The sequence below is a fragment of the Protobothrops mucrosquamatus genome, unplaced genomic scaffold (genome assembly GCF_001527695.2).
Source record: "Protobothrops mucrosquamatus isolate PMUCROS unplaced genomic scaffold, P.Mucros_1.0 scaffold574, whole genome shotgun sequence".
NCBI lineage: Eukaryota > Metazoa > Chordata > Lepidosauria > Squamata > Viperidae > Protobothrops > Protobothrops mucrosquamatus.
The window spans coordinates 269,072-333,952 of record NW_015386876.1 but is presented as its reverse complement, the minus strand read 5'-3'; the positions used below and the strand labels follow the sequence as shown (position 1 = coordinate 333,952).

Below are 64,881 nucleotides of genomic sequence, written 5' to 3'. Positions count from 1 at the left end.
ACTGATGCCAGGGAGACTTACAACATGATTACTGGGTAAGAAAAGTTTCCATTTCAGTCAGTGACTCATTAATCCTGTTTCTCCTGCACTGATGAGAGGTGGGGTGCTACTGGAGAGAGAAACAGGATGATTTACCATAATTACAGTCAGTAACTTATCCAACAAAGTTAGTTAAGCAGTCCTTTGGCATACCATTTGAGGAAAATAAAAAAGATGGGTGTCTGTTATTTGCCAGATTTGCAGTGTTTGTCATTTTCAGTCTTTCCTTACCTATAGGAGAGGTGGCAGCTAGTAAGTTTCAGTTCTTCCCCCTTACAGCAGGGGGGGTTTCAATATTTTTCAGTTAAAAACTATCCCAGAAGACTTGATAAAGAAGCAAAGCTCTACAATAATGATAGAAAATTGGCTGTGTCTGAGTGGTCTTATTCTGGCAGTGAACCCCATCAAGTTCTCATGGACTCTAGGGATCTGCAAACCCAGTTTTTTTTTTTAAAAAAAAAAACAACCTCTGTTTTAGAGGAGCAGATCGATGCCCAGTTATGGCATGCTCTGCTTCCTGCTTTCTGGGACTATCTCTGGTTTGGCATCTTTCCTTATGTTTCTTAATTCTCGTTATGTGGCGAAATGGATTAGTAGAGGAGAAGCAGAGGAAACAAGCAGAGTCCTGAAGTCTTACCCATCCTGGTCCTCCTGCATCACCTCAATTAGTGGATGTTTTCTTCCAGTTGGTGGTGTGCTGAAAGAAGATAACAGCAAAGCTGGAAGAGAAAAACAATAATTATAGCATTAATCAGAGACACAGAATCTAAGCATGAATTGGAACAATGCCCTAAGAGGCTGGCAAGAGACTGGCAATGGGGACAATAGATTTTATGCCAACATTATTTTCTGCCAATTCGAGGATGAATGGTTAGCATTTTTACAAAATGCAGAAAGACCCTTAGAAGCTGGAGTAAAGTCCATTTCCCATTCCCATTATTGCTAGATCTTATTAAAACAAACACCAAAAAAATCTCTGTGTTAAAAATCTCTTTGCATTTCTAATTTCAAAGCTATATTTGAGAATTTAATTTAACTACTTTTTCCAGTTTAAATTTCTCATGAAACTTATCCTATATTTTGTCAACCAGTGTCACAAATCAGGAAATAGAGCCATTTAGAATCCCTGGCAAATCCTCTTTTCTAAGAATTCCCTGTGAAAGAAAATTAAAGGTCAGGGTCAATTTTCTGACATGCTCAGGCATGGTTAATTGGGGAGTTCTTGCCTTTTTATCAAGGATCTCTTCTTTCAACCCAGCTCTAGGAAAATTAGAAAGGAAACTGACACATGTTCAGAGTTCATAGACCCTGTGTTTGGGTGCTCATAGACAGACTCTACTTGATAATTTCAAGTGATCCCATTCCCCCCCTTCCTTTTCTGGAGCACTATCCCATTTCCCCCCAATTCTCCATCCTCCACCTTCATATCCTATTTCCCCAACTCCAATTCCCATTCACACACGAACACCCTCTTTTCTGGAGCACTTTTTCTTAGTTTTATACAGTGTGGAATATAACTAAAAGCTACTCTCTTTGGGGGGGATTGACTATTACTTTCTCCAAAAAGCATATTCCATTTCCAATGTCTTGAATGTAGCCCAACAAATCAGCAATTAAGAGGTTAAGAAGATAGACTTCACCAGATTTTGATGAAATGATAAAATGAATGTATTTTCCACTGCTTTAGTCATTATATCGTGGGAGCGGCTTTAGGGGGCTGGCTAGGGAATTCTGGAACTTGAAGTCCACAAGTCTTAAACTTGCCAAAAGTGGATACTCCTGGTTTAGACTTTTCAGCACAGGATCAACCTACCAGATCCTTTACCGGGTACTGTTGTGCCATATCAAAAGTTAGGGTTTTGCCACATGGGACCAGGAAGATGGAGCAAGAAGAGTGCAGGAAGTGCTCCGTATAGTTTATGAAAACCTAAACTGTGGATAAACTGTTGCCAGGACACTACTTGCTGCTGTTGGCACAGTTTCAAAAATATTTGGCACATAGTCAAATAGATATCTTGCAATTTTCTTATTATTTCAGCTCTTAAAGGGACAAATATTTGCAGTTAAAGGGAAGGACAAATGGGTGTACCAATACTTTTAAACTGGAAGTTCACAACTGACCTTTGGCCAATTATTTCAACAGAGCTAAACTACAGTAAGAGTGACGTTGTGGTGCAAGAACACAAGTCTAAGAAAGTTACATTAACAATATTTTTTACTAACATTCCATTTGTGCATCAGTCCTTTAAAAAGATCACCTAAATTAATTACCATCCCAGTGCCTTCCCTACAGCTACCAGACCTGAAAACAAAAGTCTGGACTATTACTAGACAACAGAAAAAATATATAGAAAATATTAACCATTTACACCATCCAGAGGGGGTCTAAATGTAGCAGCTAATTTAATAGACCTAACCTTCCAACACTTTAATAAAATACAGCTCCGTATCCTGTAGCAGGACTTATCTGGTATTTCACCACAGTTATTTTTGAAATCCACAAATTACCCCTTTTAAAAACAAAGCAACTAGCAGCAAAGCAGTGACCAGGAAGAAGCTAAAATCACTCTTGGTTTCAGAAACATGTATTGGTAGGCAAATGACACTGCAGAAAGTATTCTGTGGTTACAAGCGCAACACTGGAAACAACACAAGTTCAATCCTACTGCTGCTTGACCCAACTTGCTTTCTTTGATATTTATCAGTGAGACTGTACCATAGCTTCACTCTCCTTCCTCTCTCCTCCCCTCTAGCGTGCTGCCAAGATTTATTGTTATTCAGTGGTAAAGCTGTTTGTAACCTAAAGCAGAGGCCTCCAACCTTTTGGGCACCAGGGACCGGTTCCATGGAGAGAAGGTTTTCCGCAGACCGGAGGGGCATGGTTTCATGTGCTGCCTGCATCCCGTGGATAGGGTTTTCCTTGTTTGTGCGGCCCAGTTGCTGGCATGCCGTGGCCCGGTACTGGTCCACGGACCGGGGTTGGGGACTCCTGACCTAAAGAACACACGTAACTGATTCTTTGAATCCCTGTATGCTTGTAGGTAGATAACTTTTATTGTCATTTTTTTACTGTTTGTTGCTTGCTCTCAAAAGTGTAGGTATACATAACACACATTTAAACATGCTATATACAACACATATATAAACCTACACTTTTAACATATAAATAACATAAATATTAATCACTGTCCATCTTGAATACATAGCAGAAATTGTCTCATCAATATCAAGCATCTTGTTTATTGTTGGTCTGTTTTTCGACTGCCTTTGATTTGTCCAAGCATTACATTCTTCTCCAACAACTCTTGCCTGTGCATTATTTGTTCAAAATTCTAAGGTTTAGCTTCATTATAGTATTACCAGTATCATTTTCAGTGAGTACTTTGGTTTTTTACTTCATCTAATAATGATTTATTGTTCTTACAAGCCAAGGTATTCCCAACAATTTTCTCCAGCACCACAATTCAAAGGCATCAGTTCGTCTGATCAGTATTTGTGATTATTGGTTTTTACAATCACATAGAAGACCATGTCCTTGATAATACTTATCTTTGTTGTCAGTGTGTTATTTCTACACTTCAATATTTTGTCCAATCAGTCATAATATTTCTCCAACGTGACAAATGTCTTATTTAATGGATATAGTCACCCTCTGCTAGATAAAGTTCGTTATCATTTTATCTATTTGCAGCAGCATTGCCTTTTGAAAGATTCCTAGTTTTTGAAATATTGAGTAACAGAAAAAATTTTGCACTCCTTTTTTCAACATCCAACAAAGAAATTCTTTGAGTTTTTCTCACTTCTAGCCAATCAACAATATGTGGATATCATCTGCATATTGGCATTCATCCCAGTAACTTTAATTCCAGCTTCAGCTTCTGGTTCATCATTTCTCATGGTATATTCAGCATATGCTGCAGCTGCCAAAAAGGCCAACACAGAGGGATAGAATCAAGATCACATGAAGTATTAATACCACTTTACAATGCCTTGGTAAGGCCACACTTGGAATACTGCATCCAGTTTTGGTCACCACGATGTAAAAAAGATGTTGAGACTCTAGAAAGAGTACAGAGAAGAGCAACAAAGATGATTAGGGGACTGGAGGCTAAAGCATATAAGAAACGACTGCTGGAATTGGGTATGTCTAGTTTAATGAAGAGAAGGACGAGGGGGGACATGATAGCAGTGTTCCAATATCTCAGGGGCTGCTACAAAGAAGAGGGAGTCAAGCTATTTTCCAAGGCGCCAGAAGGCAGGACAAGAAGCAACGGATGGAAACTAATCAAGGAGAGAAGCAACCTAGAACTAAGGAGAAACTTCCTGACAGTTAGAACAATTAACCAGTGGAACAACCTGCCTCCAGAAGTTGTGAATGCTCCAACACTGGAAGTTTTTAAGAAGAGACTGGACGGCCATTTGTTTTAAATGGCATAGGGTTTCCTGCCTGAGCAGAGGGTTGGGCCAGATGACCTCCAAGGTCCCTTCCAACTTTTATGTTTTTATTATTATTATTATTATTATTATTATTATTATTATTATTATTATTATTATTATTATTATTATTATTATTATTATTATTATTATTATTATATGTTAAGTAAATAAATAAGGTGACCATTTGCAACCATAGTGCTCTCCTTTCCAGTGTTGGATCATTTAGTTGCTCAATTGTTCATTCTATCTGCTGTTTGCTGGTTATCATACATATTCCTCAATAGGCAGATGAGGAAGCTCTAACCCTTGACTTTTCCATTACTGTACCATATTCCATTGTTCCAGTATGATCTCAGGAATCCCTACCTCTTCTAAATCCAATTTGTACACCTGGGCTGGCATATACTTGCTCACAAATGACATTCAACTGGCACTGAGAAGGTGGGAGGCATTCACATATAATTGTTACAAGCACAAAGTCATTTATTTATTTATTTATTTATTTATTTATTTATTTATTTAATTTGATTTATATCCCGCCCTTCTCCCGACGGGACTCAGGGCGGCTCACAACATATTTAAAAACAGAAACGTATTTACAATCCCCACCAAATAAAACCAAATTAAAACCAAATATTTTAAAGTTGTGCTGTTTAAAATTTTTCTAAAAATAAACCCGATTTAAAATCCTCCCTAGGCCAGGCCCGCTTGCTGGAAAAGCCATGTCTTGAGGGCGCGGCGGAAAGTAAGGAGATCCGGAATCGTCCGGATCTCGGGGGGTAGTTCGTTCCAGAGGGCGGGGGCACCCACAGAGAAGGCCCTCCCCCTGGGGGTCGCCAGCCGACACTGCTTGGCCGACGGCACCCTGAGGAGACCCACTCTGTGGGAGCGTACCGGTCTATGGGAGGGAATCTGTGGCAGAAGGCGGTCTCAGAGATAACCAGGTCCTATGCCATGGAGCGCTTTAAAGGTGGTAACTAACACCTTAAAGCGCACCCGGAAGGCCACTGGCAACCAGTGCAGCTTTAACCAGCAGTGAGCAGATGCTTATGAAATAACCAACTCCCCAACCTTACAAAAAAATGCAAGAGGAACTAAATGTTGGTTTGTAGCAAAATACAAGGCAGGCTTTTGTTTCAGATCCTTTCTAAGGTGCAGTTACAACAGCACACAGATAAAAATAAGCGACACATTGAAACTTCTTCCGTTTTCCACTTCCCCATCTTGAACCAATGGTGTATGTATCCCAAGATTATATTTCAGTTTGAACTTCTGCTTTGCTAATAAAAGCAAGCTAGTTTGGATTAATACTTAGAATGCCAGGGGGAAAAAACACTCAAGAGGGACACATATTCCTTTGTGGATGTAAAGTTCACTCAGTGGATATGGGCACATCATATTTTTTTCTTGACCTTTTTCACAGATTATAAAGATTACGGGGAGCTGGGTTATTATACAGACAGTCCTCAACTTACAACAGTTCATTTAGTGACTGTTCAATGTCACTGAGAAAAGGGACTTATGACTATTTTTCACACTTACGACCGTTGCATCATCCCAGGGTCAGATGATGAAAATTCAGATGCTTGGCAAGTGGTTCATATTTATGACGGTTGCAGTGTCCCGGGGTTATGTGATCAGCTTTTGTGACCTTCTGACCAGCAAAGTCAATGGGGAATCCAGATTCACTTAACAGCCATGTTACTAACTGAACAAATGCAATGATTCACTTAACAACTGTGGCAAGAAAAGTCGTAAAATGGGGAAAAGTCACTTAACATATGTTTCACTTAGCAACATAAATTTTGGGGTCAGTTGTGATCGTAACTCAAGGACTACCTATACCACTTCTCAGATATCTTTACTACTTCCTCTACTGCAGTGCAAAGATGCCCTACTAGCATTCAAGGACTTCAGTGGCAAATCAGGTGGCAATTATTGCAAGAATCCTGTTTTGGACAGTAAGATCAACCATGTTTATCCATAATCTATAGCCCACTTAGCAAATATTTTCCGCAACTAAAAGACATATATGCCAAATTTAAAATCTTGTGTAATATCTCCAGCTTGCTCCATATTGGCTGGGGAATGCTGGGAGCTGTAGTCTACACATCTTAAAGTTGTTAAGTCTGAAAAGTATTGTTTTACACATTTCAGACAGAACAGATTGTAAAAGCACGGACATTCCCTTCATGTGAAGCACTTGAAAAAAAGTGATTTCTCAAAATCTGGCCTGTGATACCGGTAGGAGGGGCTAGTCCAAGGATGATCCAGGGCCTTTTTATTTTAGGCCAGAGGCATAGAATCAAAACAGAGGCATAGAATCAAAATCACATGAAGTATTAGTACCGCTTTATAAAGCCTTAGTAAGGCCACACCTGGAATACTGTATCGAGTGTTGGTCACCATATAACAAAAAAGATGTTGAGATGGTTGCAGGATTTGGGTAAGGCCAGTACACAGAAAAGAAGGACTAGGGGGGACATGATAGCAGTATTCCAATATTTGAAGGGCTGCCACAAGGAGCAGGGGCTCAATTTATTTTCCAAAGCACCAGAAGGCAAGACAAGAAATTCTTTTCATGAATATGGCTGGAGACTTTCGGGGGGGGGAGGGCGGCCGTCTGGTCTGTTCTGGTTTCTGCCCGGCTTCCTGAGGTGGTGGCTTCATATAACGAGCAAGCTCGCCGACCAACCTTACTGCTGCTTGATACCACTCCTGCAATAGATTAGGGACAGCTCGATAGACACAGGCCTGAGAAAGATGATCATCTAGTCCAGACATGTCAAACACAAGGCCCGGGGGCCGGATGTGGCCCACAAAGTGGTTTCATGTGGCCCGCAAAGCCATCATGGAAACAGTGAGGGAACGGCCCCCGCTGCCTTGGCCCTGGCCCAGGCCAGCCGGCAGCCAATGTACAATTTTGTGGTGGCCATCTTGGCACTTGCCCCGGTGGACCATGCCTTGTCGCTTGCCCCGGTCCCATCCCCTTCTGCCAGAGACCCTCAGATCTGTCCCACTCCTGCCCAGGCCCCCACAGGCACCCTTGATGTGAATGATGTAGAACTGGCCACGCCCACCCAGTAGGCCACACCCACTCCATCCACGCCCACCCAGTAGGCTGCACTCACTCTGGCCACAACCACCTGGCCCCCCCAGAGCAACCGCAATGCTGATGCGGCCCTCAGTGAAATTGAGTTTGACACCCCTGATCTAATCCCTCCTTGAAGTGATGAACTAGGGACTGCTCAGGCCACTTTTCTATTCAGCCAGCCACCTTGCGAAATTCTCGTATGTATTCCAATGCGGGCCTGCCGTCTTGTTTTATCTTATGAATTTGTTTCTCCGCTTTGAGGGCTATGGATGGGTCTTCAAACCCGGCTCTTAATCCAAGGAGGAAGAGGTGGAGGTTCCCCAGCTCAGGCGCTTGCTCGTTGTACAAATTGTTTAGCCACTCAGATGCTTCCCCTTCCAAATTGGCTGCGACCACGTCGACCATAGCAGCTGGATTCAGGTAGAAATTGGCATTGCGATTCATGTGGGAACATACTTGATTGAGGAAGAAGATGGCCACTGCTTTCTAATTGTACTTGCTGAAAACTGGCCACAGAATGTCCTCCCATTGTGAAGCACGATATTATAGCAAAAGGGTGCTGGCCTAGAAACCAGTGAGCTCTGACACCGCCTTAAGCCTGAAAGCTGGCTGGGTGACCTTCAACCAGTCACTCTGTCTCAGCCCAACTTGCCACACAGGGTTGTTGTTGTGGGGAAAATAGAAGAAGGAAGGAGTGCTAAGCATATTTGTTGCCTTGAGTTACATATAAATAAAGCTGGAATGAAAATCAATATTTTATTATATATAATAAATCATATCAGCCAGAAATCCTGTAATGGTGCAGGAAAAAGTAGAACATACCATCTTCTCCTATGTATATGAAATGGGCCTGTCCACTGTGCATTCTCTCCCCCCCGCTGCAATTTTCAAGGTTCCCAAAATTAAGAGGCCAAAACAGGAAAAAATCCCTCTGTTAATGCAGCCTAGCACTGTGTTGGCCTTTTTGGCAGCTGCAGCACACTGCTGGCTCATATTTAGGTGATTGTCCACTAGGACTCCGAGGTCCCTCTCCCAGTTGCAACATCCTAGTCACCTTCAAAAGCAAATCCATATACAACACACTGCATTAGTCCTATTATGTGTTCATGAGTTAACATTGCCCTAATTTTGTTACCCAAGCAGGGCCATAAGTGGTGTGTTAGCTGAAGACAGATGCAGACCTCCCAGCCACAACCTCTGCCTCATCTTCAAGTAGGAGCCATCACTCCAGGAGGATCCCAAGTCACAAATCAGCTTCTTCATGTTGCACACAACCTACCAGGCCTGGCCCAACTTGTTGAGTTAGGAAAGAAACACTCTCGACTCCATTTGTAGTGAAAAGGTTACTTTTACTAATAGCCAAGTGGTTACAGGAGCAAGCCAGATCTAAGAGTTTGTGTGTGAATATTCCCTAGCTAAGTTTCCCTTCTCTGTTCCACCCCATGTTATTTCTCAGTGGTCCAATCACATTTGAAGATGATGTTTTGGTAACTGTTCCTCCAATGGTTGAGCAGATAGACAGACATTGCATTCCATTCCCAGGACCTTGAGATGTCAGCAGGAAGATCACTTTCAGTTTCCTCCATCTCCCCACGGCTCCCTCCCCCCCATGACTTATGGCAGACTGGCATCTAGCGAAGCTCCGAAGGATGGTAGTTCTGAAACAACTCCATTGACAGGAACCACCATGGCCAATTAACATATGCTGTCAATCTGTAGATTTCTTAAAGCAGTGCAACTATTTGCCAGAAAAAGAATGGAAAGGTTTGGTCTGATGTTTGCTTGAATCCAAAGCATGGTAAAATGGGGCATAATCCAGAGTGAACTAACTGAGTGACTGTGAAAGATGAAGTGGCTGATAATTGTTCCACAAAATCTTTACATATTTTTATTTATTTGGAGATGTATACATAACTTTGATACTATCAGGACTCAATATAATTAAAATAACAAAAATATCTTAAAATAATATAGAATGTAATAATAAACAGTATCAAAAGGCAATAAAATACAACCGGAAGGATGTGTTGTGATAAAAGAGGGATGTGTGTGTTGCATTGATATAATGTGATGTTTGGCTTCTTAGCACATTATCTTAAGCCACTATAGTTTGTTTGTTTTATATATATACAGCATTGTTTCTGTAGCCCAGTACTCCACCTTCAACTGTATCCTGGTAACTAACATAACAACCTCTAACTACAGTGAATCCAGTCAAATGTGGTTTCTTCATACATCACGATTAAGGTATAGCAAAAGTACAATTTACAAACTTAAAAAACAAAGTCTGAGCAAACAAATTTATAAAATTTCTGACCTTCACATTAACAAAGACCATAGTAAGTCCCACTTATATTGTCACAACGGCAAAACCATACCCCAAAAAAGTAAAGTGTGCAATAGTGGTGAATATCTGTAGCTCAGGTGTAGGATGAGGGTGAAGCTTCGTTCTTCCAGCTTGTGGGTTGGTTTCCGAAGGTGTCATTACCAGGCTAGGTCACATCTAGGTCACATCTGCGTTTAGGGGATGTCTGTGTCAGTGCTTCTGCGGTTTTTGAGCCTGGAAACCTCAATCTTCCAGCCTCTGCTCCACAAATATTTAGGCGCTTTAAGGATAAAAGCGCCAGCAGCTTGGATTAGCGCTGGAAGCAAATTAGCAACTAGTGAAACTTCTTAGCATCGCTTTCAAAAGTCCTGTGTAGTAATCTGCTGATGGGATTTCCTAATCGATCTTGGGCTTCTTCCTTCTCTACAAAGATGGTTGGTTCCTTTGCCTGCGGGAGCGTAGAGAAGTTGGCACTTTGCCCCAAGAGTTTTCAGGCTACGTGACTATCCTTGCCCTTTTTTCTTATTTTTTTTATGACAGGAAAGGGGCTGGGAAAATGCTGTTTACCGTTATGATCTCACTTCGCAAAGTAGTAAAATGGCCGTTTCCTTTATCAACAATTAAGACTAGCCCTCTTTCAATGTTTTGATTTAATATCAACCAAACCCCGCCGACCGCAAATAACACAAACAGCGCGCTTCAACCATCTCTCTTCAAATGATGGGAATCGCGCATGCCCGGCGTTCTCGTTAGAGAGGAAGAGGCAGTTGAAAGTGGCTGCAGCCGCTCCGGATTAGGACAAAGGAGCGGGGTGGGGCTGACGCTGTGCAAGTCAAAGAGATCGGTGGGCGGGGTTGCTGGTAGCTGGGGCTCTTAAACGAGGCGAAATTGCGCGTTGGCTGCGCAGTGCTTGCGAGTCCTCCTTGTGCCGTTGCGATGGCCGGTGTGTCGAGGTATAGCCTGGGCGGCATCAAGGCGCTCCCGCTGGGGGCTTCGCAGCCCATTGATCTGGGCTCGCTGCGGGGAAAGGTGTTGCTGGTTTCCAACGTGGCTTCGCTCTGAGGCACAACGAGCCGGGACTTCACTCAGTTCCGTGAACTGCAGCGGCGTTTCGGCTCTCAAGGTCTCACCGTCCTGGCTTTCCCCTCTAACCAGTTTGGACACCAGGTAAGGAGGTATCCGCAGGCGACAAGTCTCGACGGGAGAGAGCTCGTTCGGCTGCGCCTGCGCCTAGGGTTGCCAGGTGTCCACTATTTGAGTGGACAGTCCACTTTTTTCACATTATGTTCACTATTTTTTTCCACAAAATAGTGGACATTTTTTTTTATTCAAAAGCTTTATGATGAAATGGTACGTAATCTAAAGCTGTACAGTCTACTTTTTTTTACTACTTAACCCCTCCCCCGCTTGTCCGCTATTTTTTGGAAGCAGACCTGGCAACCCTACCTGCGCCGGTAAAAAAAAAGACAGCCTGGAGCGAGTGTGGAGCAAGTCTTTGAAAGCTGAGCGGTGCCAAGGCTCGGTTGTGTGAATGGTCGCAACCCTAGGCTTATAGAGCCTCGCTTTAGGGGTGGTAGCGTGGACTCTTCAAACTATATCTACGGTAGCTGGAAACAAAGACTATGGCATGTTTGGGGATGTTTAAAAAGCGCGCTAGAGTAGTTTGAAGCTTTTCTTAAAAGAAAAGTTACTTCCATGTTTCCCGAAAGTTTCCTCAGATATAAATAAACCCATTTGTAAATTTAGTAAAACGAACACAGATATCAAAGGGTGGGGGGGTTCCGTTGCCTTCGGTTCTCTTGGAAAGGCTCGTCCTTAACCAAGGTCCCCTCATGGCGTTGGGAGTGTTACGGTGGGGAAGGGTGTGTGACTATTTTTCTCTGTGTGATGCATATTCAACTGAAGTCCCAACAGGAAATAATGCGCAATTAATTCTGAGTGTGTGCCTTGGAGAACTGTTTTACCCTCTGGGAGGAAAAGACGTAGTCCAAGGACTCTTGCACAATTGCCTTGCTTTCCATATACAGTTGGTCACGTTTGAAAGCAAGGCTTATCTACTTTCCAATACAGTCCAGTGAAATTATGCAGTGGAGGGTCTAGTCATAATTACAACCATTCCCATTTCTCCGTTGTACAAATTCTCTACGGGAAAAAAATGTTTTACAGAATTTAGCCGCCTGCAAGTTGGTCTGTAGACCAGGGGTCTTCAAACTTGGCCCTTTTATGACTTGTGGACTTCAACTCCCAGAATTCCTCAGCCAGCGTGCCTGGCTGAAGAATTCTGGGAGTTGAAGTCCACAAGTCATAAAAGGGCCAAGTTTGAAGACCCCTGATCTAGACTCTAGAATGAGATTTATACAAATTACCAATTACTTGAATTAGAGATGAGAAAGGGAAATCTGTTTCCAAATTAGTTTTTCTATGAGTTAACGTTCTGTGTAACTTTAGACTAATATCTAGATTTGATATATGCAGGATCTTCTTTTGGACTGGGAATGGGACAGGTATAGTGAAGAGTAGCCTCACCAGGAATTAGCATATATGCTTCACCTTCACAATTGTCATTGTTCAAAATATGTGGATTGAGGAAACTTACGACATTCAGGGCTTTTTCTCAAAAACATTGCTGTGCCTTCTGTTGAACAAATAAAAGCTGTTGTTTCTCCCTCTGTAGGAATTTTAAAGATGTTGTATGTAGTCTTGCTCTGGCTCAGCCATTATGACAAGTCTGTATAAAGGGATGAAATGTATCAAACTTGAATATGAAGCGAACTGTAGCCCAAGGATTCCAACCTAAATGATTCCAATGCTGAATTGTGCTGGTTTCTATCACTTGCCTGTGGAAATTCTCAATAAGGGATTCTGGTAGCTGCACTACGAGGAGTGTGTAGGAGAATTTATACCAAAAAAATGACATAGTCTGCAAAAATAGGGCCTGAGATGTGAAAGTACATGAATAGAGAGATGCAGATAGTAAGGATAGATGAAAGTAGTGTTAGTGAAGTTTGTACTTGGCAACATCGCTTGACTTGTATCACTGGAGTAAATTACTTGGCTTGATATTTTTTTCTTCAGGTGTGGAGTACAGGAGAAGTGTTAGTACTTGGTAGTTCTATTGCATTAGGCAGAATCACTAACTAAAATATTGTTTCTGCACAGCATTTGATCTCATAAGCTGCATAACTACCATAACATATAAAACTCTGGAAAAGCACCTGTAGGTGAAATAATTGATGTTTTCTGGATAAAAATATTTGCACTGCAACATAGCTGTTAATAGAAGAAAAAGGTGACTGTATTGTGAAACCATAATTGGCAGCTCTACTAATGCTATAATGATGATGTCTGGATGTAAATCATATGCCTTTCTGCCTTGTTACAGGAAAATGCCACCAATGACGAGATCCTGAATTCCCTGAAACATGTCCGTCCTGGCAATGGATATGAGCCCAACTTCCCCGTGTTTGAGAAGTGTGAAGTTAATGGGGAAAATGCTCATCCTCTTTTCAAGCTCCTGAAAGAATCCTTGCCTATCCCACATGATGATCCTGTGTCCCTGATGACCGATCCAAAGTTCATAATTTGGTCCCCTGTGTGCCGCAGTGACATCGCATGGAATTTTGAAAAGTTCCTCATTGGTCGTGATGGGGTGCCTTTCAAACGTTACAGCAGAAAATTTGAAACTATCAAGATGAAGGATGACATTGAAAAGCTCGAAGTCGTTTGGCAGATCTATCCTAGTCTAATTTAGAACTATTTTGAAGGGATGTAGAGACGAACCAGATCCAAAAATTTTCACATATTACGATGGGTATTACATCCAAATTTACATTGAAAGGTACAATTTGATTTAAGTATGTAGATCTTTTGTTTAATGTCTTCTATCAACGAATATATAACATCGTCGTTTCGATCTCTGAAATGCAAGAATCTATTAAGTTGCTGTGATATAAACTAAACCTATAACTCTTCCTTAAAAGTCTTAAGGATTACTTAGAACAGTCATTGGTCTGAAGTTCATACACATTATGGGTGTCATTGACCTCTGATGTAGCAGAGACAAAATCTGTATTTTCAACTAATCTGCAAATCATTCAAATGTAGGGGAATAGAACTGAAGCGTACTTAGAAAAAATTCTACAATGTGAAGTAGCCTTAAATGTGGTGCCCTTTTCTACATTTCTTCTTTTGCTGTGGTTCACTAACTGTTCTGCTGGTAAGATTCTACTCTCCATCAAAATTTTATTGATGATGGCGCTTTTTCTAAATACTTGATAAGCACCTGATGTACCTTTAAAATTTTGCATGTGAAGTTGTAAATTATAGCAGGTAGAACAGTTTGGAATCAGTTGCCTTCAATGCTACCATGCACCAATAAAATCTTGAAATTATGTTAAATATTCAGTGTCTCTGCTTTCAAACTCTATTTCAGTCTGATTTATATTTTACAATTTTTGTAGCCCATCCAACCTTGAGATTCCAGGCAGCTCAACAGTATAAATATCACTGAGGAAAAATAACAAGAGGCAACTGTCAAAGAGGGGCAGTATAAAACATTCATCTGAGGTTGAAAGCCTGGGGGACAAGGAGGTTTTGATAGCCTCTCCCTCCTAGCCTTTTATAAGGTAATGTGAGACAGGGTAGAGAGCTCCAGAGAAGTGGCCCCTAAGAGGAAACGTCTACTGCTTCGTTCACATCCTGTTAAGCATGTTTTGCAGGGTGGTGGTGGGGCAAGCTCTTTAAAGGTATTACTGGCTGCCTAATGCAGCTGTAAAGAGTTTTATAGGTGATAAACTGAGAACGAGAAATTTGTCTATTGGGTGATTTGTTTCTTTTGGCATGTTTATGTGCCCCACCTATTTTATATAAATATTTTGTCTGAAATAAATGCACTGTTGTGCTTTATAGGACAAAGTGTGCAATTTGGCATTTTTATCAAAACTCATCCCTACCTACGTTGCATTTAGGCTCTTGGTCAAATAATTTCTCATCTTATCTACTTGTTTTACAGAAAGCTGATGCTTTATGCAAGCTATTCTGAATGGAAAAGCTCTTGTCCACTAGAAAAAAATAGTAAAGGAGGAGGAAAAAATGGTGTACTAGCATGCAGAAATACTGGGTAATTGATCTGTAGAGAACCAGTTTGGTGTAGCAATGAATGCACTAAGCTAGAAACTGGGAGACTGAGTTTTAGTCCCCCCCTCAGGCACAAAGTCAGTTGGTTGCCACTGGGTCCATCACTCACTCTGAACATTGTATTTATTGAAATAACACTTTTCAGATTAATTATCACTCTTGGCATTTCAAGTCAGAAATAATTTTTGGTCTGAAAGAGAAAGACTGTCCAGTAATTCATTGTAAACTTATAGGAGTCCTCTTGGTTTAAAAGTGAAAATAGTAGTAAATGCAGTTTTCTATCATAGGAGTGGGATATGTAAGTAATGATAGCTAGTGTGCTGCAGTGGTTAAGATACCAGGCATGAAACTGAGGGACTCTGAGTTCTTGTCCTGCCTTAGGCACAAAGCCAGCTGGGTGACCTTGGGCCAGTTTCTCTTAACCTTTGGAAAGAGGCAAGGGCAAACTTCTGAAAATCTTAACAAAACTCTGGGGATTTGTCCAGACGGTTGCCAGGCATAAAAATCTGATTTACAGACACACATATGCATATTAAAACAACTAGGAGAGAAGCAATCTAGAACTAAGGAGAAACTTCCTGACAGTGGAACAATCTGCTTCCAGAAGCGGTGAATGCACCAACACTGGAAGTTTTTAAGAAGAGACTGGACAGCCATTTGTCCGAAATGGTATAGGGTTTCCTGCCTGAGCAAGGGGTTGGACTTGATGACCTCCAAGGTCCCTTCCAACTTTACTATTATTATTATTATTATTATTATTATTATTATTATTATTATTATTATTATTATTATTATTATTATTATTATTATTATTATTATTATTATTATTATTACCACCCTATAGGAAGTAGCAATATATACCTGATTTTGGCTAACCTTTAAAATATAAGAAGAGTTGGACCTGTGAATACTGCATTGGAGATTAACAAGAAATTCTAAAGGTGTAGCCTACAGAAGAATAGGAAAAAATATTTGAAAAGATCATACCAAGCCATTTCCATATTCCAATAAAGCCAGTGACTCCTCAGCTCAGTATTTATCTCAATCATTTACAAGCCAAGTATAACATTACATGTGAAACAAGTAACCAATAGCAACTCCAAAATCTTCATAAATCAAATATTGATCAAATTTGGGAAATTACACTTCTAGGCAGCAAGTGAGTTTCTCTGGGGAGATAATTTCAAAATGTTCAAAATATTAAGGTGATAATTTGTGGTCTACACAATTAGTTTGTGAGAACAATCGCTTTAAAATGAGATGAGTGGCAAATTTTATAAATCTACTACTATGTAACATTAAAGTATTAGGGCACCATGTATCATGAGGCATCAAAATATCTTAAAATAGGAAATATTAAAAATCCTAAAACGTAAGTCAAGAATGTTAAAATGTGAGATTTGGGGTTTTTTTGTGATGACTTATTTTTACATTTTTTATTTTGTAAATAAAATGCCAATGCCATTTTAAAATGTCAGATACTGTATGTAATGATGACTGCAGGTATTGCATTATCAATTCCTAGTTTATATAAGGTATTAAAAAAGAACTTTAATGAAGGCGAATGTTGGAGACATTATCTTCAAATTTTGAGAATTTATGACCTATTTTAGATTAGAGATTTTATTATTGCTTACAGACTGCCTGTGTGGATGTACTTAAGCAAACAAGGCATTTTCATACATGACTAATTCAGGTAAGTAATTTACTCAATGTTCTTGTAACAAAGGAAGTAAAAGCTGCCTTAGTTGTACTTAAGCAATGTTTACAGTATTTCCTTTTTCTGTTTACATACTACTAAAATTGTACAGATAATTCTTGTGTTACGGCAACTGAGCCCAACATTTCTGTTGCTAAGTGAGACAGTTGTTAAGTGAGTTTTGTCCTATTTCATAACCTTTCTTGCCAAGGTTGTTAAGTGAATCACTGCAAATGTTAAGTTAGTAACATTGTTGTTAAGTGAATCTGGCTTCCCGATTGACTTTGCTAGTCAGAAGGTCACAAAAAGTGATCACATGACCCTGGGATTTTGTGACCATCATAAATATGAGCCAGTTGCCAAGTGTCCAAATTTTTACCATGTGACCACAGGGATACTATAACAGTAATAAGTGTGAAAAATGATCATAAGTCACTTTTTTCAGTACTGTTGTAACTTTGGTCACTAAATAAAAAGTTGTAAGTCAAGGATTGGTAAAAATGATGTGTCATAGAGCAAAACCTTTTCAACCAAGATACCTCAAATAAGGTACCTTACAGCAGGTGTCCCCAACCTGTGGGCTGGGGCCCGGTGGTGGGCCGTGGCCCATTGGCTACCGGGTCGTGAGACAGGCTGGCCAGTGCGCGCACACACACCAACTCGCACTAGCTTCTCAGTTATGGGTTGCGAAAAAGGATGCTGCACCTTGGAGCGCAAAAACGGGACGCTGCACTGCGATGTGCAAAACAGGCCACCGCTGTGCCTCCGTGTGAAAATGGGATGCTGTGGCACTTCGGGGGGAAAAATCGGATGCTGCCACACTTCAGGGTGCAAAAACAGGCTGTTGCCGCACCTCGGGGCATGAAATTGAGATGCTGCCATGCCTTAGGGTGCAAAAACGGGATGCCATCGTGCCTCGGGGTGCAAAAATGGGATGACGTGTCACGAGATGCAAAAAGGGATGCTGCCGTGCCACATGAAAATGGGCTGCCGCGCCTCGGGGTGCAAAAACGGGACACCACACCTCAGTGCACGGAAACTGCTGCGCTTAACATTTTTTAAAATTATGACTGTTTGATGTGTTTATTGTTTTTATACCTTTTTGATGTACACTATCCAGAGTTACTTCTTGTAAGATGGATGGCCATATAAATTTGATAAATGACAAAGGTAGCTAAGATGTTTTCCAATAAGTATTTCTGATATAGACAGAGCCACCAATACAGAAGCTTCCTGTATTGATCACTTTATTTGTATCCTATCTTTATTATTTTTACAAATAACTCAAGGCAGAAAACATATCCAACACACCTTCCTGCTCCTATTTTCCCCACAACAACCCTGTGAGACCGGTTGGGAAAGAGTGCTACTGCATATGAATGGTTCAAACCAATCATACCACTACCTGGCTTCATGTGTTTTGTGTACATGATAAGTACAAAAGAAAAAGGCAAATTACAAGTCACAGGGCATAGTGGTTAAAGCACCAGGCTAGAAACCAGGAGATTGTGAGTCCAAGTCTCACCTTAGGCATGAAAGTCAGTCACTCCCTCTCAGCCCAACTCATCTCACAGGGTGGTTGTTTAGGAGAAAACAGGAGGAAGAAAAAGTATTAGATATGTTTGTTGCCCTGAGTTATTTATAAAATAAATTTCCGTTCAATTTTTTTTTATTTTTTATCGTAAGAGTTGCTAGACCTACAAACGAATGGTACGATGGACCAACGGTGGGTGACTAGTATAAACGTACTGTGTGCTGGTGTTTGAACGATCGGTGCAAAGTCTGTACATGCAATACGTTAGGTATGCGACATTAATTTCCGAACCCACGACTTCTTTGACATTTAATATGCATGGGTTAATTCTAAAACCTATAGTTAAATTAAACACAGCTAGTCATATTGGAAATAAAGCCATTTCATTCATATTCCATAACTGCCCATCTCAACCAAGTGACTCTACAGTAAAGCCAAGAAAGGGGCCTCTTAACCCATTCAGAGCCCCGGGCCACGGTTTTAAAGCCAGGTTTTTTAGAGCCTTGCAAAAGACCGACAGGATTGGGACATTTTGATCTCCAAGGGAAAAATATTCCACCGAGAATATTTTATTCCGCCTTTTGATGTGTAACTCAAAGGCAGCGTTAACATACTTAATGCTTCCGCCCTATTTTCCCTACAGCAACAACCTGTGAGGTGGGTTAGGCTGAGGGAAGGACTGGCTCAAAGTTCCCTAGCCGCCTTTCATGCTTAAGTGAGGCCTTAGAAGTCACGATCTTCTGGCTTCTAGACCAGCATCTTCGCCACTGCATAAAGCTGGATCACACTAATCGATCTGTTAGTTCTCGATCCCGTAATCTTGGGCTGGTTCGCGCTTTCGCCAATTAGGAGTCGTGCCGAATTAACTCAGAGAATGAAAAGGAGGCAATTGGAGGCCGGGGCAGTAGCTTCCTAAGCACGGCCCGAAAGAACGAATCCGGCTTCCGTTACTTCAGTGTTTCTCAACCTTGACAATTTTAAGGCATGTGGACTTCAATTCCCAGAATTCCACAGCCAGCAATGCTGGCTGTGGAATTCTGGGAGTTGAAGTCCACATGCCTTAAAATTGACAAGGTTGAGAAACACTGCGTTACTTGGAGCCGCAGACCGCCGCCCTCGAAGTCTCCCAGGTTACACAACGGGACAGGAGCGTCGCCTCCGCTCCGACTGGGGGGGGGGGGTTAGCTTCCGCGTGACGTCAGCCACCTTACGTTCTCAAACCAAGCAACGTCGCGCCTGCGCAGTGGTAGCCTTCGGTGCGCGCTCCGGCGAAGGAGGCATTTCCGTGGTCGAGGATGGCCGGCCGGCCGGCAGGGCGCGTAGTCATGGCGGCCGAAGTCGGCTTAGAGGGCGGAGGAGCCCCTACCGGCTTAAGGCCGGACGCCGCGATGCAGCGCACGGAGCTTATGCCGCTTTTGGAAACGGCTCTGCGGCCGGGAGAGTCCTGGTGAGCGTGCAGCCGGGTTGGGGGCGGCGGCGGCGGCAAGACGGACGGGAGAAGGAGGCCGCGGTGGCGGCTCGTTCCGGGCCCGTCCTCTGGGGTCAGGTTGAGGGCAAGGCCGTCTCACCGTACCCCCCGCCCGCCCGCCCTCCGATATTGGGCCGCTGAAGGAGGCCGTGTGAGGCGGGCGCTGGTTTGGAGCGCTCGGTTTCTCGGTCCCGGAAAGGTTTCGTTCATTGCTGAGTCACTGCTGTGCCTCGTTCGCTCCCGCAGGTTTTTTTTTTTTTTCCATCTTCTCTCCATCTCCGCCTTTGCTTTTTTTTTTTTTTAATACTTTTGCTTTTATGGCAGGTATTTGATTGACAGTCGGTGGTTCAAGCAGTGGAAGAAATACGTGGGCTTTGAAAGTTGGGATCTGTACAACGTTGGAGAGCCCAACCTCTTCCCAGGACCAATTGACAACTCCGGACTTTTTACTGGTAAGAATTACCCAGAACTGACTTTGGTGATCCTATGTCAGTTTTGAGTGCATTAGATCCTCCTGCAACACACACTAGTTCAGTGGTTCTCAACCTTTTTAATGCCGCGACCCCAACTGGTCGTAAGTCGAGGACTAAACCGGTCGTAAGTCGAGGACTACCCAACCGGTCGTAAGTCGAGGACTTTCCCTGCCCGGGAGCGCCGCGCATGTGTGGCTCCGCCCCCTGCGCCGGCCGAGGCGTAGCTGGCAAGCGGCAGAGACGGAGCAGGCCGACCACCAGCTGGCCCAGCCCAAGGGAGGTAAGGCACCCGCCGGAAAAGGGGGAAAAAATGGCAGACAAAAAAAATGGCGGACAGCCTTGCTTGGCGACCCCCGTGAAATGGTCGATTGACCCCAAATGGGGTCCCGATCCACAGGTTGAGAACCACTGCACTCGTTAAAATGTTCTGACATTTGAGAAAAGGTTGCTGCCCCCTGTGATTTTTTTTTTTTAATGTTGCTATGGTCAAAAACACACTTTGAGTAAGAGGCAATTATAATTATAGCTGGCCTTGAAAAAGCTCTGAAAGATTTATCGATCTTAACATTTTATCGATGGCTTCCCATATAACTTTTCTTTCTTACCATTTCATTAGTTATGCATAGAACTCAAAACTGAATTTTTGATACCTTTTATCTTTGTGTAGCTTTATTAGCTGTCTTAGTTTTTATAATTGCTTGAAAAAAGGCAAATCTCTCTTCATATCTGCTTTTTTTGGTATTATTTTTCACTTCAAAGTAGTGGGACATGAAGTGAATTTATAAATCTGAATTCTCCCACTATAAATACAGTTCTGACATAGAAATATCCAAAGTATATTATGGATCCAATAGAAAATACCAATTTATTACAGGTAGTCCTCGACTTATGACCGCAATTGAGCCCAAAATTTCAATTGATAAGGCAGTTGTCAAGTGAGTTTTGCCCCATTTTATGACTTTTTTTGTCACAGCTGTTAAGCGAGTCACTGCATTTGTTAAGTGAATCTGGCTTCCCCCATTGACTTTGCTTTGTTGGAAGCCAGCTGAGAAGATTATAAATGGTGATCATATGATACTGGGACAGTGCAGCTGTCATAAATACATACACCAGTTGCCAAGTGCCTGAATTTTGATCATGTGACTATAGGAATGCTTCAGTGTGAAAACTGATGATAAGTCATTTTTTTCAGTGCTGCTGTAACTTCAGACTGTCACTAAACAAATGGTTATAAGTCGAGGACTACCTGTATAGGTTAAAAGTAATATAGTAATCCTCACTTAACCCTAATCGGAACTGAAATTTCTATCATTAAGCAAGCAGTCATTAGGCAGCAGCTGTCATTTTTGCCCAGGGAATCATCACTTGCACCACTGCCCTGCCTTTTCTGCGGGTTCCATCCTATTATCCTCACCCTGGCTGTTGGGGGGAATTAAATGTTCTGCTGATTTTTTTTTTTCATTGTGCTCTGCAAATGTAGTTTGTGTCAAGATTTATCTTGATATAGTGAATGAAATAGCCCATATAGAAATATTTAAATGTTTGAGATGGACATTCAATGTATTGGTTAAATGTTATTCAGAATTTTATAGAAAGTTGATGAACTTCCTTTATAGTCCTATGTCTCCTTTCTTTTTTTTAGATTCAGAAACACAAACTTTGAAAGAGCACCTCATTGATGAGTTGGATTATGTACTGGTTCCTACTGAAGCTTGGGATAAACTAGCAAATTGGTATGGTTGTATGGAGGGACAGAAGCCAATTGTGAGAAAAGTAAGTAATCAGGTTCCTTGTATCTCCTAGATATTTAGAAGATTGTAGAGAAGGCCTTTTTTGCATATTCACAAAAAGCGTATAAATTTCCTCCAACTTTGTCAGAGAAAATGCACTTTTAAATTATAAATAGCGTAACTGATGACATTTAATGTGAATGTAAATTGTAGTGTATTACATTTGGACATAAAATTGAAGAACTGAAATGCCTATTTCCACCTAGTAGCTAATATAAAAGGTATCAAAATATTAATCTTCAGTGCCTATAACTTGTATATTAGTTATTAATCTAAACTTCAGAATCAGCATGGCAAGGTCCATTACATACTTACTTCCATGAGTAATGGATGAAGCAGAGTAAACACATTCATGTAAGGTAGTAGAATGCTTTTTTATCAAAAGATGAAGAAAAGCGTTTCTTTAAGAATATCATGTCCTGTATGTAGAGAGATGGTACTGGGGAAGGAAATAATAGAAGTGAAAGTTTCATAAACACCTGTGACAAAAAGTTACTCTGATTTTAAACTGCCTGATTATACAGATTATAAGATTCACTGTATTGATGCCATTGCATTTCAAGGCTTGTTTTATTTTAAAACCCTAATTCTGAATCCTTTTATAAAGAAGTGTTTTAATGGACTGAAGAGTCAGCTGACTAAATGTGATAATTGGATCAAAATTGATTGGTTTTTTTAGAATTTTATTAACTCTGTCCCAATATTTGAATGTTCATTCATTATAATCATATGTTTGACATCTGTGTATGAAAAGGAAAGGAAATTTGAGGAATGTGGGAACATATTGGTTTTAATTTGTTGCTTCTTGATCCTAAAGAGGGTTTAATAAAATGGCAAAATGCAAAGTAAACATTGGAGGAACTAGGGATATTTAGAGGAAACTTTGAAGAACAAGTAAAGAATAATACGAATATATAAAAATTAAATAGAAATCCAGTTGAAATGCCTTCAGTTGCAACATAATATGGAAAAAAGTAGATGTTCCTCTAATGAGTCTTCTGCTCATAGGATTTTGCACCATAGGCAGCCCAAGAGAATGGGTACTCCCTTAAATTGTAACTTAGGGGGCTAATATCTTTACCTCTGATATCATTATTTTTTTTCTTTGCATTGTCTTGGTTCATAGTATTGCTATTCTAATTTAGTGGTTTGACTAATGCGGAAATTTTGATGAAAATATTTCAATTCTGCCATCATATAGAGTGTACCAAGAGACAGAGAAGATGTTTTGTGTATTTGGCATTCACACTGATTATTTCTCCCTTCCACTACTTGTCTCTTGTTTTCCACTATACAGAGTCTTCATTCTAACTTTGGACATTTTGTCTAGTCTGGTATTTAGGCAGGGTGCTTCCTATTTTTATTTTTTTTTGGTATGTATCTTTTCTTCCTTGTTCTCAGCTGGCATAGTTGGACATGATGATGGTCACAGTAGCATTGTCAAATTACAGACCTAAGGCATGCAGATATTAGGTGCTGTTTCTTTCTGTTGCAGTTCCTTTGTCTGCTTTTAAAACAAATCCAATATCACAATTCTGATGTTGAGGAATGTTGCACTGTAGCATCCCCAATGACATGTGGAATATGCAAAGTAAATTTTATTCCTGATACCACCCATACAGTATTTCATTGTTTCCAAGAGTGTATCTCTATTTTTGTTCAAGTATGTGCAGAATAAGAAGCTAGGTTGTGTTTTGACTTCTGATTCAGGGTTGGAAAGAAAGTAGTAATTCAGAGTCTCTGAAGCTTAAACAAATGGGAACTCCTTTTATTTGTTCATCTCATTCCACTGGCATGTCCTCTAAAAGGCTCAGGATGACTGCTCTTTTGGTCTTGCTAGGTTGCATGCATATCTATTCACAGAGAATACTTCCCTTGGAGAGCTAACAATCTCCTTTACACACACATAAATCCAGCCATCAGAAGAAGGATGAAGCTTCCTCAGGGTTTCAAGGAGAGGTGTTTTGCAAGTTCGCCTTCAAAGGTTTTATACTGCCCATATAGATTCAGTGACTATAATTAGGCGTTGTACTTACAATTTAACAAAAGTGCTATAAAAAGTGCCATAAGGATGACACGGCCAGCTATATAAATTAAATTTAAAAACTTTCAAACATAAAACGTAGCTCAAGATTGTTGAGGCATCAGGTCTTCGTTCTCAACTGGAATATTTTCCAACTTTTCCCTGAGCAGGTCAGGAAAAATAAGAATGTTTCTGTTTAGGGCAGCATGCACAAAACATTTCAAATTGAGCAGTTTCAAATGTGAACCATGTTACTTCAGATGCAAAAATTTCCTTTATGTAATCGTAGTGGGACAGTTTGCATTTGAAGCAATTCAGAGTGTGGATGTGGATAAGAAGCAATCAATGCACGTGTGGGGTTTAAAATGTTTTGTATACTACTTGTTCTTTTTCATTGCTTATGTCTTGCACTTTGAGTCTGTGTTGCCACTTTCCAAATTTTTGACATAAACATAAAATGATAATATAAATATTAATATTTTGACATAAGTTTTAGACTCAGTTGATTTATTTATAAGCACAACTATAATAATTTTGACTATAGATAAAGCCTATGATCTCATTCTTTTTGAAACATACCTTTCTAAGTGATGTTTTTCTAATAGGTTGTGGAGTATGGATTGTTTGTTAAACACTGTAAAGTAGAGGTTTATCTTTTGGAGTTGAAGCTGTGTCAGAACAGTGATCCTACAAATCTTGTGAACTCTTATTTCAGCAAGACAGATATGATTGGTGAGTATGATACATGATATTAAGATGTAAAGTTTAAGAATTAAATTGGACAATTATATTTTTCTGAAAGTCTTATTTTATTTCATTTTATTTCGATTCGATTCAGTTTTATTATTTTATTTGGCACCTGCAGTTTTCTTGACAAAATTTTTGGGAAGTTGTTTCCCTTGCCTTTTCCCTAGGGCTAGTAGAGAGTGACTGGCTCAAAGTCACCCAACTGATTTCATATCTAAGGCAAGACTAGATAGAACTCATGGTCTTTCAGTTTCTAGCCCAGTGCTTTAATTACTGCACCAAATTATCTGTCTGTTTTTAATTGACTGCATTAAATATACATAATTCTCTTGATTATGTTTTTTAAAACTCATTTTTGAATTTATAAAGTAAATTTATGAAGTAAAGGCATTTTGGATTAAGATATGGTGGAATATTCAAAATATTTTTAAGAAAAAGATAAAGTTTAAACCGCAGATATTTTTGCTGGGTATTATGGAAGATTTGGATACAAAAGAAACAGATTTGATGTTGAATTTGATAATTGCTGCAAGATTACTAGTAGCTCAATGTTGGAAAACGGAACGTTTGCCCACTATAGAAGAATGGTCACTTAAAGTCTCAAATTTAGCAGAAATGGCCAAGATTTCCGCTTATGTGAAGGACTATTCACAAGAAAGATATATCTCGGTTTGGAGAAGATGGCTAGATTATATTGAGAGTAAATATGGTACTAAAAAATTTCATTTGGTTTTTGAGTAAATTTTAGAGTATTAATGTAGTTTATATGTTATAATAGGTTACTTATTTTTATTTATAATTATTAATATGATGTTATAATTATTGTGTTTAATATTAGTATATTTGTTTAAAAGAGAGTTAAAGGATGTTACAGATTTGTTATTCTAATAGTTGATTAATGTTAGATAGAATATGGTTATTGTATTGTTAACCCTGTGATTGGCTCTGGGAAGTGGGGGGGGGNTCTGGGAAGTGGGGGGGAGGGAGGGGGGAGTGGAAGGGTGGGTTTTGGGGAGGGGGGAAATTACATTGTAAAACTTTTATAAAATTTTCAATAAAAAAAAATATTCCATATAATATTTTTCCTTTTAAACATCTATACTGAGCTTTGTATTTGCGCTTTTTCACATAAAAATCCTATTTCTAGATAATTATAGTAGCATTTGAATATACTATAGTATATGTGTGTGTGTGCGCGTGTGCCCACATACACATACCCTAAGTGCAAATAGGACAGTATGAGAATTATCCAAGCCAGTTTGTACATGCTGAATCAGGAATGTATTCATTAGTTTAAAAAAAAATCCAGAAGAAACACGCCTTCTAGAATAAGCCAATTTATGTACTTTTAATAAGCCATTGCAGCCTTCCATGTAATTATGTGGGTTTTTTTATCAGCTATTATTGAAAAGGAAATGCGAAAGCAGTTTAATATTCCTGATGGTAAAGAAGTCAGACTGTGGAACAGATGTACAAATAATACTTATGAACAATTAAGCAAACTCGATAGCACCATACAAGATGCAGAGCTCTATCAGGGACAGGTAAGATATATATTATTGTTTCTGGGATTACTTAAAACAGGTTGCAATTTCTAGGGTCATCCGTATTTCAAAATATTCTGAGATGAAATGGTTTCTGGAATATTGCGCATTCTGCTTCTCGTTAATATTCATAAGGAAGTTACCCCTCTGAACATCAGCTCCTTTATCTGGGGCTGTTGTGTAATAGTGCGGTTGGAGCAATCTGAATTTTTTTTTTTTAAATACTATATGTAGGTGTTAATTTCTTAAATAGTAGCTGCTTGTTTCAGGATTGGGAGTGATTTAATTGGGCTCCAAAAATGTTTTGTCCATGTAGCATTTGTATTTTTGTATAACACTGTTGACTATTTTTCTCCTGTTAGGTAGTGTTAATAGAAGTGAAAAATGAAGATGGTTCATGGCCTAGACAATCTTCTCTAACAAAGTAAGCATTTGTCTCTCACCTCTCTTGTTCTGTGGCTCAATTAAGTCTTTGCAAAACTTGATTACCAAAGCAAGGTTGCACACAGTTTGTAATCAGGACTAATAAACTCATCATTTAAATTTGTGAATTAATAATGCAACTGCCTTAACAGAATCTATTTTGGTTAGATTTATTTTAAAATCAGTAATAAATCTGATCTAAGAAGCCAAGAAATTCCAATAATACACAGCTCATTTAGTGATTTGTCTTAGTGATTGTTTGCAAATGTGGCAATAAATAGAATAAAAAACTCATCTTCTAATCACTGTGGCATTTATGAGCCTGACAGTGTGAAATTGATTATGATCTAGCCACTTTTAGCCAGTACTAGAGGACCTGGAAGGTTCTAATTAATTAAGTTCACAAAGCTGAGCTTATTAACTTGAGGTTTTTAGGGAAATGCAGGGATAGCTTTTTAAAGTAATTTCTCTACATTCAAGATATATTAAAAAAATGGAAGGATCAGACCCAGGACGCTGTACAAGAGAACTTTAACTAAGTGAGATGGCAGCAATCCGTGATCTTCAGAATACCCCTCTCTCTCAGTCACATGTTTACTTAGCCACCATTTCACTTAATAAAGTTGCTGGAATGGATTGCGGTCACTAAATAAGGAGAAGGTGTATATAGTAATTACAGTCTTATTTTGTAACATACCATGGAGCAATTTTGGTCTGCTTGGAGCGGAAATATTTTAAGTTTTGGAGGAAGTTTACATAACTATTAATTTCTTACATTTCTGTAATCTAAACGAAATTTTATTCATCTCACAATATGTGTTTCATGTGCAGCAGCTATCTAAAACCAGTCCTAGGGATTGGGAAAAGTTGAAAATACCTTGTTAGACATTTTTACTGAAGTTTGGTTTCTTTATTAAGAAAAATAAACATTCCGCTTGGTATTGGACGGCTGGAAAATTTTCTATATAATGGATAGATCTATAAATCTAGCATGTCATTAGCTACCTCTTGAATTTGATACCTTGTCATACTTTGTCCTATTGTATTGAAAATCCAGAAAAAAATTAAATAATGAATACTTGTCAAGATCTCAATTCCAAAACCAGTGTTTAAGAAATCATGTTCATGCCTTTTCCTAGATCCTGTACTGCATCTAGCAGAAATCTAGCTACCTCTTCAAAAGCATCAGCAAGCTCTTGCTCTTCAGTATCTGCCTCTCCAGTCATTACAAATGGCGATAGCAATAACTCCTATGGTTTGAACTGTTCTAGCCTTGGTAAAGGGTAAGAAAGAATATTCTTTCTATAAGTATTTTAAATAGAGTCGCTCCTAAGGTTTGTACCCTTTTGTTGCTGTTGTTAATTGCAAAGTCGTGTCCGACCCATCGTGACCCCCTTGGACAACGTTCCTCCAGGTCTTCCTGTCCTCTACCATCTTCTGGAGTCCATTTAAGTTCACGCCTACTCGAAGTCACTGAGGTAGGTCGGTGGAGTAAGAGACAGCAGGGGAAGAAGATAACGGGAGCTAGAAAGGGTCGTAATCCGGGAAGAGGTCACTCAGGAAGGAAGAGTAATCCACCGGTTTCATAAACTCAATCAACTTCAGGATCTGGCCTTCTAAAGAGCAGTCGGGGTTGATCTCTTCTAGGACTGACTGGTTTGAACCCCTTGCAGTCCAAGGGACTCGCAGGAGTCTTCTCCAGCACCATAGTTCAAAGGCTTCAATTCTTTGTCGCTCAGCCTTTTTTTATGGTCCTTTAGGAAGTCTTAATCCCTATTTGCAGTTAACAGTCTTTATACACACAAAAAGAAAGCCAGTATGTTGTAGGGGTTAAGGTTGACCCAAGTCCTAGTCCTGCCATAGTCATGAGGACTAAATGGGTGATCTTGGCCCAGACATCTCTTCTTAGTCCCTAAATCAGTGTCAGTTTCTGTGACAGGCTGGCTGATAAACAAAAGCCCTTGTTGCATCATGCTTTGGTAAGCTTTACTGTAAGAACTAGAGTTGGGCAGCATTTACATGTAATATGATGATGACGATGTTGAACAACAGCAACTAGGCAAATATAATGTAAAAGCAAGTGGAACTGCTACCATGCATGATACATGCTAAGAATACACAATGTTAAGGTAGAATATTTTGGCTTTGCTCTCAAAGCACTGTATTATTATTTTTTTGCCAGGTACTGTTCTGTTAAAAGAGATTCACTCTGTCCCTTTTTCCATAACTACTTTGTTATGTAACAGCTGATGACAAAATGCTGTAGTGTAATAGAGTTTTCCAAGATCAGTATGTGATTGGATGAAGCAGGAAGTATAAAGAATCTGTATGCTGTGTTTGATGGACATGTGAAAGTCCAGAAACAGGAAATAGTTGGAGAAAATCTTTAAAAAAATCAGAATAATTATTTTTAATACATTATAACTTTAAACAATACAAAAAATAATTAAGATGGAAAGGCATAATTGAAAATACTCATATCGAATAAAATAAATAAATGTAGACCACCCTATCTCAATATAGGAAAATCTTCAATAAACCTATATAAACAATACAAATTATAGAAACAAAAATTAGGATTAATTGAAACTGCTGATAATAATGTAGCAAAATATACATTTTGACATTTGCTTGTTCTCTGCTTAATCTTTTTTCTCCAGAAAAATTGGAGCCTTCTATATCGTTTTTTTTTTCAGCAGAGGACAAAATCCATTTTTTTCTAATGCTTATTATTTAATTTTTAATATTAACTTTAATATTAACTATAAGAAGGGTACTACATTCCTTAAGGTTCAAAAAGATTAGCTCCATTTTCAACAGTTAAAATCTAAACTAAATTGATGCAATGCATTTGTAACTTATTAAGAATATTTTTAAATATTCTGTAACCTGTATAAATATAGTCACTGTGTTAGCTTCTGTCTTGTTTTTGAATCACTTCAATGTGCTCAAGTTTATTTTTAAGTCCTGAGTGGCTTAGATCTGAGCTTCGTGTACTCAAAAGTTTGCTCCTCTAATGGAACCTTAGGTCTTTTGAGGAGGCCCTGCTTTAGATTTGCCTTTGTTGAATTTGGAGGACTGCTTCAGATGGGCTTCTCTTATCGGGCACTGCCTTCTTGCGTGTTTATACTAGTTCAGGGGTAGGCAACCTTGGCTCTTTTATGACTCATGGACTTCAACTCCCAGAATTCCTGAGCCAGCTATGCTGACTCAGGAATTCTGGGAGTTGAAGTCCATGAGTCATAAAAGAGCCAAGGTTGCCTATCCCTGAACTAGTTACACTAGTTTACATTGGAAGGTGGAAATAGTATAATTTTGGGGGGATGAAATAGCATTTTGATATTTCTTTAAAAAGTATGGAACTATTTTAATAAAATCTATTGATGTACATTCATTAACATAAATATGTATCTGCAGAATGAAATGCTTTTGTTAAAAGCTGGACACCCCAATAGTCATTTGTGAGAGCTACATCTAAGGAATTGCTTTGATATTATATACATTTATATATTAAATACTAATTAGAATGCCAGCTACAGTATGTCCTCGCTTTCTTTGCAAAGTCCTATGGTGCGTTAGCATGCAGTGATGTACCTTTTCTTTTTTCCAGTGGCTCGAGCTTTTCTTATAGTTCTTACAACAGCAGGGAAAGTCTTCAGTCACAGCCTGGACTCTGTGGGCTCAGTAATCTAGGAAATACATGTTTCATGAACTCGGCTCTACAGGTAAACTGTTGGTTAAGAACATACAGTGGTAGGCTTTCCGTTCAGGTTTTATATGAAAATGTACATTAAAATATGGGTTGGTAACCTGCTTTCTTAAGGCCTTTTACAACCCTCAGCTTAGTTTCAGAGACTTCATAGAAAGAATGTCTCCACCCTGGCTCCACCAATCCAGCTTGCTACTAATGAAATGCAGTCCTCAGTGAAACTGTTGCCCATCCCAATTTTGTAATATATAAGTACTGTTAAGCTCCTCAACAGTTTGAAATGCAACATAGTCAATTATTGGGTGGGATAGGAACGTGGAATGTGGCTTAATATCAAGTCCTTTGTTCATCCTCGCTACTGAGCATTGTCTGTGCTGCTTAGTACACAACTGTTCCTGGTTTCCAGGTACATTTTCCCCAATCTGACTGGGTGATTTCCTGTATTGAGCCCAGAACTATCTCTGTGTATAGCACGTGATGCTAATACAGAGCTTTAAAGCCTTACTGTCAGATTTGTGAGTAGTTAATGTTTATACTTTTAATTTTTAAAAACAACTTTGAAACTACTTTTATTTCAGTTTTACTATAACTTAAATAAAAGTAGTTTCAAAGTTGTTTGAAACATTACAGTGTTGCAGTATTTTAAACTGGTTAGTTGACCTTTTGTTGAATTGATTCTAATTTGTGTGCATTTCTCTATAAAGTGTACATTTTTTAAAACTCTCTTAAAAGATAACAAACTACTTTTGGAAACTACTTTTGAAACTTCTGGACTTAAATCTTTTAAAGGATTTATATCTTTAATTGACTCTGCTGAAACTTTTTGTCTTTAAAACAAAGACTGCCTAAAACCTATGGGTCGCGACCCCATTTGGGGTCAATCGACCATTTCACGGGGGTCGCCAAGCAAGGCTTTCCGCCATTTTTTCCCCCTTTTCCGGCGGGTGCCTTACCTCCCTTGGGCTGGGCCAGCTGGTGGTCGGCCTGCTCCGTCTCTGCCGCTTGCCAGCTACACCTCGGCCGGCGCAGGAGGCAGAACCACGCATGCGCGGCACTCCCGGGCAGGGAAAATCCTCGACTTACGACCGGTTGGGTAGTCCTCGACTTACGACCAGATTAGTCCTCGACTTACGACCGGATTAGTCCTCGACTTACGACCGGTTGGGGGTCGCGGCATTAAAAAGGTTGGGAACCACTGGCCTAAACGGTGTTTTGATCTTGCTGGGAGGAGCGGGAGGAATAGTTTCAATTTTACTGGCCAGTTGTATAGGCTGTTAAACAAAGAGGCACAGACTAAATTCTTTTCTGTCGCTCATATTACAGTATTGTTGTTTGGCCACACGAGGGAGCCAAATGACTGTAGTATTACTAATCCTTTTTAATTCTCCAGCAACATTATTTATCCCATTGGATTTAATGTTATAAATTTATAAGTTTAAAATTTTTAACTTTAAAACTTTAGTTACAATTTCACAGGATGGCTATGCGCAAGAGAATGGAGAAATTGAAAAGAATATCAAGAGATGCAGAATTTTTAAGACTCTTTTTGGATGAATATACAGCTAAAACATGAACTAATTCAGACAATGGGAACAAAGCTTGAATCCAAGCTTGATACGCTTTCAAAGGAACTTCGTGAAGAGATACAACATTTGACTGGAGATATGAAACAGGTGAAGAATAGAGTGGATCTTATGGAGGATAAACTGACGAAGAAAGAAAGAAGCTGATTTGAACAAAAGAGCACTTCTGGAAGCACAGATTAAACAATTGCAATTAAGATTCCAGGCAATTCCTGAATTGGCTGGAGAGGAGATTAGATTAAGAATGATTAAAGCGTGGCTCAGTTAATTAACTGGGAAGCAAAGATCCTTGACCTTGAAATAGACAAAGTATATAGAGTAAATTCCAGATTTGCTACTATGAGAAAACTACCAAAAGATGTCTTAGTTCATTTTGTAAGAACAACGAGAAACCATGTCCTGGATTGCCACTTCAAATCTAAGCTAAGAATGGAAAATGGGGATATCATTTTTAAAGGAAATTCCTTTTAGAATTTTGAGAAAAAGGAAATTCTACTCTTTCCTTACTGATATTCTGAAGAAGAGGAAAATTTCTGCTGTGATAAAATTGAAGAAGTGATACTTATCAAGAGCAAAGATTCAGACTGAACTCTATAGAAAAAGCCAAGGATTTCCTGATCAAACATAAGCTAATTTTGGACACAGTTGGAGAAACGGATACAGACAAGAAATTAGAGGCTGATCAACCTCAAAAAGTTGACATTGAAGAAGAGGATGCAGCTGAGATGTTCGTACAGGAACTTGCTATTTTATCTAAAGATTAAGTTTATTACATGGAATATTAATGGGGCAAATGCCCCATCTAAACACCAAAAAATATTTCATTACCTGAGGAAACTCAATGTCGATATAATCTGCCTTCAAGAAACACATATTAAGAAACAAGACTTAATCTTAAATCTTAACAAGACTTACTATGAACATGGTAGATTTGTAGTAGTGGAAATTGAACTTAACGGAATAAAGGCAATAGTAGTTAGACTCTATGTGCCAAATGATGATAAAGTAAATTTTTTGAATATCTTACGAATCAACTACTGCCCTTTTTGTATGAAAACTGGCTTATGTTGGGGGATTGGAATGGAGTGCCTTCCCCAATTTTGGATAGAACATCTATTAAAGGGATTAAATCCTACCAGGGTAAACTATCAAACACTTTTTTTGAGATGGACAATTTAGCATTAATACATTCGTGGAGGCAAGGAAATGGCTGTGCCAGAGAATATACTTTTTTTCAGAAATACATACCATATGAAGGATTGATATGATATGGACTTCTAAAAATCTTGCAAATAAAATTCTAAAAATTGACATTTTACGTAATTTTTTTCTGATCATAATCCAGTTCTTTTGATATTTAAAAAAGAATTTGAGTTGTAGATGGAGACTAAATGATCTATTCTGCAAAAGAAGACTATTGTAAAGGACTGTAAAAATTAAATGACTATTTTGACAATAATTTAGGCAAAGGGACAAACTTAATGACTGTTTGGGATGTGAGTAAAGCAGTTATGGGGGGTTATTTTATACAATATAATCACCTAGAGAAGAAAAAATCCCAGGAAAAGATGCAAAAGATACTGGATGAAATTAAACAGAAAGAAATTTACTTGCAAAAGACACCTATGCACTCTAAAATTCTACATCAGATTAAATAGTTATGGCAACAACTGTCCATGCTAACAGTTCAAGAAATGGAAATGAAAATGAATTATGTGAAGCAAATAAACCAGGAAGATGGTTGGCGTATAAACTAAGAAAGGAAAGGGAAAAGAGAATGATTGAGAAAATTTGTGAAGGCAACAATGTAATAAAGATAATGGGCTTATTAAAAATATTTTCATAATTTTTATTCTAATTTGTATAAAAAGCAGGAGTTAGATATATCTAAAATGAATATCTGTTAAGACAGTGGTTGCCTAAACTCACAAACTCAGAGAAAACTTATGAATGACTCAGTAACTACCTTTGAAATATCAGAAGTTATTAAAAAAATGAAATCACGTACAGTTCCAGATCCAGATGGCCTTACAAGCCAATATTATAAATGCTTCAAAGATTAACTTCTTCTGCCACTAGAGGATGTAATGAACGATATATTACAGGGGGGAAAGATACCTCATAGGTGGAAAGAAAAGAAGCCAATATTGTGCTACTACCGAAGGAAGGTCAAGATATTATGAAGATAAAGAATTACAGACCAATCTCATTATTAAACAAATACTATATAAATTTTTACGGCAATTTTGGCAAAAAGATTACAGGCAATATATTAATGAAGATCAATCTGGCTTTTTGCCAAAAAGACAATTAAAGGGACAGTGTGAGGACTGTTTTGAATCTTATTGAATAGCTACAATACCATAATGAGAAACAGGCAGCTTTAATATTTTTAGATGCAGAGAAGGCCTTTGACAATCTAAATTGGGCTTTTATGTTTAAAGTTTTAGAAGAAATGGACTTTGTATCCAAGGAGTTAAAGCTGTTTTACATGTCATAGCAATCAAAATTTTTATTAAACAGTGATTTAACCAATTTATGTGAAATTCAAAACTAGGAGACAAGGATGTCTCCTGTCTCCTTTGTTGTTTATTTTGGTGTTGAAAGTTTTGAATAGTTTTGAAGTTTACAAATTGAGGGCATTTGCTGAAAATTTGGTTATATTCTTGCAAGACCCCAAAAATAATGTAGAATATTTAATGAAGAAATTAAATTGGGGCTTTAGCAGGTTTCAAAATAAACAGAAAAGAATACTTACTAAGAATATGATCCCACAGGAGAGTGAGTCTGGTTTTAAGGTTAAGAAAAAAGTGAAATATTTGGGGGTCATATTGGCAAATACAAACACAAAACTATTTGAAAATAATTATGTGCCTCCTGGAATAATATTAAAAAGGACTTATCAAGATGGGATAAATTGCATCTATCACAACTGGATAGAATTTCTGTAATTAAAATGAAAGTCTTACCAAAGATGCTTTTTTTTGTTTCAGACGTTACCAATACTTGCAATTGATACTCCATTTAAACAATGGCAGAGGGATATTTCTAAGTTTTATGGCAAGGAAAAAAACCCAAGAATTAGATGTAAATTACTGCAAGATGCTACAAGGGGGTTTGGGTTTACCAGATTTGAAACCGTGTTTGATACTTGTTGTTTGGTTTGGCTATAAGAGTGGGTGAGCCTCCAGAGTAAGAGGCTACTTGATTTAGAGGGTCATGAATTAAGATTTGGATGGCATGGTTATTTACGGTATGATAAGGTTAAAATAAATGTTGATTTTTAATAATAACTTTGTTAAATGTGCCATTCTAAGGGTCTGGAATAAATATAAAACAAGGTTTTTCTATGAAGATGCCTCTTTGGGTGTCCCCTCAGGAAGCTTTTTTTAGGAACGAAATGGTTGCGAAGCTGGATTGGTGGACCTATGGTAAAATAATATCATTTAATCTTGGTGATCCTATCATCAAGCCTAAGGAAGAGCTAGAATCAGAAGGACATGTCTGCCATTGGTTTACGTATTTACAATTGAAAGAAAGATTTAAATTAGACAAAAAGAGTTATGGGTTTGACTTCATTAAAAATGAATTGGAAAGCCTACCATGTGGTAGTGATGAATAAATTATTGCTAAGGTTTATAAAACATTATTGAATTTGAATTTGGAAAGTGAACATGTAAAATATTGATTCAGTGGGCAAGGAATTTTGGATATAATGTAAAGCTTGAACAATGGGAGAATATGTGGATGAAAGGTTTAAAATTTACACCAAATTCCAATTTAAAAGAAAAATTTTATGAGATGATGTATCATTGGTATTTAACACCAGATAAGTTATCAAGAATATAGAAAGGTACCTCAAATGAATGTTGGAAATGCAAATGTAAAGAAGGGACTTTTTATCATTTGTGGTGGACATGGAATAAAGCAAAGAAATACTGGAATAGGATTCATATTCTAATACAAAAGATTCTCAAACTGAATATAAAGATAAAACCAGAAACTTTTCTTTTGGGTTTAATGGAAAAAGACTTGGACATTTTTTTGGGAACTTTGATGTTATATATGTTGATGGCAGCAAGATTACTTTATGCACAAAAATGGAAGGATACTTTGATCCTCACAATGGACAAATGGCTGTAAAAGTTGATCGAGTTAGCAGAGATGGTTAAATTGACTGCTTTGATAAAAAAAATATATAAGTACTTTTGTTTCTACTTGGAAACCACTTCTGGACTTTGTGCTTGAGGTGGAAAAAAAATAAATTTTTGATTTTGGGTTTTACCAATTAGATAGATTTGTTGTTATACAGATGGCTGGTTTATACTATATGTAAAAGTAAAAAGTTGAGGTTTGATGTTACTATCTTATTTTACTGCACCAAGGAGAGTTGGAAGTCAACACCTTTTCTTTCTTTTTCCCTCTTCTACACTCTTCCCTTTCCCTTTCCCTCCCCCATTTTTCCTTCTATTTGTTTTTAGTATTTTTTGTATTTTATATTATAAACAAAAAAAGATAACAAACCCAAGCAAAGTGTTAAATAAGTCCATATAAGGACCTGCTCCAGCTGGCCCCTCTTCTTTTGATTCAACTCAATGGATTCAAAAGTCTTACTTTCCTAAGTAAGACTTTTGAATCCATTGAGTTGAATCAAAAGAACTTTTAGTGAGAAAAACTGGTTGCAATAAAGTCAGGTGGAATCTGAAGGTCCCACGCAAAGCGTAAAGCAATTCTTTCGGTTTCCCAATCCCAACCCCCCTGACCAGTCCACCAGTAGCCAATGTGATGCCGAGAAGATGTTTTGAGAACACCAAGGTGCTAGGCAGATAACCGTTCACTCTCAGGGCACAGTGGTCAGGCCTGGCAGGAACTGACTGAGAAGGAGTCTATGCTGTCTCCGAAGACAGTCTCCCTTCTTAATTCCCAAGTGTGCAGCAGAAGTGAAAGAATCCCAAGTAGAATAGAATAGAGCTGGAAGGAACCTTTGATGTCTTCTAGTCTAGCCCCCTGCTCAAGCAGGAGATCCTATACCATTTCAGACAAGTGACTGTCCAGTCTCTTCTTAAAAACCTCCAGTGATGGAGCGCCCACAGTTTCTGAAGGCAAGCTGTTCCACTGGTTAATTGTCCTCGCTATCAGGATGTTTCTCCTTAATTCCAGGTTGCTTCTCTTTTTGATCAGTTTCCCACCATTGTTTCTTGTCTTGCCTTCTAGTGCTTTGGAGAATAATTTGATGCCCTCTTCTTTGTGGCAGCCCCTCAAATGCTGGAATACTGCTATCATGTTGCCCGTTTCTTCTTTTTTGCCTCTTCCCCTCCAGCACAATGGCAGCACATGCTGATGGACCTGACAGTCCAAGCTAATGAATTTTTTGCTTTATGATCTCCAGCAATATCCATACAATTCCTAACTAATTCTTACATAATTTTCTAAATAGCATCCTCCAATTTTAGGAAAAAATGTAATTAGTGTGTTTGTGTGGGGGGGGGTCATAGTGTGCTATGGGCATCATTTTGTCACATAATTCTTTTCTCTGAACATTTTTTTAGTGTTTGAGTAACACACCTCCCTTGACTGACTATTTCTTGGAAGATAAATATGAAGCTGAAATAAATCAAGATAATCCTCTGGGAATGAGGGGAGAAATTGCAGAAGCATATGCAGAACTCATCAAACAAATGTGGTCTGGCCGGAATTCTCATGTAGCCCCTCGTATGTTCAAAGTAAGTGTAAAATTCATCAGAGTTAAGTGCTGTGTCTTTTCGAATGTTTTGTATACTCTATAAAGCTTTACTGTTTATATAGTATGAAGTATAAGACTACACTTTTTCAGTAGGAAGCCTAGATTGAATTTAAGATAATTGCAAGAAAATCCCATTTGCAATAAGTTATGTAGATTGAAAAATTTGCTTTGTTCATGAAACAAAGACATTAGGTCACACAGGTTTAGCTGAGCCATTCTGAGTTGGTTGAACTAAAATCCAGAACATTTAGGTTGTTCTTGGTTTTATCCAAGTAAAATTTAGAAGTATCTTACAAATGAATTGGACAATGTTAAACTTCTTGCCTTTGTTACCTTTTATTCTCCTTTTCATAGACTCTATGCCAAGATCTCCCATCATATCTTCCCATTACCTCTGCTGTTGTTTTACAAATCCATTCAATCACCAGCTCTATGTCCTAATTCTAGCTTCTTCCTTTCTGATAGGTGCCAATACTGCCCTATCCAACCTGCCACCTACCTTTCTGCTCACCAGCTTGTACCTAACTGGTCCACCAGTCCCTTCCCCGTTTTCAAACACTTTGTTTTCCTTTATCTTCCATTGGCAACCATTGAGGATGTACTTGATCGGTCTCTTCCCTATCTAAACACCTATGTGCTAGACCAGTGATGGCGAACCTTTTAGAGACCGAGTGCCCAAACTGCAACCCAAAACCCACTTATTTATCACCGGGTGCCAGGTGGGCGTGGCCCACTGGGTGGGTGTGACTGTGGTCATGACAGACTGGGTGGGTGTGGCCAAGGTGGGCGTTGTCACCTCGATGTTGCTCATGGGGTGGGATGCCTGTGGGGGCCGGGCAGGGTTCGGAGAGATCCAGGGAATCTCTGGCAGGTGGGGCAGTGGGCAGGAGGTTCGTCCTGCGGGGTGAGGTGAGGCAAGGCGAGGCAGGGCTGGGGTGCCATTGTCGCAGGGCAAGGCGAGGTACGGGTCAGGGCGGCTGCTGCCTGACACCATCGGCCCACGCACACAGAGGCTAGCGAGCGCATTTGGGCCAACAGTGTCCGTCAGCAGTCACAGCCTGCCGGCCCCTCGACCGGTGCACACCGGGGCTCTGCAGCCCGCCACCAGAAGTTTAGAGAAGCCGCCTCTGAGCTGGATAGATGGCTGACAGCTGAGGAGGCGATGCAGTGGGTCGTGCCCAGGAAAAGAGCATGCGAGGCCAGGAGGGATGGGACAGGGGAGGGAAACCAGCCGTGCTGGGATGCATCCGGCCACGTGGGACCTTGGCGACTGGTTGAAGAGGGACGGTTGCCATCTCTGGGGCATGGCGTGCGTGCCCACAGAGAGGGCTCCGGGATCCGCCTCTGGCACGCGTGCCATAGGTTCGCCACCACTGTGCTAGACCCATGTGCAAACCAAAATGCCTATGTTCTGGTCTCAAGTTACCCCTCTTTACATGCACAGCATGTCCCCACTACAGTGCCTTTACAGGTAATTCTCATTTAACAATGGTAGTCAGGATCAGAATTTCCATCACTAAGCAGTGCAGTTGTAAAGCACGATGTCACATGACCGCATTGCTTACCACTGAAGTCCTGTTACCACTATTAGACCAGAATCACAGGTCATTAAGCAAGATCCTCATGTGACCATGACTTGTGACTTTCTGCCAGCTTCTAACAAGCAAAGAGAAAGCTGTCAGAAAGTGACAGTTCCTGGAAGAAAGAGTTCGTCCGACCGTCCGTATGCTCACGATACCTCACATCTCCCTTACGACGTCATGGCACACTCACGTCCATACACCCCCTTCCCTACGACGTCGAGACGTACTCACGTCCGTCCGTATCTTTCCCCGTGACACCACGACACGTTCACGTACGATGTCGTATATCCGTCCCCTACAACGTCCAACACACGTCTTAAAGTTCCCTGAGATCTCTTACTCTGGAGCAGGCTCCTTGGGAGAAAAGTGACAGGGGTAATTTACGGGAGCAAATTGCAACCTTCCTTTCCGGCTTCCCAATTGACTTTGCTTGTAGAAAGCCACTAGGAAGATCACAAATGGTGATCATGTAACTACAGGACGCTATAACCATCATAAGTGTAAACCAAGTGTCTGGATTGTGATCATATTACCATGATAGATAACCAAAACTTCAAAGACTGATTGTAAGTACTACTCATTCAGTACAAATATAACTATAAACTAGACTAGAGCATAGCTACATTGAATTCTGTAGAACTGAGAGCACTGTTATTGTTTTCTTTCACTTTATAGAGTTTATAAACAATATTCCTAATTATTTTCCTTTTTTTCCCCATTTTTAATTCTAGACCCAGGTTGGCCGTTTTGCTCCTCAGTTTTCAGGATACCAACAACAAGATTCTCAGGAGCTTCTGGCCTTTCTTTTGGATGGCTTACATGAGGATTTAAACAGAGTAAAGAAGAAACCATATTTGGAATTGAAGGATGCTAATGGGAGACCTGATTCGGTATATTCTAAAAAAATATTTCATTTGTATTTCAATTGTGTTGTAAAACAGGGCTTTTCAACCAGTGGTACGGGTACCACCTGTGGTACATTGGCACCTGGCAGGTGGTACGCGACCATCCTAGAAAAGTAGCGGGGGAGAGGAATGAGCTGAACCAGTGGCAGCAGCGCACAAGCCTGAGCGAGAGATGGCTGGAGCTGCAGGGTTGTCAGGGCTCAGCGGAAGCGCCAGCATCAGTGCCCTTTCCAGCTGATCGGCGCTTCTTCGGGGCTGTCAGGGCTCAGTGGAAGTGCCAGGATCAGCGCCAGGCTCCAGCTGGAGCTCGGCGCTAATCCTGGCACTTCTGCTAAGCCCAGAAGAAGCGCCGATCAACTGGAATGTTGCAGCATCTCCAGGATCTTGTGATTTACATTCAGATGCTTGGCAACTGATTCATATTTATGACGGTCACAGTGTCCCAGGGTCATGTGAAGTGACCAAAACCTGCTGCAACCACCCAGCAGACGGGGGGAATAAAAACCAAACACCCCCACCCCACCCCCGCTGCCAATCCTCAACAGAAATGCTCACAACAATGAAAACCTCGGACAGGAGGAAGAGCGCCNTTTTTACTTGTCTTACTGAGAAGCAGCATCTATATTTCCTTTATAATACAAGCAATAATCAACTTTTTGATAGCCTTATTCCATCCAGTTCTTCACTTACTAAGCCTGAAAATTAGAGTTGATTTGATTACAGTTTTTCTATACATGTTGATTAGTATTAAGTGCATGAGATAGGTTTTGTCCTGAGTTTGAAAATACCTCCCTTCTCTTTCCTTCTTTGACAAAAGAAATTTTAAGCACAGTTGTTTTTTTAACTAGATTTCTTTATAATGTCCAAAGTTAGAAAAATTGGGATAGTTTAAGCCCTGTTTAAAATGTATTATACTAAATTGTTATGAGGTCAGTGGCTTTACAAATTTGATAAATTAAGCTAGATAGCCCTGTGATCCGTTGAGTCACCCTTTGAGAGAAAATAGTGCAGAATGACTAGAATGAACATTAAATTAAATGACCATGCTATTTTGCTCCAATGCTGAACAGTCCTGTGATCATCTAAGGAAAGTATATATCATAATTTTTAAAAAAAATAATTGTAGTGGCAAATAAACTTCATTAATAAGACAATATTTACATACCTAAACAGATAAATAGAAGACCACAGGCTGGCAAAAAAGCAATGGGAGCAGAACTTCCAACTTAGTGCTGGCTTCCACATTCACTTTGCTTGCTTGATGTCAGCGTTGAAAATCAGTCACATGACTGGGGACCTTGCAGTGATCACAGCTTTGCTAATAAAACTAGTCTGAAATTGTGGAAATTTCAATTCCAGAGGAGTAATGAGTCCTAGATGTTTTACACATTCTTTGAGTTGGCAGATGTTAGGTACCCTTGATTCAAAAATTGTTGTGGTATAATCCATCATTTGAGCTAATTTCAGAGTATAAATGATAAATACAATGAGAGTTTTATATAAATTGTAAGCTATTATTTGATCCTGACTTGAACAAAATATTTTTGCTCAGAGTTACCTTTGATATAATGGCATACTTAATTTAAAATTGTCATAGCTTTTGTGACTTGTCATAGCTTTTGTGTATAACACTAATCCGCAGTTATACGTGACACAGTGTATTTTCTAATAACTTGATTTTTTTATTTCTTAAGGAATGCATTTGAGAAATTAATTAAATACATACAGATGTTGATTTATTTTTTGGCTTAATTTGTATTTTTTCCACTTTAATGAAATCTTCAACAATAAAAATGAAAGACGTAAAATACAGAGTAACTATAAAATAGAGAACTGATGGGGCCAAAAGGTTACTGAAACAAAAATATGTCTTGTCTTATTAAGGGAAGTAATGAAAAAAGAGGCTAGTTAAACCTTTCCTGTAAAGAATTCTAAAACCCTTATGAAAGGTGATTTCATAAATTCTCACCAATAGTCTATGGTAGCAGAAGTGGCAAAGATGGTATAGGAGTATGTAATTTTTCAGAAAACCTAGTCCTTAGTCACACAACGATTTTTGGTTCTTCTAGCATGTATCTTACGTTATATTACTTTGAGGCATATACATTTCAGTAACTTTCCTGTAGAAGAAATCTGTTTCAACTGAATTTATTTATTTATTTATTATTTGAATTTTTATCCCGCCCTTCTCCTTACGGACTCAGGGCGGCTGACAGCCTGATAAAACAGATACAAAGATAAAAATACCCACTTTAAAACCTAATTAAAATGAAATATTTGATGTGGCCTGTGTCAATTTAAAATTATTCTGAACTGACTGAATTTACTGAACTGACTAGGTTCAATATTTGCTGTTTCACTACAATCTGTTTTTCTTCATATAGATGGTTGCAAAGGAAGCCTGGGAGAACCATCAATTGCGTAATGACTCTATAATTGTAGATATTTTTCACGGACTCTTCAAATCCACATTGGTCTGCCCCAAATGTTCTAAAATTTCAGTTACCTTTGATCCATTTTGCTATTTAACACTCCCTTTGCCCTTGAAGAAAGATAGATCCATGGAGGTATTCTTGGTGTTTGCAGATCCACAGCGCAAACCTATGCAAGTAAGTAGAAATGTCAGTGGTACTATAATCTGCTTCAGAAGTCTTCTTAGATCACTAAAATAATTCTAAAGCCAATCATGGGAACTTGTCAAGCAAATTGTCAAAGCAAATTGGCAGTAGATAAGTGTCAGTGGAATTCAAAGTGGGCTGGACATAGATCTTTTGTGGGTGCAAAGGGGCTTGAGACTGATGAGACATTTGACCCCTCCCTCAGGCTCAGTCTGCTCATCTCCTACAAAACCGGCTATATTTCTTTTTTAAACCTGAAAAAGAAATGAAAAAAAAATCACTTGGATGATATTGCTTTGCTATCTGTTTTGAAGTAAAATAAAGTTAAATCTGTCCCTTTTTAAAAATTATTTGTGAAAACATGCATAACAGAGGTGAACATTAATTATGAGATTATTTAGAATTATGTCAACAAAATAAAAGTCAAGGATCATAAAAAATTCCAAAGGCCCATCAACAGGGTATAGAATCACATCAGTATGCTGATTTTGGGTATTCATTTGAATAGTCCAGTTTCAGAATAGTGTATAGTGCCAGAAATCTAAGACTAAGAAAACAGATGAAATTATTTTCATGATGAATAATACTGTCATCAGTTTATCCACTGTGTAATATTATTTATATTTTAAGTTCCCATAAAATTGGCATAGCAGGTTTTGTTGTTGCTCTTGCAAAAATTAGGATTAATAACTGATGAGTATAGTATTTGTTTTACGTATTATAAAAAGTTGCCTTAATCATTTTAACTGAAAAGCTGGTTATAGAAGTTCAATATAACTTAATTATTATCATAAATATGAAGATATATTTTAACAATGGGTTAAGATAATTTAATATTTATATTCCACTAATCTGGTTATAAGCATACTTTCAAATTATGATAGAAATTAATTATAAATGTATATGGCCACCCAACTCAAGAAAGTAACTCTGGACAGTCTATAAAAAGTCAAATACAAGAACAATACTTTAAAAGCTAACTAAAATTGTAAATTAGCTAGATTAAAGTGTACTGGAATACAACAATTGAGACTCCGCCCATCTGCTCCCAAAGAGGTGGGGAAAGAGCCAGGCGTTAACTTCCTTTCTAAAGGTGTACAGGATTGGGACCAACTATATATTAAAGACAATTTATTAGGTAGGAACCAATACTAACAAGGCACACCACTGAATATGTGGTGTGCCCTCCCTATTAAAAGTGTGGAGGATAAGCAGATACCTTAGGCAACAGACCGGAAGTCTATTAGAAACAAGTACAGAGAAAGGGCACAGTGAGGAAAGCCTTTATCTATCCCTACCAGCTGCTTGATGGTTTTCAAAGGCAGCCCATGTAAAACGTGTTGCAGTAATCCAATCAGGAAGTGACTTTAAACCATGAGTAATCATTAGTCCAGGAATTGGCATAATTGACACACAAGACCATGTTGTATAAAAACTCCTTTTGTCACAACTGCCACCTGCTTTTTCTGCAGGAGCTTTGAAACTAGGAGCCCAAATTGTGTACTGAATTCAAATAGGGCAATGCCATCCCATCCGGAATCAAAGATGGAAATCCTCCTGATCCTGAATTCACAGGACCCCAAACCAACAGCCACTCAGTCTTGGAAGAGCTTAGCTGAAGCCTGTTCTTCCCCATCCAGATTCCTACAACTTCTACACACCAGAACAGAATCATGAGAGCATAATTTAGGCAGACAATGTCAGAGATGTACAATTGGGTATCAACAGTGTAGTAGTGATACTACGCCTCATGCTGACATATGATCTCTCCCAGTAGCTTTATGTTTATGTTGAAAGGGAGATGGGCAACCTACAAAGCAGGCACCTAAAGGTAGACCACAATCTTTCCATCTATACTGCCTGGAATCAGCCCTGATACAAGGAGTAGAACTTCTACAAAATAGTGCCCACTCAACCTCCTAAGCTGGTCCAGAAGGATTGTTGATATTTGGTTGGAGATATTAAAAGCTACCATGAAATCAAGCAGGGCTAGGATGGATGCACTATTATTCCAAACCCACCACAGGTCATTTACAAGAGTGACCAAAACTTGTCTTATATTGTTATAACCTGAGTGGAAGATGTACAGATAATAATATTCTAAGGATTCTGCCTACTTCTTCAGGACTAACAAAATTAAACTCCCAGATAACATCAGAAGACCAAACCCCAGAACTCTATAGTGGAGATGAGACAGCTTCCAGGGGGTAGGTACAAAAACTATCCTCATGGTGTCTAGAGAGCAACTTGCACCTGAACATTGGCAAGACAAAGGAGATGGTGTTAGACTTCCGGAGGAAAAGAGAGGAACCTGCCCCACTTTACATCGAAGGGGGCTGTGTGGAGAGAGTTTCCTCCTTTAAATTCCTGGGAGTCTACCTCTGTGAAGATCTTACCTGGAAAATTAATACGGCCCAGGTGGCCAGAAAGGCCCAACAGAGACTCCACTTCTTCAGGGTCTTGCGGAAGAACAGGGTAGAACAACGACCATCGTGGGCTGTTCCCTGACACCACTGGATGACATCGCCAGGGCCCGTTGCCTTGGAAGAGTGAGGAAAATTCTCAGGGATGACTCACACCCTGGTTGGTACCTCTTTACTCTCCTACCATCAGGTAGGAGATATAGAAATATAACTAGCCGTACCAACAGGCTGAAGAACAGCTTCTATCCATGGGTGTCAGGCTCTTGAATGGGACATAACTTTATGCATAATAGACTCGTGAGGCCGGCACGCAGTTCAATTAGCTCACATGGTGTAATACGTTGGTGGGTTTGTAGTCACTGTGAGTTGGGGGGGCACGGAGGGAGGCTCAGCCAACCTCGTTGTATACATGTACTTTGATAATAAAGGTTCATTCATTCATAAAGGATTTGGCCAGGAGTCCAACTCAGAGCAAATCTGAGCAATTTTATCTACTAGGTGCCAAGAATAGTCCTCACAACCACCCTGCAGGTAATCTCTCAGTCCCTTTTAACCAAATAGGGACTGGATACCCTGAACTGGACTGCCAGGCAGAGAAATAAGTACATTTTAGTACTTATATTACCGCACATTTTATTAGCGCCAGTAATAAAGTCTCTAACCTCTGTATGATTGGATTCACTTCCATTTGTCCTGCAATGGCATTGCAAGTATCTCTTCCACAGGTTTATCCTCCACAGATCCTCTGTAAGGATGTAGTGGGATTTGTGCCAGGGGAGATCTAAGGCACCCTCTGATCAAAGCTGCTGCTGTTACCTCATTCCAAGCAGCAACCGAGGCTTCAGCTAAATCATCAATCAAAGCCTCAGGAACAACCCCAAACTAATTTTGCAAACAAATTTGGATTCATTAGGTGCCTGTTGAATAGGTTCCATCTCTTTACTCAGGGATGCTATGATAAATTCCAAGGTTAACAGAGAATGATCTCTCCATGGCAAGGGAATAATGGTAATATTTCCCCAATATCAGATCATGTTGCCACTGAGACAAAAAAAAAAAGATCTAGTGTGTTGCAGACACCCATTTATTAATCAGGCCTGCAATAAGCTAAATCAGGTTCATAGCAAATATGAATTCCCCAGACTGCCTCTGAGTTTGGCCCTGGGGAGAACAGGTTGAAGCCCCCTAAGTCTATAAGCCTGAGGAGTTCCTCTGTCAACCCAAAGATGGCATTGAGCATCATCAATCAATCAATTTGGTCTTCTAAAGTTTCATCGTTCAGCCTTTAGCACAGAGGCCTTGTCTTGTATACCTAGTAACTGAACTACTGATACATGGCAAGTCCTTTCCTAGTGATATCAGTAATACGATTGGTGTAGTTATGATAATTTATGCCCTGATTATCACTGGCATCCAGAATCTGGAAATTGGGGTGGGATACAAAAACTAAAAAAATAATCAGCATAACAGTATTCAGATTCAAATAAGAAATCAACAGAGATACACAAATGGATGTAACAGTGGAATGAAATAATTTGAGCTATTGGCTTTCATAAAAAGTAAGTGAAGTACTTGTTTGAATTCTGTGAATGTTTTTCCAATACAGCTTCACATATAGCGCATTCCAATTATATTTTATTAAATAATTAAAGCCTTTATGACCAAAACAGATAGCTTCCATTTTATGCTTAAATAACAGGAGGAAAAAAAATTAAAATTGAACACATAACACAGACTAATTAGACTGGTTGAGGCGTGAATTTCTTAGTCCTTGTTTTCTTCAATAGGGGATTACAACAAAACGATCTGTTGCAGGACAGATTTTTAGTGTATTTTCAATTTTAAAAATTAGGTGAAATCAGTAGCGAGAAATATTGAAACTGATTATAGTGAAAATCCTTTTACCAAGGGTTATGTTCTTACTTTGTTTAGTCTAAATTTAATGTTTGCTTACTTCCAGTTCCGAATAGTAGTGCCCATGATGGGTGGTATATCTGATCTGTGTGATGCATTGTCCAAAATTTCTGGGATCCCTGCAGAAAATGTAAGAATAAAGCATAAAAGTTTGCCATTTTTTTAAAGAACTTGCAAGATGAATTTTTGAATGTTAATGTTACAGTGTATTTAAATATAAAATATATACAGGATAAGTATGTTTTTCTGCTGAGAACAGGCAAGGTAATATGTTTTATTGATTGAAAAAAAATGTTCAGAATCTGTTTTGCTTTCTATTAAGAATTGTTAAAAAAATTAAAAGCTTCTTATTTAATGTTAATCCAATCATTTTAACATTTTATCCTTTAGGGAAGCATGTTTGGACCAGAATTATAATTACCATTTTTCTCTTAATTGGTAGTTGGAGGAAGTATAGTACTGAGTAGCTTCTGATGGGCAAAAATAATTTTGCAGAATTTGAAAATTTTAATTTTTCTGGCAGCAGATCTAGAAATACTAGAATATAACCAAGTTGCTTCTACCAGTCCATTTCAATCTGTTTTGTAAACCAGGCTACACTAATAGAATTTAAAAAAAAAAAAAAAAGTTGTTTGAATCTATGAACTGCAATGTTTTGGCAGAATCAAGTTGCTTTCCTTCCCTTTTCAGATATTTAGGTGCTATTTATCAAACTAAAATTTTTGATGTAATGATTCTATGTCATTATATCATTATTATTTGATATAATAATATCAATAATTGATATTATTTTTACCCTGCCTCCTAGCATCTCTTTTTCTTCAAATCCTTACTCCTTTTGAAACAATTAGTTACAGTTTTTTTCCAATTTTGATATGTATTTTTATGGCAAATACAAAGAGAATTACTGCTTCTTATATCTGAAATTCTATTTAATTGTCATTCTGTGAACCATTTTCATGGAAGTATCTCAATACTGGCAAGTATTGAACACTTCATCTGCTTTCTAATTAGTGTTCTTCAACTGTTTGCTATTTTAGATGGTGGTGACAGAGGTCTATAATCACAGATTCCAGAAAATTTTCCAAATGGATGAAGGCTTAACTCATATTATGCCAAAGGACAATATATTTGTGTGAGTAAATCAAATATCTAGAAGGAATAGCTGCTATGAAAATTAGATGTATTATTCTTGACTAGTACATACTGATGAAAGAAAATGTGGTCTGTACTGCATGCTCTTTACTTATTGATCTCCTAGGACAGTGATGGCGAACCTTTTAGAGACTGAGTGCCCAAACTGTAACCCAAAACCCACATGCATCCTCGGGTGCCGGGTGGGTGTGGCCCATTGGATGGACGTGGCTGCGGTGGTAACAGCAGACTGGTTGGGACTAAAAAGTTCAATCAATCAATTCCAACTTTGCAAGATCTTCTTTTTTCCCACGAGAAGTTGAAATTGACTGATTGATTGAACTTTTTTTTTTTTTTTTGCACACGGCGGTGGAGGCCTAAAGCGAAAAGATTTTATAAAACCCAGCTGAAGGCCTAGGACTGGGGAGATGGCGCGCGTGCCCACAGAGAGCACTCTGAGTGCCGCCTCTGGCACTCGTGCCATAGGTTCGCCACCACTGTCCTAGGACAAGGTTCATACCAATTATTACCGTGATAATATTATCTTAGGATTTTTAAAGTTATTGAGCTATACCAGTGATGGCGAACCTTTTAGAGACCGAGTGCCCAAACTGCAACCCAAAACCCACTTATGCATTGTCAGGTGGCGGGTGGGTGTGGCCCGTTGGGTGGGCATGCCTGTGGTGGTAACGGCAGACTGTGTGGGACTAAAAAGTTCAGTCAATCAATTCCAACTTTGCAAGATCTTTTTTTTTGCCCGCAAGAGAAGTTGAAATTGACTGATTGATTGAACCTCTTTTTTTTTTTTTGCACACGGCAGCGGAGGCCTAAAGCGAAAAGGTTTTATAAAACCCAGCTGAAGGCCTAGGACTGGGGCGACGGCGCGTGCCCACAAAGAGGGCTCTGAGTGCCGCCTCTGGCACCCGTGCCATAGGTTCGCCACCACTGAGCTATACTGACTCTTAATAAATTCCAACAAATATTCAAGTGGTTTTCTTAATTAGAGCAAAATCTGCTGCACTCAGAATTATAGGAAAGTGACAACTGAAAAGAGTTTAGTTTATACACACTGAGCATACAAAGATGAAATATTTTGAAAGAAAACTAAATTTTATATCATAGTTCAATAATCATTTTATACTATATCCTTTTCTATCAATTCTCTTTGTGTGGCTGTGCATATATTTGTAATCATTCAGTTATTGCTGAATATCATGTTCAAAGACCTATGAAACTGTAAATATGTATTACATTTTGAAACAAAGCAAGTGAATATTGCCTTATATTTACTTTGGATGAGAATGTGGTAGTGATTACATTGCTGTGGTACAAATTAGTTTGGCATAACATTTATTTTGTATTCATTTCACACAAATACAAATTCAGTCTATGGAATAGTGATCAATTTCATTATGTATGAGATAGCTGGAAAGGTTTCTGCTTTTAGGTAAGGAGGTTAGATGTCTTGATTAGGATTTTTGTTTGTTTACTATGAGGATCTAAGAAATGAAGTGTGTAAAACAAGCTTTAAATCTCTTAAGTACAAACAGGCATTCTAGAATTTTTGATCCTATTGGGGACAGACTGACATATGTCACCCATTTTCCATGAAATAATTTATGAAAACGTCCAAAAAAAGGAAAGGTCCCTTTTTAATATTAAATTACTGGATAGAATTTAAAGTTTGTTGTGCACCTGTTGTGATTCCGTGCCAGCCTGTGTTCCCAACAGCTGAGTCTGAGGAATCTGAGGAGGAAGTGGAGGAGGCCGTTGAGGGGCCATCAGGGTCAGAGGGAGGCTCTGATGAATTACAAGACTCACGGCTTGATGAAGAGCCTGGCCCCTCCAGTCGTGTTTCTGATGAAGCTCAGCTGTGTGAGGAGCAGGAGTCAGATTCGGAAGGCTCACACCTGGATGAGCTAATTGATGCTCGCAGACGTCGTCAAGTAGCTAGAAAAAAACAACAACAGTCTATGTGACTACTCCAAAGTAAAAGGAGAAGGCAATGAGAGGCAACGCCCTGGGACTGCTGTATAAAAAAGGGGAGGTGTGGGCGTTGCTGGTTGCTGAAGGCAACCGTTTGCAAAGTGCTTCTTGGAATCCTGGTCTGTTCGAGAACAAACGTTGCACAAGGACACCTGATAAAGGAAGGAAACCTGAACTCCAAACGACAAACACAAAACCTGAATAACTGTCCTAACAGTGGGTTTATTTTCCCTAAAACAAAACAAAATTAGTTTCCAGCCTATTGTATCAGCAGGGGTTTGGTCCTTGTGCCTCTAACAAGGATGGCAATAGGCTGGGATAGAACAGCACCAGGATATAGTATTTTTTATTTATAGACATTTCAAGTCCATGTTTTATTAATAAAAACAAACTAGAAGCAAGGTACAATTCAGTAAAGCTGTTTAACTATAGGGCAAAATAATGTTAAAACAACATAGTAGTAACCCTATTAAAAGCTTTTAAATAAAATAGGTAGAAGCCTATTAAAAAGTACACTAAAACATTAGACAACAGACCAGAAAGCCACATTAACACCATTTTTAAAACTACAATTATATTTTACTAAGCAGTACCTATTTAGCCAATTTCTCAAACAGATCTTCAGTAATAAATAGCATAAAATGCAATGGAACTAAAATTAGCCATATATTTGACTGTAATTTGTGGTTTCACCTTACAAAGAGTACTATTAAAATATGTTCATTTTTTTACCACTATGTATTGAGACGTTTTAGCTTTCTGTCTGTTACCTACATATTTAGTTTTGTCCCCTCTATACGTAGCCCTCGACTTAACAACCACAGTTGAGCCCAAAATTTCCACTGGTAAGCAAGACAGTTGTGAAGTGAGTTTTGCACCATTTTACAAACTTTCTTGCCACGGTTGTTAAGCGAATCACTGCAGTTGTTAAGTTAGTAACATGGTTGTTAAATGAATCTGGCATCTCCATTGACTTTGCTTGTCAGAAAGTCGCAAAATGTGATCACGGCCCCAGGACATTGCAAGTACCAAACATGCTAGTTGCCAAACATCCAAATTTTGATCACATAACCCTGAGGATGCTGCAGTGGTAAAAACTGTAAAAAAAACAGTCATAAGTCACTTTTTTCGGCGCCGCTACAACTATGAATAGTCACTAAACAAATAGTTGTAAGTCAAGGACTACCAGTATGTGTTTTATTATTCGTATATAAGTACCCCACAGAGTTTTTTTGGTTTCCCTCATTACTATAATAACTATAGTAATGTCTCCCAATTCAATATAAGTAGCTTAATTCTTTCAGTAAATGGAAAATGATTAGCCCGAGGCTTCAATTTTCTGCGTTAAACATAATCAGTTGAAGTACAAAACTGATTATGTTTCATATTGTGAACTATTTTGGTGCTACATGTAGTCCTCAAAATATGACCATAATGGAGAGGCATCTGCTCTCCCCAATGAATAGTTAAATGAACATGCAGGTTGTTAAGAGGATCATGGGGTGCCCCAAAAGTGGGGGAGGCCATTGGAGGCCTAGGTGCTAGGTGCCTTGATGCTCTCAAAGTTGTCCTCACTCCCCCCAACATACCCCATGCTCCCTGCCCCTTGGGTCCCCACAGGCCTTTTCCCTCTCCCACTGGGTTCCCCCAAGTCTTAGGTCTCATCCCCATTTCACCAAGCCAAACACTTGGGTTGCCGCAGCATAGACCAGGAACACATGGCCTGCCCTCCTTCTTACCTCAATAAGTAATTGGCTGGCAAAGGTTGTTATTAAGATTGCCTATACCAGGGGCAGGCAACCTCGGCTCTTTTATGACTCATGGACTTCAACTCCCAGAATTCCTGAGTCAGCTATGCTGACTCAGGAATTCTGGGAGTTGAAGTCCATGAGTCATAAAAGAGCCGAGGTTGCCTACCCCTGGCCTAGACTGTTATATAAAATCATGTTGTTTAAAAGTAATTGAACTATCAATCAACTCCAAACGAACAAATTTTCCCCCATGCTAGTAATTCCCCCTGCTAGTAACAGCGGGATGATACTTCATCTAAACTGGAAATCTGTGTAATTCTAGTAAAAGTCCTTCAAACTTACAGCATTCCTTCCACATGTATCTTTTCTTTTATTCTAGACCTATTATTTCTTTTATGTTTTTACGGTTAGTTTTATGTTTAGGTCTATGGGCTTTTTCAAATGCACTCTGGAATCCTGTTTTGATCTTGAAACACTTCCAAAATGATTAAAACAGTATTTTGTAAGTTCCTATAGAATAAACTTTCATTTCCTTTTCATGAACTACTGATTTCGATGAGAAAGAAGAATGAAATTCTTGTAAATTAAAGCAGAAGAATTACTAACAAACCTTTTGACAAATTTAATCTGCCTAGTATGTTCTTAAATTAATGACTGACACACAGCCAACCTTGCAATTATCGAATGTAATATTGCCTGCTCTCCTTGAAGGGATCTTTATATGACACAAGTGACCAGATAGGGATTAATTACAATGCAGTTGAAAGAGTTACCGTATCTTATTAAGCAAAAGAAAAAGCAATGAGAGCTATAATGCCTAAACAAACTAATCCTCTTAAGTCTCAAAAGACATGAAATAATGTCTCTTTTCCATCGATTCTCTCAGTGATGTTTTCCATTGTCACGAATATTTAAATCTTCTGATAAAGCAGGACTTTGTCTGTTGGATCTAGTATACCTAAAATCTGCCAGTTGCCTTTTTGAAAATACTTTTTGAACTGTATCAGTTTAGGAAAACAATTCATACAGATGATGATGATGATGATGATGATGATGATGATAAAGTTGGAAGGGACCTTGGAGGTCATCTAGTCCAACCCCCTGCTCAGGCAGGAAACCCTATACCATTTCGGACAAATGGCTGTCCAGTTTCTTCTTAAAAACTTCCAGTGTTGGCGCAGTCACCGCTTCTGGAGGCAGGTTGTTCCACTTGTTAATTGTTCTGACTGTCAGGAAGTTTCTCCTTAGTTCTAGGTTGCTTCTCTCCTTGCTTAGTTTCCACCCGTTGCTTCTTGTCCTGCCTTCAGGCGCCTTGGAGAATAGCCTGACTCCCTCTTCTTTGTGGCAACCCCTGAGATATTGGAACACTGCTATCATGTCCCCCCTCGTCCTTCTCTTTGTTAAACTAGACATACCCAGCAACCGTTCCTTATATGCTTTAGCCTCCAGTCCCCTAATCATCTTTGTTGCTCTTCTCTGTACTCTTTCTAGAGGCACAATACATCAATGTGGTTTTTCTTAATATATTTATTGAAGTCCTACAAATGGAAACTATCTTTTAATTTTTAAGATCTAGCAGAAAATTCAAAGTACTATGTTCTGTTTCCCCTTATTTTATATGTATATTGTTCTTATTCATTTGGATAAAGAATTGATTTAGCTATTTTGTCCAATCATAGTTTAGAACTCAAAATATATTTTTGTTTCTAAGTACACAGTACTTAGAAACCTGCAGTGTAGAATCCAGTAACGTTTTTTCTGTATTTCATCAATTTAGTAATTCCTATCCTTAGGTATTTAATCTCTAGCATTAGAGATCTATTTCAGTAGAAATACCTGTATTATTTATCAAGGGAAAGTTATTGTTTGAACAAACAGAACATTAAAATTCATTTAAATCCATAATCCCAATTCTGGTTTGTCAATCGCAAACCTGGTTTTAAGGTTTGTGATTGCAAGGGTAATATAGAAAGTAAGGAAGATGACCTTGACAGATCCTTTACCAAAGTGACAAGGAGAAACGAGCAGAAAGTGTGCATAAGCAGCTCTGTCAAAACATCTACCTAATTCAGGTGGGTATAAGAAAGGGAAGAGGCATACCACAAGCAAACTTGCACAGTTCTGTTGTTATAGCCACTGGGGCTTTGCACAGTGGTGATGGTATGGCTGGCCACAGTGCGGGGATTGAGGTGGCATTTTTCAGTGATAACAGCACTGGGGCTGAAGTAGAGGCTTGACATCTTCAGCAGTCTCAAGACAGTTGCCGCCACCACCAGGCCTCTATTTCAGTCCCAGCACCAGTTCTGCTGCCATTGTGTGCCACTATGCAGGGTGGCCCAAAGGCATAGATGGGGGGGGGGGAGATAACCAGGCAGAGGAGTTGCAGAGCCCCTGAAGTTTTAAGTGCTACTGGGCTGGATGGGGCATCTGAGACTTCCTGGGGCATGGCAGCTTTGCGTCACACTGCTGCGCCCCTTAGCCAATTCACATATGGCCTATGCCAGGCTTCCCAGGGCCTCCGCAACATCCCTGTAGCATTCCCCATGCTTCTTACCTGGAACTCCCTCTATTTCATAACCCACGATTCTCCGTTAACAGCAGCTGGGCATACTGGGATCGTGGTCACTAAGTGAATGCAGTCATGTGATGTCTCAGTTTATGATCTCATGGTGATGGAAATCCCGGTTCCGATTGTGGCTGTAAATCAAGGGTTACTATACAAATATTGAATTCACAACTAGCAAAAACCACTGTTGAAACTACTAATATTTTTTCTCCATACAAATTCTTTTCTATTGTTGGTCTATTGTGTATTTTAGTTACTTGGCACTGTCATAAAATAAAAAGAGCGGTGAAGAACTCCTTAATTATAAGGGTGGAAGGAAACTGTATTTTTCAAATACGTTTTAGCAATGAAAGTAGCAGTTATAAAGAAAACTGATTCTCTTGTTGAACACATAACATAGAATTGTAGGGCTAGAAGAAGCCTCAGAGGTCTTCTAGTCTAATCCCCTGTTCAAGGCAGGAGACTTTATACCATCCCAGTCAAATGATTGTCCGGTGGTTGTTTTTTTGAAAACCTTTGGTGATGGAGCACCCACAACGCAGGGAGGCAAGCTGTTCCATTGATTAATTGTTCTTATTTCTAGGTTGGATCTCTCTTTAACAAGCTTCCACCTATTATCGTACTTCTTGTCCTGCCCTCTGGTGCTAAGTTAGGGGAGAAGAGACACTGTTGGGGAGTTCATGACCTTCTGCCAATAAAACAGGGGGGGGATTAACAAGACAAGCCATCCGATCTGTCTACATCGAGGAAGTTAACAAGTAGTATTGTTAAATCGGAGGTCTGGGAAATAGTAGAAACAACCAGAAGAGATGTGTAAAAGATCCCAGAGGCGTAGTAAAAACATACGTGGTGACCAGCACTATATGCAGTATTCTAAGTGTGGCCTCACTACTTGATAGTAACAAAGGTGATCTGCAAATCAATTTGACAAAATTAATCAACGTGGGTTGCTTGTGCTGAATTCCTCCAGGCTAAACTAAGATAGGCATTCAGCACACAGCTGGACACTTTTTTTTTTTCCCCCTTAGGTTCCATGATGTCCAGCCCCAATAGGCTCCTGCTCCGATGTAGTGCCCCAGCATGTGCCATCATGGTGATGACATAAATCACCAAGAATCCTGCTGGAGCATGGAGCCAGGCTGCAAGGGGTCAGGTAAGTGCCTGTCAAATTGCATTGCCCAAGCATACAACTTCTTTGTTGTTTTCTTCCTTTCATCTTTTATTTGGCATTGGAACTTGAGGCCCAGGAAACGTAATAATATTTTTGAGTGCTTTTGGATATTTTAGCCTGGAAAATGGAGATATTCAGCACATATGTTTAGAATTCATTACATTTTGTCAAAATGGCTTGCAGGTCATCTTTAATTTATAAAAAATTATAAAACTTCACCAATGAATGCCATATTTTCTCATGTTATCTACTTTACCTATTTCTTAAGTATTTTAAGTATCCAGAAGTATGTGGATAATAGATGATTGAGTAACTATTGACAATTTAGTATCTGAAACGTAAAAGTTATTCATCTGCCCTTGTGTTCTATCTCTCTAAATAGCCTGTATTTATGTATTTTATGAGGGATGTACAACTAGGATAGGATATGTTGCTAGGAATTTTGTTTCCTTGACTTACACATCCTGAAGCAGAGTTATTCCGGGAAAGTTCTACAGGCAGTTTTCGCTTAACAATACTGCAATCTCTAAGTGGGAAAAGCAATCTGTAAGTGGGAAATCAGTGATTGTGACTATGCTTTCTGGCTGGAAAGAGACAAGATAAATCAGTTTAATTTCTTCTTTTTGTCTCCTTACCACTCCCCTGCCCTTTGGAAAGCTCAAGTGCCTGCTTGAGGGCTGGTAGTGGCAGGTGCAGTACACAAATAACTTACACATTTGCAATTCCTTTCTCTCCAGTCTCTTTGCTCTGGGGGAGGAGGGGGGAAGCAATTCCTGTAGAAAATCTTGTTTACCTGACCCTTTCCCACTGCCAGCGTGATTGCATTGTTTTTGATGTGTAAAAGATGAAACAGTTTACTCTGTTAAAATCTCTTCCTCTTCAGTTTCTCTGCTCCAAGAGGTTGTGGGGTGAAAGCCCCATGAGCGCTAGGGGGCAGTGTATAAGTCTAAATGCTATTGCCATTGCCATGCTATGAGGGGCAATGTCAGGCAAATCAAAGATTGCCTAAAGAAATTGCTTGCTTTTTTTCTCCCCAAACCTCTCTCACAGACTGGAGAGATTGGACAGAAAGAGATGTGAAGATAGTACTATAAGAGAGATTGGAGAGAAGGAGATTTCAAGGGAATATCGTAGGTTGTTTGCACAGCACACCTATGACTCCTAGCCCTGTACTGCTGGTATGATCGCATTGCTTTTAACTGCAAAAGAGCATATACTTTATTTTCTTATAATTCCTTTCTTTCCAATCACTCTGCTCTGCAGAGGAAAAAGAAAGAAAAAAAACACAGGACAGGCATAGGACATCGTATACTGATTATAATGGCTATCATGTGACTTAGGGACACCAAAAAGGTGGTAAATATTTGTAAATGGTTGTAAAGCTGAATGAATGATCAGTGTGGACTACCTGTACTTTCCTTATCAGTAGTTGGAAATGTCATCCTAATGTGAAGCATAATTTCCGATGAAGGAGAAATTGTTCAGCAAATCTATACAACTATCCATGTCACTGAATGTGACTTTGTGCAGTGGACAACCAACAGCCATTAAAACAATATAACGGCAATTAAAATAAACATATCAGAAGCCAAGATTGCAGTAGAATAATAATACAGCCATGACTAAATGTCCAACTGTGACTAGAGCCTTGTGGTCTAGGAAGAGGCATAACTGGTGTATAACACAAGGCTATACAAGGATCCCCCTAGCCATGACCGAGCAGGAACCTTGAATCTAGAAGACTCCCAGATTATGCACCAAGTCTGACTGGGGTAGCATCATCCCTTCCAGTACAAAAAATGGTAAAGTCCTAGATCCATAAAGTCCCAAAATGCAGATTCACTCAGTCTTGCCAAGGTTCTACCAAAGCCTATTGTTCTCCATACCAATGCTATCACACCCTAGGGTTACCTCACCTAGCAGCTTCAGTTGATGTCAAATACTCCAGGAATGGAAAGAGTAATGAACCCTATGGAACCCCACATTCCAGTCCTGTATAAAGCACAATATTGTGCCATCTACTTTCACTTCATGGAGCCAATTCAGAAGGATATCATGGTTGCTGATACTGAAAGCAGCTGAGAGATCAAGTAGAACAAGAACATATACACCACCCTTGTACCGCTCCCACCAGGGATCATCCAAAAGTGCAAGCAATGCTGTTTCCATCCCATGCCTGAATCCTGATTGAAAGGAGTCCAGATAATTCACTTCATCCAAGGTTGTAGCTAAGGGTTCAACTTTTGGGGTCTTAGTGTTCTTTGAACTTGATTGTTTCCTTGCAGACATTTCATTACCGGATTAGGTAATATCATCAGTACTTGTACCGGACTAGGTAATATCATCAGTACTTGAAAGAGTGCAGTTTGTTAACTATTTGTATAACTTGCCCTGTCAGTCATTCCATTCCATTCCATTTTTTTATTTTTTATTTAAATTTTATTTTATTTTTTAAATTTCTTTACCACTTATCTCACTGATGAAATGACTCTGGGCAGCTTGGTTGTTCATAATTATTTGATTAGGATATTATTTCTACATTGATTGTTTATCTATTGCTTTTTCCTGCTTATCTGTGTTGCCTGTTAGGAAGGCTGTACTTTCAGCTGTTTGTTTCCTTGAATTTTGATTGTATTTTTTTTAAAGTATGTAGATTGGGGGGTGCTATATGTCTGTTGATGACTGATTTGTTTGAATGCCAAGCTTTTAGAAATTCCCTAGCATTTTTGGATTTAGCTTGGTGTCAAATGTCGATAGTTTCCTAGTTAAAACTGTGGTTGAATTTCTTTTTGTTTTGAAAGATTAATGAATTTTCATCATCAGAAATAATAGTATAATGAGCTACAGGTTGATCTGGACTTCTAAAATTGACTTTGTATAATTCATTATTTAGTTACTGAATATCCTTTTGGTATTTTGAGAATTAATATTTTGAGAATGAAGAGCAACATCCTCCATAATATTTACCATTCAAAATATTTATTGCTAAGTTCACATTCTGTGTCAAATTATGCTTTCGAAACTATGATTATTAAACAAGCCACAATTGGATTACAGTATTATAATACTGAACCATATTATTTCCAATTGTTTCTGCATCCCCAGTACATTTAGGCTGAGGGTGTATACTCCAGGTGATTCAGTTAAATGCTTCCATCTTGTAGACTGAGGAAACATGCCTTTTGTGTCATGCCCCTATCCTCTGGAGCAGCATCCAAAAGATATATGGACAGCACCCAAAAAAACCTTAAGACCTGGCTTTGTTTCTAAACCTCGAGTTAATATGGTTGTTAACTATTGGTGAGACTCCTGTCATATTTTTGTACTGTTTGTTTTTCTAGTTGTTTTAGTCCAAGCTGCCTGTTTATTAACTGTTTTGTTTTACTGGTTTTGGGGAGGGGGGGAGATTCTGTAAACTGCGCAAAGTACTCTGGATTGAGTGGCCATACTAAAATTAAATTAAAAATTAAATTTGGCACAGTGCTTAAGGGAAGAGCCAAGTTTTGGGGGCTTTTCTAAATGCCAGCATGGTCAGCACTGTCCAAATCTTGGGAGCAGATACGCTGTTCCACTAGTCCAGGGGTAGGCAACCTTGGCTCTTTTATGACTCGTGGACTTCAACTCCTAGAATTCCTGAGCCAGCATGGCTCAGCTTGGAAACTCTCCCTTTCCCCTCAGCATGGCTGGCTCAGGAATTCTGGGAGTTGAAGTCCACGAGTCATAAAAGAGCCAAGGCTGCCTACCTCTGCACTAGGCAGACTCAGCCACACAGAAATCACATGTCCCGAAGATGTCTCTGTTTAATAGACAGGACTTGAAATATGCTAACCCTGTCTGACTTTTTAGGGTGGGTAAAAATAATTGGAGATAGATGGTCTCTCAAATATTCTGTTTCAGAGCCATGAAGGGTTTTCAAGGTGTTGGCAAGCAACACTTTGAACTGAATTCAGAAGCCACCAGTAAAAAGTGCAGCTCACAAAGTAGCACTGTTACATGGGTGTACCAGGGTGGATCCATAATTATGCACACTGCTGCATTCTGGACCAGTTGCAGTTTTTGGATGATTTCCATGTACAGAATAATTCAAATGAGGGCTCGCCAAGGAATGAGCGCCTGTAGCAGGGCTGCCTGATCCAGATGAATTTGTACAAAGATCCTCCTAGCCATGGTTGCCTCCTGTTCCTCAAGCACGACTTCAAGTCCAAGAGGACCCCCCACATTACACACCAGTTCTGCCTGGGGTAGTGTATCTCCATCCATAACTAGAGTGGAAGAGCTAGCCATTATTATACTAGTTAGGTCACCAAGAGTCGAAATAGGTAATATCATCAGAATTCTGATGATGCCTTATCCTGTGTGATTCTCAGGATAGCATTCTTCAGGGCTTATGTAGATATTAAATAGGAGACATGATCTCTAACAGTTAAGGGCAGAGGGAAAATATTAGTAGTATGGTTATATACATTATTGGCATCTAATTAATCCTTGAGAGGAAGCAGAATGTTTTTTTTTAAATATTTTTTTTGAAAGTACAAATAATAACTATTAAAAAGCAAAGAGTACACATTTTATTTCAAATTGTTCAAGAGAAAATAGTAAAGAAAGTCTTCATAATATGAACTAAAAAGAAAAATGAAGTACTGAGCAACTTTTAGCTCTTGAAAAAAGAAAACCTCTAGAACAGGAGACCAATAGGGGTTTGGCAGCAGGTTCAAATGGTAACTCTAGGTTGTTTGAGCAATCATATTTGAATAGTGGTATGAACTGTTATAACTGAACTTAGTCACAGGTAGAATATCAGGCCAGTTGTTTGGTGATAGTTAACATAACAATCAAAATACTGCTCTAAAATAGTGCATGTCTTCTCTATTTCTTAATTCAGCTGCAGATAGTACAGAACAGACAGAACTTCAACTTTACAGTTGACCTACAGTTTTCTGAAAATGTACTCTAAGTAGAGTGCCTCTGTCAAAAGTGAGATGATTGGGCAAGCCATGATTTTAGAAAACTTGTTGAATTATTAGACCAGCTGTCTCAGAAATGGTGAAGGAATGAAATATACCATTTTAGACAAATGTCAGGTACCACTTTAATGGCATCTAGGTTCTTGGATGGGCTACTCCCAAATGTATTTCTTTGATCCCTCAAGAAAGGAGGAATATGTTTTATTAGCAACAACGCATTCCTCTTTTCTAGAGGGAACAAGTTCTTAGTTCTTTTGTTTGAAAAAAAAGGCATGATAAAAATCTAATAATAATTGAAAAAAGGAAAAGTACTAAGTCAAGAGGATCAGAAGGAACGTCATCTGTTCATAATAGGTTCTGTCTAGCTTATGCATGAATATATCTAATAAAGAGCAACATATCACCACTCTGAATAACTGACTCCTCTGTTGAATTGTTCCTACAGCTAAGAAATATTTTTCTGAGTGATAGTAAACAGCTCTTGATCTTCTCTCTCTTCTTGCAGATATGAAGTTTGTAAACCAACTGAAGATAGTGCTGAATGTGTCACGCTCTCAGTTTACTTCAGAGAAAAGAAAGCAAGGCAATCCAGTGCTACCCCAGGGACAGTTCTTTACGGCCAACCGCTGCTCATAGCTGTACCCAAACACAAACTAACAATAGATTATTTGTACAATGTTATATTGGAGCGGATTGGGTGAGTATAGGCCCCATCTTGGCACACTAGTCATGTGGTTATAAATATATATTCAAGTATTCTGCATTCTTCAACTTACGACAGTGTAACCATTCATACTTACAATGGATTTGCAAAAAGACTCATCCTTAAAATTATGGGTGCTGCAACCATCCCTGTGGTCTCATGATCACATTTCAGGTGCTTGGCAACTGGCTCACATTTATGATCGGTTGCAGCATCCCGCAGTCACATCATGTTTTGTGACACTTTTTGCCATTTTCTGGCAAAAATACACCCATTGATGAAGCTGAATTTGAATTTATGACCATGTGATTCATTTAACAACTGCCATAAAAACAGTTGTAGAATTGAGTCCAGTCATGTGCTGACTTGACTTTTGACTGCAACAAATTATAACCAAAATTCCAGGCTCAGTTGAGGACTTCGTTTCATATCGTATCTGAAGAATAATGCTGTAGTGTGTTCTCACAAATGTAACACATCTTCCTCCGCTAAATGTCCAACTTTTTTTTTTGAAGGGAGACTTTATAGACTTCAAACTCTAAAACAACTGCAACCTAATTGGATCAAAGGTAGTACGTTGTAGAAGCAGCCAAGCTTCTAGAATGCCAGTAGCAATGCAAATACTCAGTGGCTATAATCTATATTATGTTTATGCTTCATTTACATGTTTAACAGTCACCAATAGATCTATCCTCCATGAAGTTTTTTCTAGTATTTTTAAGTAGAATTATTTCTACACTGCACACTGCCTATTTGATAGTTACAAGGAGTGAAAAAGTTCTTTCTTTTGAAAAACTATTAACATAAACTAATAAAATATGTAATCACTCATTCTTCATATTTTTTGATGCAGCTTAGATACTTTTTGTATCAGGGATTTAAAAGTGTTCTTATTTCAATTTTAATATGGGCTATTGTGAAGTTATAATATACCTCTGTTGTTATACTGTGCTTTATGCTATACTATTGCTTGCAGTTCTAATCCTGTCCATAAGACTTCCATCCTTCTTTAAAGCAATATTGACCTATGAATATTTAATATTCATATATTTAAATGTGAGTGATCAGAATGAGTAATAAACAGTCATTGCTATCAGTTTTGGAACTAATTATTTTTGTTTATTGGTTTGCCTGATTCCCTAATAATGGACCAGCTGTTATTTTTCAGACGCTATGTAAAAATTAATTTAAAAGAAGAATATTCTGACGTGTGTCTGGACAGTGACACTTGCAATGGCTTCACTGATAAAGCTGAAGGTAAATTCTCCAAAGATAGTTATTTTGACTAGAATATAATATAAGCTCACCTGTTTTTCTTTTTTGTAAATCACAAATTTAAGTCTGACTGACCTTTAAAATACTTGATAATACATCAAATGTAGTCCAAACTCTCTTCAGTTATAACCACCTCCTTTCATTATAATTTTTAATCAGTTGCTTCTCAGTTTAAAAGGGAAATTCAAATCTGAAATATAATAGGAAACACTCTTTGCACTATATTTGTTCTAGGTGATGTTGAGGAGATGGAGCATCAGGATAGTGAAGAAAACAAACAGAAAATACCAGATGCAGGTGCTTCTCAGTCTGAAGACAGGGATGAGCAGGTGGAAGGGAAGCAGCATCAGAAAAAGCGGCTTTTCAGTTTCAGTTTTGTGAATTCTTATGGGACGTCCGAAGTAAACTGCCTTACTACAGAAGGAAAGATCCTCAAACTGAGTTGTATGTATCTTTTTAAAATGTCACTACAGACACTTTTCATTTGTGGTACCTTTATGAGCTGCTATTGTTTTTGTTTTTTTTCCCCCAGCCTATGCAACTGTTGCTATTGATTGGGATTCTGACACCCGGAAGCTGCTTTTTGATGAACATGAAGCTCAGGTGATTAATATTTTTGTTTCCCTTTTGAAGGGCAGAACTAGTTGGATTTCTTAATCCCTGTTATAAAAAGCTAGGCAAGGTTATGTTGTTTCTTCTGATTTGATACTTTTCTTAAAATGCTCTGTAAATCAATATGACCTTAAAATATTGCTTTGCAGAATGGATAGGCTTATTGAGAATGGCTTCATGCATCTGATCATCATATTTTACTGAGTACTGTATGCTCAGTAAACATTTTGTAATGGGATAGTTGTTGTTTTTTCCCCAAATATTTATTTTGCCATTGTCATTGAGATTGCTCTTTTTTAGTGCAGGCATTGAGAATCTCTGTCAGTATGATAATTTTCTTGTAATCCTAAATTAACATACGTGTTTTATTAGTGTTTTTGCTTTTGCTTCTCTGACCAGATAATCTATATTTATATGCCTTTTTTATTCCTATAAACTTCGTTGTGCTGTTTGAAGATTGGAATCTTACAATGCAAATGCATATTCATGGTTATTGATCAAAATTATTTTAAGTGAGAAATGAAGTTTTAAATACAGGTCGTCCTCAACTTATGATTGTTTATCAATTCAAAGCTGTGATGGCCTTGAGAAAAGCTGTCTTACAATCCACTCTTGAAGTTTATTTATCTATTAGATTTATATGCCATCCCATCCATCCCACTCTACAAAGTGACTCTAGGCTAACAAAGTTAACAACTGTCACACCATCCCTATAGTCACACGATCACAATCCAGGTGCTTTATGATGGCTTCAGTGTCTTGCCATCATTTGATCATGACTTGTGACCTTTCCAGCCATCTTCTCATAGGCAAAAAAATAATGGGGAAGTCGGATTTGCTCAAGTGTGGTGATCCACTTAGCAGTTGTAGTAAAAAATGGTTGCAAAACTAGGTTTGGCCATGTGAGGTTTTCCCTTTAAGACTACACCAATTATGATGGAAATTCCAGTCCCAGTTTGTTGTCATAAGTTGATTAGCAACAGCAGTTTGGTTCCAGGGAAAAGGTGGCTAAGCGATATACGGACCATAAGACACAGTCCATAAGTGAACCATGTGACTAAGAGAGAGATGCTGCAAAGATTGCTGGTTGCCACTGTCTCTTTTAGCTAACGTTCTCTGGGGTAGCGAGACCAGCGTTACTCTCTGGCATGCGTTATTGTCAGGAACAGAAATTTGGGTTTAAGTGCGCGCATGGATTGGGTTTTTCTTTACTACCAGTTATTAGTTATATTAGTGAATGATTGCTATCTAAGACAGTTGCTAAATGAGAACTGCCTGTATGTATTCACATTTGTTGTCTTTGTCGTAAACATACCAGGATGCAGTAGCTTTGTATGTGTCAAGTGGAGGAAAACCAGCACAAACTAAAGGGGGAAGGGCAGAAAGCAAGGTGGTGACTGTAAAATATCACTGACTACTTTTTAGAAATATCTGTGTTTTTCTCCATTTTAATATACATTTTGTGTTTTTAGGCATTTGAAAAATACAACAGTGTGTTTCAGTCGCAA

The 64,881-nt window shown here is 38.9% G+C and overlaps 2 protein-coding genes across 2 annotated transcripts; both read left to right on the top strand.

Moving 5' to 3' along the window:
* Positions 1-10,753: 10,753 nt before the first annotated feature.
* GPX1 (glutathione peroxidase 1) lies at positions 10,754-13,647 on the top strand. Its single transcript, XM_015817335.1, has 2 exons — positions 10,754-11,063; positions 13,279-13,647. Exons 1-2 carry the CDS (start codon positions 10,833-10,835, stop codon positions 13,645-13,647), a joined length of 600 nt encoding a protein of 199 aa, XP_015672821.1. The 5' UTR covers positions 10,754-10,832.
* Positions 13,648-19,621: 5,974 nt separating this feature from the next.
* On the top strand, positions 19,622-55,788 carry LOC107288685 (ubiquitin carboxyl-terminal hydrolase 4). Its single transcript, XM_015817325.1, has 14 exons — positions 19,622-19,712; positions 20,058-20,185; positions 21,849-21,979; positions 24,625-24,751; positions 26,165-26,310; positions 26,673-26,734; positions 27,873-28,016; positions 30,344-30,458; positions 37,575-37,748; positions 40,083-40,241; positions 42,641-42,865; positions 47,258-47,341; positions 48,252-48,346; positions 55,677-55,788. Exons 1-14 carry the CDS (start codon positions 19,654-19,656, stop codon positions 55,699-55,701), a joined length of 1,674 nt encoding a protein of 557 aa, XP_015672811.1. The 5' UTR covers positions 19,622-19,653; the 3' UTR covers positions 55,702-55,788.
* The last annotated feature ends 9,093 nt before the right edge of the window (positions 55,789-64,881 follow it).

Excerpts from the sequence above, each read along its gene's own strand:
- LOC107288685 (XM_015817325.1), top strand. The coding sequence starts at position 19,654 with ATGCAGCGCACGGAGCTTATGCCGCTTTTGGAAACGGCTCTGCGGCCG. Across the intron at positions 28,017-30,343 it reads TGTTCTAGCCTTGGTAAAGG|TGGCTCGAGCTTTTCTTATA; the intron begins GTAAGAAAGAAT and ends TCTTTTTTCCAG. Across the intron at positions 47,342-48,251 it reads CTGGGATCCCTGCAGAAAAT|ATGGTGGTGACAGAGGTCTA; the intron begins GTAAGAATAAAG and ends TTGCTATTTTAG.